Source organism: Haliotis rufescens, unplaced genomic scaffold, assembly GCF_023055435.1.
Source record: "Haliotis rufescens isolate VD_foot unplaced genomic scaffold, xgHalRufe1.0.p SCAF_24, whole genome shotgun sequence".
NCBI classification, from domain to species: domain Eukaryota; kingdom Metazoa; phylum Mollusca; class Gastropoda; order Lepetellida; family Haliotidae; genus Haliotis; species Haliotis rufescens.
In genome coordinates this window covers 7,568,114-7,640,202 of record NW_025963935.1, presented here as the reverse complement: position 1 = coordinate 7,640,202, position 72,089 = coordinate 7,568,114, and the positions used below count along the sequence as shown (strand labels likewise).

Sequence of the window (72,089 nt, the reverse complement as noted above, 5' to 3'; positions counted from 1 at the left end):
TTTTCGTGTGAGATGACTCACCTCTATCTGGGATCTCATACAGATGTCCTTGTGTAAGATGTCTCACCTCTGTTTGGGATCTCATGCAGATGTCCTGGTGTGAGATGACTCACTTCTATCTGGGACCTCACCTCCATGTGGGATCTCATACATATGTCCTCGAGTGTGATGGCTGTCCTCTGTGTGGGATCTCATGCAGATGTACTGGTGTGAGATTACTCATCTCTATCTAGGACCTCATACATATGTGCTAGTGTGAGATGACTCAACTCTGTCTGGGATCTCATACAGGTGCCCTGGTGTGAGATGACTCACCTCTATCAGGGATGTCATACATCTGTCCTGGTGTGAGATGATTCACCTCTATCTGGGATCTCATTCATGTGTCCTGGTGTGAAATGATTCACCTCTCTCTTGGATCTCATACATGTGTCCTGGTGTGAGATGACTCGCCTCTATCTGGGATGTCATGCACATGTCCTGGTGTGAGATGACTCACCTCTATCTGAAATCTCATGCAGATGTCCTGGTGTGAAAAGGTTCACCTCTATCGGAGATCTCTTACAGATGTGCTGATGTGAGATGACTCACCTCTAACTGGGATCTCATACAGATGTCCTGGTGTGAGATGACTCAACTTGATCTGGAATCTCATACATATGTCCTCGTGTGAGATGGATGACGTCTCTCTGGGATGTCAAACAGATGTCCTAGCGTGACATGACTCACCTCTATCTGGGATCTCATACATACGTCCTAGTGTGAGATGAGTCTCCTCTATCTGGGATCTCATACAGTACAGATGCCTTTGTTGGAGATGACTCACCTCTACCTGGGATGTCAAACAGATGTCCTGGTGTGAGATGACTCACCTCTATCTTGGATGTCATAGAGATGTCCTGGTGTGAGATGACAGATGACCTTTTTTTGACAAGAAAATACTTTTGTAATGAAAGCTTGACTTTTAAAGCTGAACAAATGTCGTATGTTTACCTTGGAATGAAGAAATTTTATTTCTGGTTTGACGACGGTTGAATACTGAGAATTGAACTGTGTTTTAAATGGAAACCACCGGACTGCGATTCTGACCTCGCAATTAACTGTTAGTGTATTGCCAATTGTTTAGTGTGTGTGTGTGTGTGTGTGTGTGTGTGTGTGTGTGTGTGTGTGTGTGTGTGTGTGTGTGTGTGTGTGTGTGTGTGTGTGCGCGTGTGTCTGTGTCTGTGTGCCTGTCTGTGTGTCTGTGTGTCTGTCTGTGTGTCTGTGTGTGTCTGTGTGTGTGCATGTATGTATGCTTTCCCACGTACTCTGGTTCAAAATACAAGGTTATTTATAAAATATTCCCAGTATAAAACTACATAATCAAAAGCATGTCTGACAAATGCAGAACATCCCCTTCATGTATGTGGTCGGGAAGCTATCTTAAGGTAGTATTGGAGTGGACTGCATTATTTGAGAAGTTTCGAGAGGTGGCATTTTCTGGAGGGCTGGCATTTCCTGTCTAAGAGCGAGACGAGGGCTATTCGATGTCAACATTGTTTTCAGCCAAATGCACAAACGGCAGTATTTGTTGAGCTGTAGCCTTGCAACAATCTATCCTCATAGTACTATCATTTCAGGCAATGTCAGTCGTGCACAGAGTTAAGCTCATTTTCAATTTCGTGAGTGGTAACAGATTCTGACACACATCACTTCTACTCCACAGATGAACATAGAAACGTGTGCACAAAACGTGTGAAGCATCTATGAAGTAATACAAGATTGTGAAGCATCTATGAAGTAATAAAGGATTGCGAAGCATCTATGAAGTAATACAAGATTGTGAAGAATCTGTGAAGTAATACAAGATTGTGAAGCATATATGAAGTAATACAAGATTGTGACGCATCTATGAAGTAATACAAGATTGTGAAGCATTTGTGAAGTAATAAAAGATTGTGAAGCATCTATGAAGTAATACAAGATTGTGAAGCATCTGTGAAGTAACATAAGATTGTGAAGCATCTATGAAGTAATAAACGATTGCGAAGCATCTATGAAGTAATACAAGATTGTGAAACATCTATGAAGTAATACAAGATTGTGAAGCATCTATGAAGTAATACAATATTGTGAAGCATCTATGAAGTAATACAAGATTGTGAAGCATCTATGAAGTAATACAAGATTGTGAAGCATCTATGAAGTAATAAACGCTTGCGAAGCATCTATGAAGTAATACGAGATTGTGAAACATCTATGAAGTAATACAAGATTGTGAAGCATCTATGAAGTAATACAAGATTGTGACGCATCTCTGAAGTAATACAAGATTGTGAAGCATCTATGAAGAAATGCAATATTTTGAAGCATCTATGAAGTAATATAAGATTGTGACGCATCTATGAAGTAATACAAGATTGTGAAGCATCTATGAAGTAATAAACGCTTGCGAAGCATCTATGAAGTAATACGAGATTGTGAAACATCTATGAAGTAATACAAGATTGTGAAGCATCTATGAAGTAATACAAGATTGTGAAGCATCTATGAAGTAATACAAGATTGTGAAGTAATACAATATTGTGAAGCATCTATGACGTAATACAAGATTGTGAAGCATTTATGAAGTAATACAAGATTATGAATCATTTATGAAGTAATACAAGATTGTGAAGCATCTATGAAGTAATACAAGATTGTATTTTACTGAGCCGTAAAACAGCGCAAGCATTCAAGTTCAATTTGAACATAACTTTCAACATCAAATTTGTCAATGAGGGTGGAGCAGAATTTATTTTGATCAGTTATAAAATATTCACATGTACATGTATGTGATAATCATCCTCAATTAGAGTTAAACCTTTGGAGTGGCAATACATGATACTCATCCTCAATTAGAGTTAAACCTTTGGAGCGGCAATACATGATACTCATCCTCAATTAGAGTTAAAACTTTGGAGTGGCAATACATGCACACACGCTCTTCATATGGGATTTTAGAATGTCTTCCAGTTTCAACTGCAAGTTTAAAGTTGTCACACCTGAACATACATATTAATCTTTTATAATAAGCAGAGATTTCACATAATGATAAGTATTTTCTACATTAAGGAGAGATTTGTACTGTGAGTAATATTTGCATTTAGATGAGAGCTCTATGGAGAGATGCCAGTTTTGAGAAAGACAGTCATACAGTACTGGTTAAATTTCATCATCAATAATTTCCTATCACCGCATTCCTGATTTATCCAAATAAAACCAAATCCATGTTGAAACAGGATATACCTGATGTGTGATGCCCATGTGGTTTTACCAGAGTCATCAAGTGAATTGAGCATACAATAGGACTGATATGGTTATCTTTGAGGCTCCATATGGATCACTCTGCACCAGTAACTCACTGCTCTGGACATATAATGATATTGAAGGGGCACTCTCCCACACTCTCCTAGAGCCATGTTGTTATTACTATATTTATTAAGTTTCAAATATCTTTTGCAAAATCTGTGATGCACTTGCTCAATAGTGTAACAGTAGTTAATTCCCCATTGAGTCAACAATTTTAAAAAACTTCTCCAACAGGAATATATCCAAACTTTTGTTGAAATTGTTGAAGTGAATTAAAGCTTTAGTGACTTGAGCGGCTAGACATATCTGTGTTTTAGTCCATGAAAGTTTCGTTGTGAAGAGAGTTCCCAGATATTTATAACAACTCACTGTTTCTATTTGTTCACCTTTAAAATACCATTTCTCACATTTTCTCAGTGGGCCACCATTCCTAAACACCATAATGTTAGTCTTATTGAGATTTATCTTCATTCCTGTTGAATTACAAAATTCTTCTAGTACATTAATTTTCTGTTGAAGTTGATTTGTTGAGTCTGAAACAGCTGACACATCATCTGCATACATCAATGCAAATATATCTTGATTATCACTAGTTATAAAAAATCCTCTTCCACTCTTTTCCTCCAATTTTATCACAAGTTGGTTAATGAAAATCACAAAGATTTGAGGACTCATTATATAGCCTTGACGGGTACCAGTGCTGCATTTGAAATAAATAGACAAACCAGAATCTGTCCTCACACAAGCAGAAAGTTTGGTGTACATAGATGTAATAAAATTTAAGAAGTTTCCTCTGAGCCCTACGTCATGAAGACTTTGAAAAAGAACATCATGATTTATACAGTCAAACGCTTTTCTAAAATCTATGAAGACGCAGTAAAATCTCCCCCCTTTCTTCATAAGATATTTTGTTATCATTGCTTGCAGAGTGAAAATATGGTCAGCTGTTGAATATGTAGATATTCTGATAGTATGTTGTGACAGTCACACCAGTCTTTGAGTCTATTGTTTAACACTGCTATTAATACCTTACAAAAAGAGTCAATGAGAGATTGCCTCTATAGTTTCCAGGTTCCTGCACCAGTCCACTTTTATGAAGCGGACATATAATGCTCTGACCCCAAAGATCTGGGAATGTGTTAGTTAAAAACATCTAAATTAAAGAGTTTTGTAAGTAGTGGAGTGATAAAGTCTCTGGTTGACTTCACAAATTCATTTGCAATCCCATCTGGTCCAGGAGTTTTATTATTTTTCAGACTTCTAATGCAGTGATAAACTTCTTCTTCTGAAATAGGTTTGTTTAAGTCCGAGCATAGTATATCTTCTCCAGTGTCACATTCTAATTGCAGCTGTTGATTAGGGCAAGATGAAAAACTATAAACTGTAGGATTAAGTAAGTTCTTAAAATAGTTATACCATGTGCCAGTGGTGATGTTGTTAGATGAACTACCTTTTTGTCTCTGATTCTTCAATAGCTTCCAAAATTGCTTAGGGTCTGAACAGGAAGAAGATAATAAATCTCTTTGCTTACTCAGATATATGCTCTTTTTATGTGAAAATAACTTCTTAAAATACCTTCTTTCATTTCGAAACACATTTAAATCTTGGTCAAATTCCCTATGATTTCTAAGTGCACAGTATTTATTTTGTTTCACACATTCCAGTTCATCATCCCACCATGACGGTTGTTTATTCTTAATACTGTGAAATGTTTTTTTTTTAAATTTTCCAAAGCCTTCTCCTGCCTTATGGTACATATTCACAATTGCTTGAATGGCTTGATTAACACTGACATTGATCAATGCTGAAAATTCATCATAATTTTCAAGAAAAATACTCTGAAACTTTGTTAAAAAGTCTATATGTCTATCTTCATTCCATGAGTATTTCATAAACTCTTGTGAGTCATCATATGTAAGATCATTTTGGCTATTGATATTGTGCTGACAGTCATTATTCACATTTTCTTCCATATATTGAGGGTTTGTTTGGTTAAGGTTAATCTCACATGAAACAGGAAAAATGACAGGATTCATCTCTGTCAAGTACTTTAAAGTCACTAAAATATGGAAAGAGGTCTGACGAAGCTAGCACATAGTCCACTACACTTACTCCATTATGGGTAATACAGGTGAAGTTACTAACTTTATCTCCAAATAAACGCCCATTTAGGGCACGAATGCCATAGGTAGCACACATTTCAGCAAGCTTTAGCCCATATTTATTATGTCTAATGTTGTCTTTAGACTTCCTAGGCATATCAAGATTGTCTGATGGATAGTCTTCAATATCATCATGGATAAATTCAAGTGTATCTGATGGGATGTAATCAAGAAAATCTCTCACCCTTGCATTAAAATCACCAGACAGCAGTAAATGATGATTATCATGAGTAGTAAAAGTAGTTTCAACATAGTGTATAAGGCGATCAATACCATCCATATCCATTGTGTGATGGATAGAACTCTCTGGAGAAATCACGGACCTATAAGTCCGTGGAGAAATGTAAACAAAAAAGATTACAGTGTCTTTTCTAAATCCAATAGCTGTTGTCTGAAACTGGAACACTACACAGTCTTCAAAGGATTCATATATTCTTCTGATGATCTTGTTTTTCACTAAATGACGTTTTGACGAACCCTGTCACACCACCACCATATCTCCCTGATACTTTAGCTTTGGGTCTAGCACTGCTAAGGATCTGTAACCAGTCAAGAAATTTACGAAATCGTTGGACTTTCTCACAAAAGATTCACAAAATCCTATTATGTCAAATGACACACAAAAAAACTTAAATTCAGAATCATCAGGAAGACTTACATATTTACACAATCCTTCAATGTTAGGATACGGAGTGTTTTGCGTGGGCCTTCTCCTCAATCACGATCACTATTTAGAGTGCTCTCCCTTGGCAGAGCTGTACTTCCGGGCCCACGAGATGTAAATAAACCCACGTGGGCGTCTCCTGTCAGATTTCCTTGTCTGTTGTCGTGTGATCCTTTACGTTGATTAGATACACAGACGTTCGTACCACTGATTCTGTCGTAGGCATAAACTTCTCCGTCTATTTTGAGTTTATCATGACGGATATTCGGATTTTTACCCTCTTTTAAAGCCTCCGAGAATAGACCATTGAGTGAACGTCGGGCGTCCCTTACTCGCTTTGTAAGGTCCTCTGACACTCTCGTACCTTGGTTAAAGTTGTTATTCCCTCGTTGTTTATCTTTCGCCGACTTAAGTATCTTGTTTCTGTCTCCTGTAGATACGAAGTTTGCAATTATCGGAGCGTGTTATTTGCCGTTTCGTAGTCTGTGCGCTCTTGTCTCACTGATCCCAAGTCTCACCTTTTTCTTCAGCAATTCCATGGAAAATCAGGTTATTTCTTCTTGATCTAGATTCATAACCGTCCATTTTATCTTCCATAGCGAGCATACGTTCAAACACGTTTGCATTTTGTGCACGGAGTTCCGAGATTGTCTCATGATTTTCTTTTACCCGACACGCCATGTTGTCTACCTTTATAATGAGACTTTCAAATCTATCATTTACCTTCTTCAAATCTGAGTATCGGATGCAATACCTAAGATGAGAATAAGATGATGTTAGTTTCCAGGCAGTGAGCAGTTTTCGTGGTAACAAGTGAAAGGAGCGCTCGTAAAATGCCAAGTGTCTTTCCGCGGTCTATTTGTGATGGTGTTCTGGTTACTTAGTGGGCCTTACCGGTAATTGTAAAACAACATGACCTGACCCTGAATTGCATGACTTTAGTTGGAAAGTTTACCAAAATAACGGGGTGATGTTTCTGCATCATTTTAGTGTCAGCCCTACAGCAGATAGAAAGGTTAGAGTCACGCCCCTCTAGTTCTCAGTTCTCGTTGTTTGCAACACAAGGGAGGACTACATCATCCGAGAAGTTTCGAGATGTGACATTTTCTTGAGGCTGGCGGTTCCTATATACTAGCGAGACGAGGGCCAATCGATGCCGTTTGCGCACTGACTAGTGCCTTATTTTCTTGTCCAGTAAGGACAGGATACCTATCTCAACACATTGACTATCTGCCACAGCCTCCAACACTGTCTTTAGCCAAAGGCACAAACGGCAACAATTTAATCTTCAAAGTACTCTAATTTCAGGCAATGACAGAGTTCGCACCTATGTCGTGCATGTTGAGCTCAGTTTTACTTTCGAGAGGTATAAACGGATTCTGACACACATCACTTCTACTCACATATAAACATAGACACGTGTACACAAAACGTGTGAAGCATCTATGATGTAATGGGTCGAGAAGCTATCTTTAGAGAGTATTGGATGCAATACGTAAGATGAGGATAAGATGATACCCGTTTACAGGCAGTTTTAGTGAAAACAAGAGAAAGGACCGCTCGTAAAAAGTCAAGCATCTATGGACGGTATCAAATAATTCCTTTGACAGTAGCAGCGCTCACCTCCCATCTTGAGCAGGACTAGAGGATCGGGGTCAGGATAAGGTTGGATACAGATACCAGCGCCAGAATATAGCCAGGAATGCAGCTCACACAGGCATCTAGAACTGAGATCAAGAGTGTTTGATTTACTCTGTGTTGTTCAACGCTGTACGTGTGACAGAACATACTTGATGAGGTATTCCCAGGAGGGAGCAGATCATGTCTTTGGGGCCCATATATATATCGGAACTCTACGTAGACATGGTATCGACGATGTCATTGTCATGGACATTGCTTCTAAGTGTCTTAAGACGCAACGTACGTACAATACGAAGGCCACGAAGAGACACTGGTAGAACTACTCAATTGTGGTTTTGTGTGTCACTGTGTAATCGTTACGGCGAACACACAATGAAATCATCAGGGAGTGAGAAACACACAATGAGATCAGCTGCGTAATCGTTATGGCAAACTTTTTTTCGTATGCAACACAAACATATCTCCCCTCCAACGATGCATCCATTAAGAACAACACTAAACCCTCTTGACCACAAATTCCACCAGGGACTTCTAGAGAGACAATGACACTGCACTGAAGAATTTAAAATTAATATACTGCTAGTTGACCACGAGCATGAGAGGATACAGATGACTCAAGGACCTGCGAATCATAGAGACAGGAACAAATAAACTTTTTTTATTTATAACGGTAAACGACACCAGTTCACTGTTTATTATATTAAAAGATAACCACGATACTGTTATGCTGTTATACTGAATGGTCGTTTCGGATTTGTTCCGAAAACATGCCGTACCCTCATTTGAACCAGTTATTTATAATTATGGAATCCGGGAAGGAAATTATTTCCTAAGTAGAAAAGACACCAGTTCGTGGCTAGGCTAATACATGAACAAAGATTGATCAAGAAATGATGAAATATATTTTTGTTATTCTGCGAGCGAAAACGTGAGGGAAGGACAGCACCCATTCCATTATACCTCCTCCAACTTTGTGCTGAGAAATGTAATGGTTCCAATTTGTGAGCTCGTTCTCCAAATTAAACATATTTTACAAACTGAAGAAGTATTCGCTCACATCTCCAAGGCAGACAATGTTGCATATGCGAAGTTTTTCAGAATAGTTACTGTCAGATCGGCATTACTCTTGTTGCAGGTGTGACTGAAGATGTTGGATCCTGTCTTGCTAGAGTGAGTGAGTGAGTTGGGTTTAACGCCGCTTTTAACAGTATTCAAGTTATATCATGGTGTGTCAGCTTAATGTGGGAGGAAAGCCCAAAGTGATGTTGGTCTCGGACTTTTACCACTTCGGTGAAACCCACGAGCACGGGAAGGTGCTGACAAACCTAGCAACATAATCATGACCAGCCGGGATTCGAACCCACAATCATATGTTTCTGGCGTGCTCAAGACGCAAACTCTGCACAGCGAATGTCGGCGCCTTAGACGACAGGGCCCCCCGTGCACCCTGTCTTGCTAGAAAGCACAGAAATGATGTTATCTTCGTCCATAAACAATTACAAGTCATAAGACAACTTTGTGCAGTATGTGAAGAGACATATTAATCAAATAAATATCCGATATTTTACTGCGATACAACATTTCCAGAGATTTGTAAATTCTCAGTGTGAATAAACAAACCATTTAGACCGTTTATCTTGAAAATGAACTATTATGATAAGTTTCAAAGGTAAATTTAAGGCCGTGACATAATGTTGTGATGCATGGATATTTAATACATGAGTGGAGATTACCGAAGGAAAATTTGTGTTCTGTGTTGGTTTTATTTGGTGCAAATCAAGTTCGTAGAGAAATTTAAACGAATCGTTTGAGAAAGCTGACATCTGATTGGATGAAAAACTCATGTGTTCTTCATTTGGATTAGGAGGTCCTCCTATGGTTGTGTTGTCAGATCTTCATGCAGAGAAGCATAGTGTCTGCACACAGAGTGAGTATGATTTTACGCCGCTTTTAGCAATATTCCAGCAATATCACAGTGGGGGACACCAGAAATGGGCTTCACACATTGAATCGAACCCGGGTCTCAATGTGAAGAGTGAACGCTTTAACCACTAGGCTACTGGACCGCCCCCTTCATACAGATAGGTATGGTGTCCTCACACAGACAGGTCTAGTGTCGGAGTAGAAGATTTGATTTTAATTAGATGCAGGCTGTATACTTTATGTGTGAATATGCAAAGGTCCATCTTTAACTTGTCATGCTGCATTTATACTAAATTTTGAACAAAACGCAAAAACGTCATTGCATCCCCCTTTTACGTTATGGATTCCAGAGGGTTTGATTTCACATGGACCAGGTCAAAGATTGAGCCAAAGTTTAAGTAACACAGGAGAATGAGGCGTTTGTTTTCCAGCTGTATGAAGGAGGCCTACAAATCTGGAGCAGAAAATCTTAAGTCACCGGCCAAGTGATCACAAATCAATCACAATCTTGTATTACTTCATAGATGCTTCACAATCTTGTATTAATTAAGAGATGCGTCACAATCTTGTATTACTTCGTAGATGCGTCACAATCTTGTATTACTTCAGATATGCTTCAAAATCTTGTATTACTTCATAAATGCTCCACAATCTTATATTACTTCGTAGATGCTTCACAATCTTGTTTTACTTCACAGATGCTTTACAATCTTGTATTACTTCGTAGATGCGTCGAAATCTTGTATTAGTTCATAGATGCTTCACAATCTTGTATTATTTCAGAGATGCTTCACAATCTTGTATTACTTCACAGATGCTTCACAATCTTGTATTACTTCATAGATGCTTCACAATCTTGTATTACTTCATAGATGCTTCACAATCTTGTATTACTTCAGAGATGCTTCACAATCGTGTATTACTTCATAGATGCTTCACAATCTTGTATTACTTCACAAATGCTTCACAATCTTGTATTACTTCATAGATGCTTCACAATCTTGTATTACTTCACAGATGCTTTACAATATTGTTTTACTGCATAGATGCTTCACAATTTTGTATTACTTCATAGATGCTTCACAATCTTGTATTACTTCATAGATGCTTCACACGTTTTGTGTACACGTGTCTATGATTATATGTGGAGTAGAAGTGATGTGTGTCAGAATCTGTTTTTAACTCACGAAATTAAAAATGAGCCCAAATCTGTGTACGACTGACATTGCCTGAAATTATATTACTGCGGAGGATAGATTGTTGCAAGGCTACGGCGCGACAAATACTGCTGTTTGTGCGTTTGGCTGAAAACAATGTTGGGGGCTGTGGCAGACAGTCAGTGTGTGGAGATAGGTATTCCGTCCTTACTGGGCAAGTGAATAAGACGTTAGTCAGGTCGTATAAGACATCGAATGGCCCTCGTCTCGCTCTTAGACAGGAAATGCCAGCCCTCCAGAAAATGTCACCTCTCGAAACTTCTCAAATAATGCAGTCCACTCCAATACTACCTTAAGATAGCTTCCCGACCACTTCCATCAAGGGAATGTTCTACATGTGTCAGACATGCTTTTGATACATACATACATACATACATACATACATACATACATACATACAAACATACATACATACATACATACATACATACATACATACATACATACATACATACATACATACATACATACATACATACATACATACATACATACTTACATACATGCATGTATACATACATACATACATACATACATACAACAGTTAATTGAGATCCCAGATAGAGGTGAGTAATCTCACACCAAGACACATGTATGAGGTCCCAGATAGAGGTGAGTCATCTCACAGAAGGACATCTCTATGAGATCCCAGACAGAGGTGGGTCATATCACACCTGGATATCCCTCTCAGATCCGAAACAGACGTGAGTCATCTCGTACCAGGACATCTGTATAAGATCCCACATAGAGATGAGGCATCTCACACCAGGACGTCTGTATGAGATCCGAAACAGAGGTGAGTCATCTCGTCCCAGGACATCTATATGACATCCCAAACAGAGGTGAGTCATCTCACACTAGGACATATGTATGAGATCCCAGATTGAGGTGAGTCATCCAACACGAAAGTATCTGTATGAGATCCCAAACTTAGGTGAGTCAGTTCACACCAGGACATCTGTAGGACATCCCAAAAAGGTGAGTCATCTCACACTAGGACATATGTATGAAATCCCAGATTTAGGTGAGCCATCTCTCAAATGACATCTGTATGAGACCACAGATAGAGGTGAGTCATCTCAGACGAGGACTTCTGTATGAAATCCCAGATAGAGGTCAGCCATCTCACACGAGGACATACATGTGAGATCCCACATTGAGGTGAGGCATCACACACCAGGACATCTGTATGAGATCCCAGATAGAAGTGAGCCATGTCACACTAGGACATCTGTATGAAATGCCAGATAGAGGTCAGCCATCTCACACGAGGACATATATGTGAGATCCCACATGGAGGTGAAGCATCTCACACCAGGACATCTGTATGAGATCCCAGATAGAGGTGAGTCATCTTACACGAAAAAATCTGTATGAGATCCGAAACAAAGGTGAGTCATCTTACACCAGGACATATGTATGATATCTCAAATAGAGGTGAGTCATCTCGTACAAAGGCATCTGTATGACATCCCAGACAGAGGTGAGGCATCTCACACGAAAGCATCCGTATCAGATCCGAAAAAGACGTGAGTCATCTTACACCAAAACATATATATGAGATCACAAATACAGGTGAGTCATCTCACACCAGGTCATCTGTATGAGATCAAAGACAGAGGTGAGGCATCTCACACGAAAGCATCTGTATCAGATCCGAAAAAGACGTGAGTCATCTTACACAAAAACATCTATCACATCCCAGATAGAGGTGAATCATCTACTACCAGGACATCTGTATGAGTTCCCAGGTAGAGGTGAGTTATCTAATACCAGGACATATGCATGACATCCCAGATAGCGGTGAGAAATCTCGTACCAGGACAGATGTATGACATCCCAGATAGAGGTGAGACATCTTACTACAGGACATCTCCATGAGATCCCACATAAAGGTGAATCATCTCACACCAGGACATCTCTATGACATCCCAGATAGGGGTGATACATCTCACACGAAAGCATCTGTATAAGATCCGAAACAGGGGTGAGTCATCTAACACCAGGACTCTGTATGAGGTCCCAGATAGACGTACGCCATATCGTACCAGGACATCTCTATGAGATCCTTGATAGAGGTGAGTCATCTCACACCAGGACATCTGTATGAGAAACCAGACAGGGGTGAGGCATCTCACACCAGGATATCTGTATGAGATCCCAGATCGAGGTGAGACATCTCACACGAAAGCATCTGTATGAGGTCCCAGATAGTCGTAAGCCATATCGTACCAGGACATCTGTATGAGATCCCAAATTGAGGTGAGCCATCTCGTACCAGGTCATCAGTTTGAGCTCCTAATAGAGGTGAGTCATATCCGAGGAGGATATCTGTATGAGATCCCAGATAGAGGTGAGCCATGTCACACCAGGACATCTGAATGAGATCCCAGATAGAGGTCAGCCATCTTACACGAGGACATATCTACACTGAGATCCCAAACAGAGGTGAGTCATCTCACACCAGGACATCTGTATGAGATCCAAGACAGAGGTGAGTCATCTCACACTAGGTCGTATGTATGAGATCCCAAAAAGAGGTGAGTCATCTCACACTAGGACATCTGTATGACATCCAAGACAGAGGTGAGTCATCTCATACTAGGTCGTTTGTATGAGATCCCAAACAGAGGTGAGTCATCTCACACCAGGGCATCTGCATGAGATCCCAAACAGAGGTGAGTCATCTCACACCAGGACATCTTTTTGGTATCCCAAACAAAGGTGAGTCATCTCACATTAGGAAATATGTATGAGATCCCAGATAGAGGTGAATCATCTCGTACCAGGACATCCCTATGGGCATCCCAGTTAGAGGTGAGTCATCTCATACCAGGACATCTGTATGAGATCCCACATAGAGGTGAGTCATCTCACACCAGGACATCTGTATGAGATCCCAGACAGAGGTAAGTCATCTCATACGAAAACATATATATGAGATCCCAAACAGAGGTGAGTCATCTCACACCAGGACATCTGTATGAGATCCCAAACAGAGGTGAGTCATCTCACACCAGGACATCTGTTTGACATCCCAGGTAGAGGTGAGTCATGTCACACCAGGACATCCATGTAAGATCCGAGATAGAGGTGAGTCATCTCACACGAAAGCATTTGTACGAGGTCCGAAACAGGGGTGAGTCATCTTACACCGGGACATCTCTATGACATCCCCGGTAGAGGTCAGGCATCTCCCACTAGGACATATGTATCAGATCGCAGATAGAGATGTGCCATCTCGTACCAGGACTTCTGTATGAGATCCCGGATAGAGGTTAGCCATGTTACACTAGGACATCTGTATGACATCCCAGATAGAGGTCAGCTATCTCACACTAGGACATATGTATAAGATCCCACATGGAGGTGAGGCATCGCACACCATTACATGTGTATGAGATCCCAGATGGAGGTGAGTCATCTCGTACTAAGGCATCTGTAAAAACATCCTACGTCGAGGTGAGTCATCACCCACGAGGACTTCTGTATGAGAACCCAGATAGAAGTGAGCCATGTCATACCAGGACATCTGTATGACATCCCAAACAGAGGTGAATCATCTCACACCAGGACATCGATATGAGGTCCCAGAGAGAGGTGAGTCATCTCGTACAAGGATATCTGTATGACATCCCAGACAGTGGTGAGTCATCTTACACAAGGACTTCTGTACGAGATCCTGGATAGAGGTCAGCAATCTCAGACGACGACATATGTATGTGATCCCATAATGAGGTGAGGCATCTCACACCAGGACATCTGTATGAGATCCCAGACAGAGGTAAGTCATCTCATACGAAAACATATATATGAGATCCCAAACAGAGGTGAGTCATCTCACACGAAAACATATATATGAGATCCCAAACAGAGGTGAGTCATCTCATACTAGGACATCTGTATGAGATCACAAACAGAGGTGAGTCATCTCACACCAGGGCATCTGCATGAGATCCCAAACAGAGGTGAGTCATCTCACATTAGGAAATATGTATGAGATCCCAGATAGAGGTGAATCATCTCGTACCAGGACATCTCTATGGGCATCCCAGTTAGAGGTGAGTCATCTCATACCAGGACATCTGTATGAGATCCCACATAGAGGTGAGTCATCTCACACCAGGGCATCTGCTTGAGATCCCAGGAAGAGGTGATTCATCTCACACCAGGACATCTGTATGACGTCCTAGATAGAGGTGAGGCATGTCACACCAGGACATCCATGTAAGATCCGAGATAGAGGTGAGTCATCTCACACGAAAGCATTTGTACGAGGTCCGAAACAGGGGTGAGTCATCTTACACCGGGACATCTCTATGACATCCCAGATAGAGGTCAGGCATCTCCCACTAGGACATATGTATCAGATCGCAGATAGAGATGTGCCATCTCGTACCAGGACTTCTGTATGAGATCCCGGATAGAGGTTAGCCATGTTACACTAGGACATCTGTATGACATCCCAGATAGAGGTCAGCTATCTCACACTAGGACATATGTATAAGATCGCAGATAGAGATGTGCTATCTCGTACCAGGACTTCTGTATGAGATCCCGGATAGAGGTTAGCCATGTTACACTAGGACATCTGTATGACATCCCAGATAGAGTTCAGCTATCTCGCACTAGGACATATGTATAAGATCCCACATGGAGGTGAGGCATCGCACACCATTACATGTGTATGAGATCCCAGATAGAGGTGAGTCATCTCGTACTAAGGCATCTGTATATAATCCTACATCGAGGTGAGTCATCACCCACGAGGACTTCTGTATGAGAACCCAGATATAAGTGAGCCATGTCATACCAGGACATCTGTATGACATCCCAAACAGAAGTGAATCATCTCACATCAGGACATCGATATGAGGTCCAAGAGAGAGGTGGGTCATCTCGTACAAGGATATCTGTATGACATCCCAGACAGTGGTGAGTCATCTTACACAAGGACTTCTGTATGAGATCCCGGATAGAGGTCAGCAATCTCAGACGACGACATATGTATGTGATCCCATAATGAGGTGAGGCATCTCACACCAGGACATCTGTATGAGATCCCAAACAGAGGTGAATCATCTGACACCAGGACATCGATATGAGGTCCAAGAGAGAGGTGAGTCATCTCGTACCAGGATATCTGTATGACATCCCAGACAGAGTTGAGTCGTCTTACACAAGGACTTCTGTATGAGATCCCGGATAGAGGTCAGCCATCTCAGACGAGGACACATGTATGCGATCCCACAATGAGATGAGGCATCTCACACCATGACATCTGTATGAGATCCCAGAAAGTGGCAAGTCATCTCACAACAGGACATCTGTATGAGATCCCAGATAGAGGTGAGTCATCTCACACCAAGACATCTGCATGAGATCGCAAACAGAGGTGAGTTATCTCACACCAGGATATCTATCTGAGATCCCAGATAGAGGTTAATAATCTCACACCAGGACATCAGTATGAGATCCCAGGCAGAGGTGAGTCATCTCACACTAGGTCGTATGTATGAGATCCCAAACAGAGGTGAATCATCTCACACCAGGGCATCTGCATGAGATCCCAAACAGAGGTGAGTCATCTCATACCAGGACATCTGTATGAGATCCCACATAAAGGTGAGTCATCTCACATTATGACATTTGCTTGAGATCCCAGATAGAAGAGTCATCTGACACAAGGATATCGATATGCGGTCCCAGATAGAGGTAAGTCATCTCGTACCAGGATATCTGTATGACATCTCATGTAGAGGTGAGTCATATTACACCAGGACTTCTTTATGAGATCCCGGATAGAGGTCAGCCATCACAGACGAGGACATCTGTATGCGATCCCACATGGAGGTGAGGCAGCTCACACCAGGATATCTCTATGAGATCCGAGATAGAGGTGAGTTATCTCCCTTGCGGACATATGTATGAGATCACAGATAGAAGTGAGCCACGTCACACCAGGACATCCGATGACATCCCAGACAGAGGTGAGTCATCTTACACCAGGACTTCTTAATGAGATCCCGGATAGAGGTCAGCCAACTCGCACTAGGACATCTGTATGAGATCCCAAATAGAGGTGAATCATCTCACACCAGGACATCTGTATGAGATCCCAAACAGAGGTGAGTAATCTCACTCCAGGACATCTGTATGCGATCCCAAACAGAGGTGAGTCATCTCACACTAGGACATCTGTATGAGATCCCAAACAGAGGTAAATCATCTCACACAATGACATCTGTGTGAGATCCCAAACTGCGCCACCAGTGCCCCCTTTTTTTAAATGCATTGTGCTGTGACTTTATATGTAGATGTAATACAAGTCTAAAGAATTCGAAGTTATCAAATTTGTTAATACCTCTGTGAGGTTTCGAATGATTTTGTCAGCCCGATCCAAGTCGGATCAAACTCGTGAGACGGAGATTTTCCTCAGAAAATACAGTAAAAGTGCTTAAATTTAACGCACCAGTTTTCTTTAAATACGATTTACTGTAAAATTATGACGTCGAAAGGTTGTAGATATAATACAAATCTATATATGTAAACACATTTGATGATACATCTGTGATTTTCAAGTTGATTTTGACAGTCCGGGCCCATTCGGACCCAACACAAGCCAAACAATTCTGATAGTAACTATGTTGAGAACGTAGAGGGAAAAGGGCTTCACTTTGAGAACCGTGTTGTGACACAACTGAGACACAAGTCCAAGTCGGACGGAACTCTTGTGAGACTGTTGAGAGTTTGTGGAAAACACTTCACTTTAACCAACATGTCTGCTTTAATGATGACATTTCAAAGTGGCATTTACTTAGATATACTATTATCCTACTGCTGTAAACGCTATGCCGACAGATGGAAATTTGTATCACGACAGCTGGATGTAGTTGAGACATTTCAAATCCTATTTCGTTTAACGATTGCTCTTTTACATGAAACCTATCTTAGCCACGCTCACACACAGCTCAACTTTCTGATTTTCAAGCGATTTACTCGCAATCCTACACGTTTTCGGTGTGTGACCCCGCCAGTTGAATGTGTGTCGTCTGCTAGCCGAGTTATCGCCATCTTGTAACTATTGATCGCAAGCTGTCAATCACCCACTGACTTAACCCCGCCAATTGAATGTGTGTCGTGTTCTTGCCTAGCTAGAGCCATCTGGTAACAATCAATCCCGCTGAAACAATTAAAACAGCCTGCTCTTATGCGTTTTAACCGCATTGAATAAAAGTCGGGCCGGGCCAAGACTGGCCAAAGTATTATTGGCTAATTACTTCATTATCGGCGAACATAGCTACATATTATTGATGCAACAGAGAAAAATCACATTACTGAACAATCACCAACCAAGAACGTGCACTATAATTTAGTAATTCGGAGTAAATCACTTAAAAACCAGAAAGTGGAGCAGTGTGTAAGCGTCGCTGATCTAGGTACCATGTAAAAGAGCAATCGTAAAACGAAATAAGATTTGAAACGTATTAAATACTGCTAACTATCGTGATACAAATTTCAATCTGTCGGCATAGCGTTTATATTTATAGGATAGTACTATATCTAAGTATATACCACCTTATAATGTCACTGTCCATCGTGTATAAAGCAGACACGTTGGTTAAAGTAGACCTCTTCTCCCCATACTCTCAACAGTCTCACAAGTGTTCGGTCCGACTTGGCCCGGGCTGTCAAAATCAACTTAAACCTCACAGATGTACCATCAAATGGATTCACATCTATAGATTAGTATTATATCCACCTAAATACCACTTTATAGTGTCTCAGATCGCGGTATGTAAAGAAAACAAGGTGCTCAAACTGAAGCCCGTTTCCCTCTACATTCTCAACATAGTCTCTATCAGAAGTGTTTGGCTTGTGTTGGGTCCGACTTGGCCCGGGCTGTCAAAATCAACTTTAAAACCACAGATGTATATTCAAATGTGTTTACATCTATCGATTACTATTGTATCTACCTATTTTTGGGTTCTCAGGGAGGAACGACAAACGCGGGAGTAGGGAGACGAGCCTGCCACTTGACCGGCCGTTTATTCAAGACTGTCGCATGTTACATAAGAGCACTTGATTGCTCTTACCTGCAACTAATCACATTACAAGAGCTGACATCTGTTGGCCTATCATAATATTATACACCAGCTAGTTTAAAACTACTGTGTTTTAATTACAGAAATTACATCCGCCCCTCCTGAATTTAAGTTACTTTGAAACAAAATAATAACCTTTGATAAACAACATAGTCCACGGGACTTCATAAAGTATAAGTAACTTAACAATGTACACTGGCCCTTGTAAAGTACTAATAACCCTGATAAATTGACAAGTTACAGTTGTAATGAAAACATTGTTAAAGTAGAAAGTGAAATTCAACTAAACTGAGTTTTTTAGACACATAATAATACTGGTGAGTGAGTGAGTGAGTATGGTTTTACGCCGCTTTCAGCAGTATTCTAGCAATATCACGGCAGGGACACCAGGAATGGGCTTCACACATTGTACCCATGTCGGGAATCGAGCCCGGGTCTTCGGTGTGACGAGCGAACATTTTAACTACTAGGCTACCCGACCGCCCCCATATTAATACTGATAACCTGCTGAAGTATTATAGTCCTGATACTCAGTCACTGTAATTCACAGCTGAATCTAATGCCACCTTGACACATAGTTCACTGCGAAGGACAGTCACAGTTCAAGCAAATGCCACTTTGACACAAAGTCTCTCAGATAATATATTCTCTCCCGAAAAAAGTAAACTCATAGGTGACGTAGTTCGTAGGAATGTCGTTTACTTTACCAAATGGTAAAGTCGACTTCAGGTTATAACGGCCAATAATGACTGTGGCGCCTTTCGACTCTAATATCATCACTTTTTTTATCAAACGTGTTATCTACTGATGCGGAAAACATCTTTAGATATTGTAGTTTAAAGTTTGTGGAAATATTCTGTAATATATTTATGGATTAACTGACAATGCACGATTCAATGAACGATGGCTTTTTTCTTAAGCATGTGTTACAATCAGTGGGAGGGAATTGAATCTCACTCGTGGAAAACCGTCAGCTGTCATTTTAGAACAAAAAGGTCAACCTTTGAAGACCATAGTTCTCAAGAACATATACGAAGGAAAAGGGATTTCGAGATATTCTCTCACCCTAAACGTAAACGCATAGGTGAAGTAGTTTGTCAAATTGTCGTTTACTGTACCAGTACTTAATTTCACAAATACACCCTTTCATGACTTTTCAACTTTGTTTTTTTTCTAAAAATGGAGTAACCATATCGTGGGAAGCAGTACGTACGTAGTCACTGCTACCGAAATTATCTGTTGATTTCTTTGGTATAAAAGGATGTACCTCTAAAAGTATTTGGTCTCTGATTGCATTTTGGTATGTCGAGACCACACCTTGAATCTGGATGTCTGGAGCCACACCTTGAATCTGGACGTCTGGAGCCACACCTTGAATCTGGACGTCTGGAACCACACCTTGTATCTGGACGTCTGGAACCACACCTTGAATCTAGCCGTCTGGAACCACATGAAGTCGCCTGTGGGTACTCCACCTCAGTCAACGTGGATCCACACAAAGTCGAAAACTGCCTCTCTGGGTATTCTATTTGAGTCATCTGGATCCGCACAAAGTCAACAACTGTCTCTCTGGGTATTCTATTTGAGTCAACTTGCATCCACATGAAGTCGACAACTGCCTCTCTGGGTATTCTATTTGAGTCAATTTGGATCCGCACAAAGTCGACTGCTGCCTCTCTGGGTATTCTATTTGAGTCAACTTGGATCCGCAAAAAGTCGAAAACTGCCTCTCTGGATATTCTATTTGAGTCAACTTGGATCCGCACAAAGTCGACAACTGCCTCTCTGGGTATTCTATTTGAGTCAACTTGGATCCGTATAAAGTTGAAAACTGCCTCTCTGGGTATTCTATTTGAGTCAACTTGGATCCGCACAAAGTCGAAAACTGCCTCTCTGGGTAGTCTATTTGAGTCATCTGGATCCGCACAAAGTCAACAACTGTCTCTCTGGGTATTCTATTTGAGTCAACTTGCATCCACATGAAGTCGACAACTGCCTCTCTGGGTATTCTATTTGAGTCAATTTGGATCCGCACAAAGTCGACTGCTGCCTCTCTGGGCATTCTATTTGAGTCAACTTAGATCCGCAAAAAGTCGAAAACTGCCTCTCTGGGTATTCTATTTGAGTCAACTTGGATCCGCACAAAGTCGACAACTGCCTCTCTAGGTATTCTATTTGAGTCAACTTGCATCTGCACAAAGTCGACAACTGCCTCTCTGGGTATTCTATTTGAGTCAACTTGGATCCGCACAAAGTCGACAACTTCCTCTCTGGGTATTCTATTTGAGTCAACTTGGATCCGCACAAAGTCGACAACTGCCTCTCTGGGTATTCTACTTGAGTCAACTTCGATCCGCACAAAGTCGACAACTGCCTCTCTGGGTATTCTATTTGAGTCAACTTGCATCCACATGAAGTCGACAACTGCCTCTCTGGGTATTCTATTTGAGTCAATTTGGATCCGCACAAAGTCGACTGCTGCATCTCTGGGCATTCTATTTGAGTCAACTTGGATCCGCACAAAGTCGACTGCTGCCTCTCTGGGCATTCTATTTGAGTCAACTTGGATTGGCAAAAAGTCAACAACTGCCTCTCTGGGTATTCTATTTGAGTCAATTTGGATCCGCACAAAGTCGACTGCTGCCTCTCTGGGTATTCTATTTGAGTCAACTTGGATCCGCAAAAAGTCGAAAACTGCCTCTCTGGGTATTCTATTTGAGTCAACTTCGATCCGCACAAAGTCGACAACTGCCTCTCTGGGTATTCTATTTGAGTCAACTTGGATCCGTATAAAGTTGAAAACTGCCTCTCTGGGTATTCTATTTGAGTCAACTTGCATGCACATGAAGTCGACAACTTCCTCTCTGGGTATTCTATTTGAGTCAACTTGGATCCGCACAAAGTCGACAACTGCCTCTCTGGGTATTCTACTTGAGTCAACTTGGATCCGCACAAAGTCGACAACTGCCTCTCTGGGTATTCTATTTGAGTCAACTTCGATCCGCACAAAGTCGACAACTGCCTCTCTGGGTATTCTATTTGAGTCAACTTGCATCCACATGAAGTCGACAACTGCCTCTCTGGGTATTCTATTTGAGTCAATTTGGATCCGCACAAAGTCGACTGCTGCCTCTCTGGGCATTCTATTTGAGTCAACTTGGATTGGCAAAAAGTCAACAACTGCCTCTCTGGGTATTCTATTTGAGTCAATTTGGATCCGCACAAAGTCGACTGCTGCCTCTCTGGGTATTCTATTTGAGTCAACTTGGATCCGCAAAAAGTCGAAAACTGCCTCTCTGGGTATTCTATTTGAGTCAACTTCGATCCGCACAAAGTCGACAACTGCCTCTCTGGGTATTCTATTTGAGTCAACTTGGATCCGTATAAAGTTGAAAACTGCCTCTCTGGGTATTCTATTTGAGTCAACTTGCATGCACATGAAGTCGACAACTGCCTCTCTGGGTATTCTATTTGAGTCAATTTGGATCCGCACAAAGTCGACTGCTGCCTCTCTGGGCATTCTATTTGAGTCAACTTGCATCTGCACAAAGTCGACAACTGCCTCTCTGGGTATTCTATTTGAGTCAACTTGGATCCGCACAAAGTCGACAACTTCCTCTCTGGGTATTCTATTTGAGTCAACTTGGATCCGCACAAAGTTGACAACTGCCTCTCTGGGTATTCTACTTGAGTCAACTTGGATCCGCACAAAGTCGACAACTGCCTCTCTGGGTATTCTATTTGAGTCAACTTGGATCCGCACAAAGTTGACAACTGCCTCTCTGGGTATTCTACTTGAGTCAACTTGGATCCGCACAAAGTCGACAACTGCCTCTCTGGGTATTCTATTTGAGTCAACTTGGATCGGCACAAAGTCGACAACTGCCTCTCTGGGTATTCTATTTGAGTCAATTTGGATCCGCACAAAGTCGACTGCTGCCTCTCTGGGCATTCTATTTGAGTCAACTTGGATCCGCACAAAGTCGACAACTGCCTCTCTGGGTATTCTATTTGAGTCAATTTGGATCCGCACAAAGTCGACTGCTGCCTCTCTGGGTATTCTATTTGAGTCAACTTGGATCCGCAAAAAGTCGAAAACTGCCTCTCTGGGTATTCTATTTGAGTCAACTTCGATCCGCACAAAGTCGACAACTGCCTCTCTGGGTATTCTATTTGAGTCAACTTGGATCCGTATAAAGTTGAAAACTGCCTCTCTGGGCATTCTATTTGAGTCAACTTGCATCCACATGAAGTCGACAACTGCCTCTCTGGGTATTCTATTTGAGTCAATTTGGATCCGCATAAAGTCGACAACTTCCTCTCTGGGTATTCTATTTGAGTCAACTTGGATCCGCACAAAGTCGAAAACTGCCTCTCTGGGTATTCTATTTGAGTCAACTTGGATCCGCACAAAGTTGACAACTGCCTCTCTTGGTATTCTATTTGAGTCAACTTGGATCCGTATCAAGTTGAAAACTGCCTCTCTGGGTATTCTATTTGAGTCAACTTGCATCCACATGAAGTCGACTACTGCCTCTCTGGGTATTCTATTTGAGTCAATTTGGATCCGCACAAAGTCGACTGCTGCCTCTCTGGGCATTCTATTTGAGTCAACTTGGATCCGCAAAAAGTCGACAACTGCCTCTCTGGGTATTCTATTTGAGTCAACTTGGATCCGCACAAAGTCGACAACTTCCTCTCTGGGTATTCTATTTGAGTCAACTTGGATCCGCACAAAGTCGACAACTGCCTCTCTGGATATTCTACTTGAGTCAACTTGGATCCGCACAAAGTCGACAACTGCCTCTCTGGGTATTCTATTTGAGTCAACTTGGATCCGCACAAAGTCGACAACTGCCTCTCTGGGTATTCTATTTGAGTCAACTTGCATCCACATGAAGTCGACAACTGCCTCTCTGGGTATTCTATTTGAGTCAATTTAGATCCGCACAAAGTCGACTGCTGCCTCTCTGGGCATTCTATTTGAGTCAACTTGGATCCGCAAAAAGTCGAAAACTGCCTCTCTGGGTATTCTATTTGAGTCAATTTGGATCCGCACAAAGTCGACTGCTGCCTCTCTGGGTATTCTATTTGAGTCAACTTTGATCCGCAAAAAGTCGAAAACTGCCTCTCTGGGTATTTTATTTGAGACAACTTGGATCCGCACAAAGTCGACAACTGCCTCTCTGGGTATTCTACTTGAGTCAACTTGCATCCGCACAAAGTCGACAACTGCCTCTCTGGGTATTCTATTTGAGTCAACTTGGATCCGCAAAAAGTCGACAACTTCCTCTCTGGGTATTCTATTTGAGTCAACTTGGATCCGCACAAAGTCGACAACTGTCTCTCTGGGTATTCTATTTGAGTCAACTTGGATCCGCACAAAGTCGACTGCTGCCTCTCTGGGCATTCTATTTGAGTCAACTTGGATCCGCAAAAAGTCGACAACTGCCTCTCTGGGTATTCTATTTGAGTCAACTTGGATCCGCACAAAGTCGACAACTGCCTCTCTAGGTATTCTATTTGAGTCAACTTGCATCCGCACAAAGTCGACTGCTGCCTCTCTGGTTATTCTATTTGAGTCAACTTGGATGCGCACAAAGTCGACAACTTCCTCTCTGGGTATTCTATTTGAGTCAACTTGGATCCGCACAAAGTCGACAACTGCCTCTCTGGGTATTCTACTTGAGTCAACTTGGATCCGCACAAAGTCGACAACTGCCTCTCTGGGTATTCTATTTGAGTCAACTTGCATCCGCACAAAGTCGACAACTGCCTCTCTGGGTATTCTATTTGAGTCAACTTGCATCCACATGAAGTCGACAACTTCCTCTCTGGGTATTCTATTTGAGTCAATTTGGATCCGCACAAAGTCGACTGCTGCCTCTCTGGGCATTCTATTTGAGTCAACTTGGATCCGCAAAAAGTCGACAACTGCCTCTCTGGGTATTCTATTTGAGTCAATTTGGATCCGCACAAAGTCGACTGCTGCCTCTCTGGGCATTCTATTTGAGTCAACTTGGATCCGCAAAAAGTCGACAACTGCCTCTCTGGGTATTCCATTTGAGTAAATTTGGATCCGCACAAAGTTGACTGCTGCCTCTCTGGGTATTCTATTTGAGTCAACTTGGATCCGCAAAAAGTCGAAAACTGCCTCTCTGGGTATTCTATTTGAGTCAAATTGGATCCGCACAAAGTCGACAACTGCCTCTCTGGGTATTCTATTTGAGTCAACTTGAATCCGTATAAAGTTGAAAACTGCCTCTCTGGGTATTCTATTTGAGTCAACTTGCATCCACATGAAGTCGACAACTGCCTCTCTGGGTATTCTATTTGAGTCAATTTGGATCCGCACAAAGTCGACTGCTGCCTCTCTGGGTATTCTATTTGAGTCAATTTGGATCCGCACAAAGTCGACTGCTGCCTCTCTGGGCACTGTATTTGAGTCAACTTGGATCCGCAAAAAGTCGACAACTGCCTCTCTGGGTATTCTATTTGAGTCAATTTGGATCCGCACAAAGTCGACTGCTGCCTCTCTGGGTATTCTATTTGAGTCAACTTGGATCCGCAAAAAGTCAAAAACTGCCTCTCTGGGTATTCTATTTGAGTCAACTTGGATCCGCACAAAGTCGACAACTGCCTCTCTGGGTATTCTATTTGAGTCAACTTGGATCCGCACAAAGTCGACAACTGCCTCTCTGGGTATTCTATTTGAGTCAACTTGCATCCACATGAAGTCAACAACTGCCTCTCTGGGTATTCTATTTGAGTCAACTTGCATCCACATGAAGTCAACAACTGCCTCTCTGGGTATTCTATTTGAGTCAATTTGGATCCGCACAAAATCGACAACTGCATCTCCGGGTATTCCACTTCAGTCAACTTTGAACTGCACAAAGTCGACAACTGCATCTCTGAATATTTTTTTTGAGTCAACTTGCATCCACACGAAGTTGACAACTGCATCTCTGGTAATTCCACTTCAGTCAACTTGGACCCACGCAAAGTCGACAACAGCAGCTCCAGGTACTTCACTTCAGTCAACTTGCATCCACACAAATGCGACAACTGCCTCTCTGGGTATTCTATTTGAGTCAACTTGGACCCACTCAAAGGGGACAACTGCATCTCTGGGTATTCTTTGTGAGTCAACTTGGACCCACGCCAAGGCGACAACTGCATCTCTGGGTATTCTTTGTGAGTCAACTTGCATCCACACGAAGTCGACAACTGCCTCTCTGGGTATTCTTTGTGAGTCAACTTGCATCCACACGAAGTCGACAACTGCATCTCTGGGTATTCTTTGTGAGTCAACTTGCATCCACACGAAGTCGACAACTGCATCTCTGGGTATACTATTTGAGTCAACTTGCATCCACACGAAGTCGACAGCTACATCTCTGGCTATTCTATGTGAGTCAACTTGCATCCACACGAAGTCGACAACTGTATCACTGGCTATTCCACTTCAGTCAACTTGGATCTGCACAAAGTCGACAACTGCAACTTCAGATACTCCCCTTCAGTCAACTTGGATCCACGCGAAGTCTACAACTGCATCTCTCTGTATTTCACTTCAGTCAACAGTCACTTCAGTCGACAACTGCATCTCTTGGTATTTTATGTGAGTCAACTTGGACCCACGTAAAGTCGACAACAGCAGCTCCAAGTACTTCACTTCAGTCAACTTGGACCCACGCAAAGTCAACAACTTCATCTTTTGGTATTCTCCTTCAGTCAACTTGGAACCACGCAAAGTCGACAACTCTCACCTATGGGTTATGGAGTGTTACGCAACAGAATTAATTTCGAATGGTCTAGGTCTATGTAGGGTGTGAGCACAGTCTGCGCTATCCACTGCTTGAAAATGGACTTTAAGCAAGTGTTATGTTCACTGCAGTGGAAATATCAAGTGTTATGTTCACTGCCGTGAAAAACACAGTGTTTTGTTCACTGCAGTGAAAATATCAAATGTAATGTTCACTGTAGTGAATTACCAAGTGTTATGCTGACTGCAATGATAATATCAAGTGTTATGTTCACTGCAGTGATAATATCAAGTAAGACCTATACCGTATTCGAAGTACTAAGCGCCCACGGCGACATTTGCTGATATATTAGCTGGTGAACAATCCCAATTAGCACCCCTTCAGATTAATCAATGTACAAAAGACAAATTTATTCGCTTGTAATACGCACTCGTGTGCTATATACACCCTTAATTATGGGCATTACAATTCTCGAAAAAATATATCAGTCATACATAAACATTTCAGGCTGTCAGCATAACCATGACATATATCTTTCAACTCTGTTTTTTTTCCACAAAAATTATATTCTAATAAGAGCCCCCTATATCCCATTTTGAGAGTGCCCTGGGCGCTTATTACGTCGAATACGGTATTTCACAGGCCGTGCTTGGACTGTATGTTTGCCGTGAGCTCTCAACATGGTATGTCAGATTGCTTGGGTCACGAGTGCATGTCTGTTGTTGAATTAGTCGTGTGACTCTGTACACCACCATACCACATGAGAAACTTCATTCCTTGATCAACGGGGCTTTTGTTACAAAACGTATTGAACACAGATACAGTTACATATCTATCTTCAGAGATACAGGTCAGTTTGTCAAAAAGAAAACAAATGCCATCTGAAGTTTACTGAGATAATAATATGTGAAAAGCTGGACATCCTCAGTGATAACATCAATGAAACAATCGGAGGCTAGACATTTCAACTAGAAGAAGGCTTTCATCTTCATTTCTAGAGCCTGAGATATATTTTTTCTCCTGAAAAGAGAGCTGACAATTTTTTGCGGCACAATTCAAATTCCATCTATGGAAGGAATGTTAGTAATGTCAATAATAACAGAACAATGAAATAGGTGTATAATAAAGCATTTTATAAAACAATAAATAAAAGACAATTTTTTACACCATGTGTAGCAAAAACCTGTCAACTTGACATGTTTGTACTCACATCTACTGGAGGAATATACTTTTCAATTACTAAGATTGCATGTTGGGTCTAACTCATAAATAGTGTTACAAAATGGTTGGGAATCAATCGCCTAAATACAATCACAACAGTTTGATGAGCAATGCACGTGCTACATTACCCAGATCAGTGGAACTTGAGTTTGAAGTGATACTTCATCGTCGACATCAACAGATAAAAGACTCCTGTATGTGTTCAAATAGTTTAATTTGCCATACTGACTTCAGAAAATGCGTGATTTCATTAAAAATGTTGAACATGCCAAAATGTCAATTTACAAATCAATAGCGTGTGTGTCCACCTCTGGTTGCGATGCAAGCAACACATCTTCGTCTCATGGAATGGACCAGGCGTCGCACAAAGTCCTGTGGGATATCTGTCCATATCTGCTGGAGCATGTTTCGAAGTTCCTGGAGTGTCTGTGGAACACGTGGTTGACGTCGAAGGCGCCGATCCATCTCATCCCACATGTGCTCGATTGGTAAGAGATCAGGGGAGCGAGCCGGCCAGGGGATGACATTCACGTTATTTTGTTGAAGAGAATTCTGAAGAAGTCGAGCAATAGGAGGCCGGGCATTGTCATGTTGAAATGGTTGAACAACAGGGACGATTATCTCGTCGCGGAAGCGCTGTCCATTGAGATTTCCCTCTACCACTATCAAATGGGTCCTCTGTCTTGCTGTAATCCCGCCCCATGCCATAACACTGCCGCCCCCGAACCGGTCTTCTTCCATGACACATGGCTGAGGTGAAAACGAGACTCGTCAGTGAATAGAGCTTGTCCTCACTGCATGGACGTCCAGCGTAGACGCTGTCTGCACAACTGCAGACGTTCTTGACGGTGGTTTCCTGTTTCCTGTAGCCAATGCGTTCTTGTGAAATGATCCAATATTTAATACAATATTGAAAACCAAACTTTACCTCTTCAAAAATACACTAAAATATTCGTGTCACAGGAACTTTTGTTGTTGAGTATATTAAAAGTCCAAGTACACAGTAAAATGCATTTCTCCAAGCACAAAGATCAGTTTTTGCCTCAGAGTGGTCAGAATTAGGACACACTCATTTACATCATCACAAAATAGGCACAGGTAACACCAGACCCATTAGGCTCCCATTTTAAAGGCAAAACACAGTAAAGAAGAATGTTCCAGACAGATGCAAGAAATGTTTGAAGCCAATATCACTCAGTCCGGTTCTTCTGAATGGCACTCTCCTATTGTCATGGTTAAAAAACGTGATAGGTCTTACTGCTTTGCCGTACATTAAAGGTGCTTCAATGCAGTTACCAAACCTATATTTTTCCCTCTACCACCTCTGCCAATATTTTAGTGTGCTTGATTGTGCTAGAGGCTTTTGGCAAAAACCATTCCATCCAGATGCAAAACACAAGTCGGCCTAAATTACACCCGATGGTGTTTTTGGATGGAATCGCCCCCTTTCGGCATCAAAAATGCCCCTATGACATGTGTGGAATCTATGGCATTTCAGAGGTAATGTAGATGACATAATCTTTTCTTAAACGTTTTGGGAACACTTGAATCACCTCAAGGCAGTATTCCATAAGATCAAAGAAGTAGAACTCACTCTAAAACCGAGTAAATGTAAATTTACTACTTAGGGCATATCTTCAGAAAAAGATGGCATCCATGTCGTTCCTTCAAATATAGATTTATTCACAGAGATCCCACCATCTAAAACTGTCAACGACATATGTCATTTCTTAGATTTGGCCTCGTATTATCACAAATGTGCAGCAAATCTTTCTGGCATTGCCTCCCCTCTATAGGCAATGCGTTTTTCGAATGGTCCAACATATGCCAACAGACATTCGAAAAGGTAAAGCAAGCCCTTACAACAACCCACAACCTTGCATATCCCGACCAAAAGAAACCCTCCATCCTCACAACTGATACATCTTAATCTGCAAAAGGGTACATTTTAGGCCAACTTAATTCTCATGGCGTAACTTGGAATTCAAGTATCTTCCTGTTCTGTTTTTAGGAACAAAACTATGTTGATTGGTAATGTTTTGTTGCTCGTCAGTTATGAGGGTATATGATGCTTAATGGCCATTTGCCATCACAGTCAACACCTGTTATGACCTTTTAAATTTGAAGATTTGAAATGATTATTAATAAATAAGGGTTACAGGCATACTGTCTCTCAGGGCCATGTCTCTCTGTATTGATAAGATGGCCGTATTGCGGTCGAGACTTTTTATTGGGCTGACATATTTTTGTTTCAAATAGATGGAGGCTGATTTTTTCATTGACACAAAATTACGAGCTGTTACTTAAAACTAGGAATACATGAGCAACTTCTCTTTCACTAAATCAATTAGACCTAACCACGAGTGTCTGTACAACCATGTGACTTCACGTGGGCAGTTCCATACAGCATAAATGAGGTCTGTGTTTGATAATTGTCAGTAGCTGTTTGAAGAATTACAATGATGTTCTCCTCCAACTACTTCCCGTGCCTCCTCCTGGCCTTTCTCGCCCAACAAGCATCAGCCGGAACACTCACTGGAAATTCATCAAATTGCCCAGTACCAGGTCGTGTAAACCAGAAGCTTCAAGCCCTCTGTGACAGACTGGCCAACATTTCCCACGGCATTAATAGTGCCCTTGAAATCATCGATGAACAGTGTCCGTGCCTGAGTAAGTAGCATTATGATATTTTCTTTAGTTGTATGAAGATCATTAAACGCTTTCTGTCAGCTGGAGGGGTGGTGTGTGGTGTGGAGTTGTGGTGGGAAGGGGGTTGGGTGTGTGTTTGGGGGTGGTGGGGGTGTGGGGTGTGTGCGGTTGGCGGTTCAGTGGTAGGTATAACAATGAAACGGCAGATACTTACAGTGAAGTCTATCCCATCTCAGTGACAAATTTCAACATGGAAGATGTGACCCAAAGTTTGATCGAAATGAAATTCTACCATGAAATTGAAGAATGCTCGATTCTGACTGGTTCAAAAGAGGGGTTTTTTTTGCTACGGGTACCCCTTTTAAATACACTAAGACATTTCACACAAAAAACGTGCGCATGAATACATCGATAGCCTACAAATTCAATTCATAAAAAAAATAGCTGCCAACCACTGTGAAACGAATTGATATTTCCTCTGTTACACGCTTGGTCTCTAATACAAGCCAGGTCTCCAATACATGTCATGTCAATGGCCCTCGCGAAATTAATACACGGCCTAGCGTCCAATTGAAGAAATACGGAAGATAACAGATGTCTTTGGTGACGAAATATTGTTCTAGGCCGTAATCCTGACTGCTTTGGTGATGAGATTACAAGAATCTATGAAGGCATAATTTTTGTATACAAATGAAATGTTTATGAAACTGTCAGGGACATGTTGAAGCGAACAGACTAGAATAGTTAATTTCGATTATCATTGAAACAACCGACAATGAAAGTAAAATATAACATAATAAAAATGTGTTTGAAGAAACTTTATTTGTGACAACATGTTGTTTACAAACCCTTTTGTGTTTGATATTCATTGTAATCTCCACCGTTAGGATTTGGCAGGACGGTTTTTGAAAATCCATCAGAAAACACCCCTCCATTCGACAGGCCATCAAAACAATGTCCCGACATCACTGACGTCACAGCTTATCAAACGTGATGAAATTCATTACAGAACATGCAAAATTAAGAAAATCATACACAAACTACTATTTCTTGGTCACAAATGTCTCATTCTTTTCAAACTCTGGCTTTGAATACGTGAAAGCTTATAATTGACAGGTCAAACCATGCAGATTCCTCGTGTCAAAGTACCCGGCTAGTCTGCAGCCTAAAAAACGCGATTGTTCAGTCATACCCAGTTTCACTGGTAATCGTATTGTACCAGCAGGCTCTATCATTCCCAGTTAATGTTGAACCGCATCTTAGATCGGGGTTGCCATCCTGCTTCGTTTGAGGGATTGCCTAGAAGTCGGGCCAAGAAAAATCGGGCCGGGGCGGGCCAGCGGGTAATACAAAAAATGTTTTGCAGAATATTAAAACGAAACGTTCGTATCTAGGCAGATCTCAAATGTCCACAAACGTATAGTTTTGCTCATTTAATTGAGTTTGAATCAAAATGCATCTTTAACAATGCAATAAACTGATAATTATGATTACAAACCGTAAGTCCTCGTTGAAAAGTCAGTGTCTTGACTGTGTGTTGTCTTTGATGAGAAGTTTTCTCCCCGACCTTAGCATGTAGGGGTGTGATGTCCTGGAAATGACAGTGTCTTGACTACTCTTCTTTCATTAATTAACGGGGCGGTCGGGTTGCCAAGTGGTTAAAGCGTTCGCTCGTCACGCCGAAGACCCGGGTTCGATTCCCGACATGGGTACGATGTGTGAAGCCGTTATATTGCTGGAATATTGCTAAAAGCGGCGTAAAACCATACTCACTCACTCACTCGTTAATTAACGTGTTGGGCATCCCTAATTAACCTTTACTAGTTCATGTCAAAACAACACAGGATGTTTACTGGAAGTGGGTGTACGCGAATGTCATAGGGCTGACACGACACGTGTTAATAACTGTCCTAGCTCTTCTAAAGTTACTAAACATTCTTCACATCTTAAGACTGGTATTATATCTACCCATATACCACTTTAGTGTCTCATATTGCGGTATTTAAAGAAACCACGGTGCTCATACTGAAGCCCCTTTCCCTCTTTCCCTCTCAACATTCTCAACATAGTCTCTATCAGAAGTGTTCGGTCCGACTTAAACCTCACAGATGTATCATCAAATGAATTCACATCTACAAACTAGTTTAATATCTACCTATATACCACTTAAAAGTGTCTCAGATCGCGGTATTAAAAGAAAACAAGGTTGGGTCCGACTTGGCCCGGGCTGTCAAAATCAACTTTAAACACAGCAAATGTATTCACATCTATAAACTAGTATACTATCTACCTATATACCACTTTACAGTGTATCAGATCGCGGTATTTAAAGAAAACAAGGTGCTCAAAGTGAGGCCCTTTTCCCTTTACATTCTCAACATATTCTCTATCAGAAGTGTTTGGCTTGTGTTGGGTCCGACTTTGCCCGGGCTGTCAAAATCAACTTTAAACACAAAGATGTATCATCACATGTGTTTACATCTGTATTATATCTACCAATACAAACCTTTATAGTGTCACAGTATATCGCATCTCAAGAAAACTGGTCCGTTAAAATCAAGCGCTTTTACTGTTTTTTCTCCAAGAAAATCTGTCAGAAATGTTCGGTCCGACATGGACCAGGCTTGATGCACCAGCTTTGATGCACCAGCTTTGATGCACCAGCTTTGGAGCAACACCCTTGAGGCACCAGCCTTGATGCACCATTGATGCACCACCATTGAAGCACCAGCCTTGATGCACTGCCCTTGAGGCACCACCCTTAATGCACCACCATTGAAGCACCACCATTGAAGCACCACCCTTGATGCACTGCCCTTGAGGAACCACCCTTAAAGCACCACCATTGATGCACAACCATTGAAGCAACACCCTTGAGGCACCACCCTTGATGCACCACCATTGAAGCACCACCCTTGAAGCACCGCCCTTGAGGCACCACCTTTGAGGCCACAACTTGAAGCACCACCCTTGATGCACCACCATTGAAGAACCACCCTTGATGCACCGCCCTTGAGGCACCACCCTTGATGCACCACCATTGAAGCACCAACCTTGAGGCACTGCCCTTGAGGCACCAACCTTGATGATACCATTGAAGCACCACCCTTGAAACACCGCCCTTGAGGCACCACCTTTGAGGCACCACCATTGAAGCACCACCATTGAAGCACCATCCTTGATGCACCACCATTGAAGCACCTACCTTGAAGCACCTACCTCGATGCACCGCCCTTGAGGCACCACCATTAAAGCACCACCATTGAAGCACCACCCTTGATGCACAATCCTTGTTGCACCGCCCTTGAGGCAGCACCCTTGTAGCACCACTTTGGAGGCACCGCCCTTGAGGCATCACCTTTAAGGCACCACCATTGAAGCACCACCATTGAAGCACAATCCTTGTTGCACCGCCCTTGAGGCACCACCTTTGAGGCACCACCATTGATGCACCACCATTGAAGCACCACCATTGAAGCACCACCCTTGAAGCGCCACCCTTGAGGCACCACCTTTGAGGAACCACCATTGAAGCACCACCATTGAAGCTCCACCCTTGATGCACCGCCCTTGAGGCACCGCCCTTGAGGTACCTCCATTGAAGCACCACCATTGAAGCACCACCCTTGAGGCACCACCTTTAAGGCACCACCATTGAATCACGATCCTTGATGCGCCACCATTTAAGCACCGCCCTTGAGGCACCACCTTTGAGGCACCACCATTGAAGCACCACCATTGAAGCACCACCCTTGAAGCACCACCCTTGAAGCACCGCCCTTGAGGTACCCCCATTGAAGCACCACCATGGAAGCACCACCCTTGAGGCACCACCTTTGAGGCACCACCATTAAAGCACCACCATTGAAGCACCACCCTTGATGCAACACCCTTGAAGCACCGCCCTTGAGGCGCCACCTTTGAAGCAGCACCATTGATACACTACCCTTGATGTATTACCTTTTATGTACGACCCTTGATCCACCTCCTTTGAAGCACCACAAATGAAGCACCATCTTTGAGGCACCACCATTTATGCACCACCTTTGATGCACCACCCCTAATGCACCACCATTTATGTACCACCATTGAAGCACCATCCTTAATGCACTACCCTTGATGTACCACCTTTTAGGCACGACCCTGGATCCACCTCCTTTGAAACACCGCCCTTGACGCACCATCTTAGAGGCACCACCATTGAAGCACCACCATTGAAGCACCATCCTTGATGCATCACCTTTGATGCACCACCTTTGATGCACCACCATTAATGCACCACCTTTGAGGCACCACCATTGATGCACCACCCTTGAGGCACTACAATTAAAGCACCACCCTTGATGCACCACCTTTGAGGCAACGCAATTAAAGCACCACCCTTGATGCACCACCCTTGATGCACCGGCTTTGATGCACCACAATTGAAGCACCATCCTTGATGCACCACCCTTGATGTACCACCTTTAAGGCACGACCCTGGATCCACCTCCTTTCAAACACCGCCCTTGAGGCACCACCTTTGAGGCACCACCATTGAAGCACCACCATTGAAGCACCATCCTTGATGCACCACCATTGATGCACCACCTTTGATGCACCACCATTGATGCACCACCTTTGAGGCACCACCATTGATGCACCACCCTTGAGGCACCACAATTAAAGCACCACCCTTGATGCACCACCTTTGTTGCACCACCATTGATGCACCACCTTTGAGGCACCACCCTTGATGCACCACCCTTGAGGCGACCATTGAAGCACCACCCTTGATGCACCACCCTTGATGCACCACCCTTGAAGCACCTCCTTTGAGGCACCACCCTTGATGCACCGCCCTTGAGGCACCACCCTTGATGCACCACCCTTGAGGCGACCATTGAAGCACCACCCTTGATGCACCACCCTTGAAGCACCTCCTTTGAGGCACCACCCTTGATGCACCGCCCTTGAGGCACCACCCTTGATGCACCACCCTTGAAGCACCACCCTTGAGGCACCACCATTGAAGCACCACCCTTGATGCACAACCCTTGAGGCACCACCCTTGATACACCATCCTTGATGGACCACCTTTGAGGCACCACCCTTGATGCACCACCCAAGACCCAAGTGAAATACACTACCATCACGGCTGTTCTACAAGTCGTTCTGTCACTCTGTATGCAAAACGTACTTGTTTGAGGCCAAATTGCCTTTGAACCATCAGCAAAGACTATAAATGGTGTCAATGGTTCAGAGATATACACACTACCTCCACAACTGTTCTAGCGGTTGCCCTTCTTCCTCTCACGTAACGTGAGCATCTGTTCTTCTTTAAGGCAAACTCACCTTTTAGCCTACAGCCAACATTCCAACTGGTTCCTTGGTGCCGAGATGAATACACTACTTTCAAATCTCTTCTGTGGGTCGCCGTTTTTACTAGAATGCAACGTGAGCATCAGTTCCTGTCTGTGACCAACTCGCAATGGATCCATCACACAAGGCCCCAACTTGTGTCGTTGCACCCATAGCTGAATACATTGCCGTCACTTCCAGGGGTCATTCTTTTACCGCATAAATTACACCAGCATATGTTCTGGTTTGAGACCAACTCACCTGATTCGAACTGGCTTCTTTCGGTCCGAGATGAGTAGACTCTATACAAATGAATAAGTTTCCATTTTGTGAACCTTACTATCGGCAAATCAAGCCTGTCCTAGACACGCCAGAGGCCGATATTGTGAGCATCGGAATACAATATCCAATCAACCAAATCACACAATCTACCAAATAACCGAGCCTGACCATTCGATCCAATTTAGTCGTATCTTCCTCCTAGCAATAGTATTGCACTGACAAGATGCAGGTGATTGCGGTCCAGCTGTCTCTTCTTAACCCAGTTATATAACATCTTGATTTGATATTGAAATGGTTTTCATTGAAACCCCTTTACCCTCGCAATGATAGCCTTGCAGGACATTTCATTATCAGAGATCGCACAGTGAAGTGAAGTCGTCAGCAGAGTTCCATGGTATGGATCTGATCCTAGGTCAGACGCCATGTTCACATGACCATCTTGGTTGAACCTGTCAACAAAGTGACAAGGAAATTATGTTATCTGTGTGGCTCCACGTCCAGTTACATAAGGAGGCCAGATGCCTTGTGCATGGCTAAGGATCAAGTGTCGTCACAGAAGCTGCCATCGTCCCCTTAAGCATTGTCCTCCTGGTCACCTGTGATGGTTCCAGCTGGAGTATGGCTAAGGATCCAGTGTCGTCACAGAAGCTGCCATTGTCCCCTTAGGCATTTTCCTGCTGGTCTATGTTTTGGCTCCAGTTGGAGTATGGCTAAAGATCCAGTGTCGTCACAGAAGCTGCCATCGTCCCCTTAGGCATTGTCTTCCTGCAATATGTGTTGGGCCTAACACTAAAACTAGCCTTGGCACGGGTCACATTTGGGTGGTAGTACACCTATAGGTGGGGCGATATCGAGGGTCATACGAGGATATTTTCGGTGTAGTTCTGTATTAAGGCTGTTGTTTCACATGAGGTAAGTGGCCTGGCAGTGTCGTGTTGACAGATAGCATAGTTCATAGTGGGGAATATCTTCGGTTGTTGGATACCGTGGGCCACGAACATTTGCCTCGCCACAAGTATGTGTGTAAGATGTGACACGAGTGGACATTTTGCTTGGGACAGTAAAAATCGGAGGGAAGAGAGGCGAGTGAAAGGTTTGAGAAAGGTCAAGGGAAAAAATTGAAAGAATAATACTTATCCCAGATAGATAGATATGATGTTATTAAATCATTGGTTTAATCATCATGCAGGTAATTTTTTCTGCCACAAATCCTGACGTTGAGATAGAATGTATCTAGAGATTGCGATAAGGCATCGAGGCAAGTAGTAGGAATCCCCTCCTTGATGATAATTATTTTTGTATGTGTACTAGTGAAAACATCTCTCGGATTGGCAAAATCAAAACATGATAATTTTTGCTATGAAGTTAACCCCCTTGGTAACTTCATCTTCTGGTATGCTTTGCAAAGCTATCGTTCTACACAGAACGTCACCATTATGACGCCATATCGCTCATTGTGACGCAAAAGATATGACGTCACAGTCGTATATAGCAAAGTGCAAAATTCCAAGCCCTCTGTTGTCCCCAAAACTTAAAATACACTGTCATTGTTGATTTCTATCATGCACGAAATGTATTGCCACACATCCTTTGAATTTTGCAGTAACCGTAACTTTTCATTTTGTAACCTACATGGGTAGATATAATTATTGAAATACGCCTACCGACAATGATTAAAAATGTTGTATTCTATGAATATTAGCTTCCGCGGTGGTGCGGCCGTCAAATCAGCTGTTTTAATCAGAGGGGATTTATTGTGATTTAATAGCCTCCGACTGACCAATCAGAATCGAGTTATTCCCAAATGCATGGTCGGATACGAAGGCTGTAGTATGGAGGTTGCTTGGCCCACCACTTTTCGATTCTGTTGCATGTAGTCTCTCCTGTAACATATGAATTGTTGCTTTGGATACTATAGAGACGTCTAGCAATGACGTCTTATCTCACAGTGAGCATCCATAAACAACCCTCACTGTTGTTTTACGTTGGGTGCAGTCTATTCTGGAACTGAAATTTTGAAAAAACGGATTTTCTCAAGAAGATTCAAAGGTCAAACCTACTAAAAGTCTTTTATACATGTGTTGTCCACATGATGCTGTGATCGTGGGCCTGAATGGCGGGCAAATGTAAGTGCTGTGTTGGGTTGTTTTTACTCGACCTGATGCCCTCCCAATAATTAGTCCTGTGTTTTATTATTGACGATTCTGCAACACTGTGAAGTAAAGGAATATAAGTGAAGTTTTTGTACTTTAGAATTGTGTAATCTACAGAAAGGGAACTCTTAATTCCAGTATCCTAGTGGTGAATCAAGGTTGGAATAGAACAACAAATCTGCATGTTTGTCGTAACAGGCGACAGAATGGAAAGTCACAATAACATATGGTAATGATATGATCAGAATCTCACAAAACAGTCATCATGTAACGACGACATTGGTCTTTTACTGAAGCATCTTCGATAAAGCGCATATATTCAGGACATTAATGAGTGGCCTTCGTTCATGATTTTTAAAAAAACAACTAATTTGTACAGAAATTAAGAAATTCTATCAGAATTACGAAATTAATTGTTCGGGCGACTGTCGAATTAAGCAAAGACATTGTCAACAACTAAATACATTATGGCAAAAACATAATGCAAAATTCTTTCTGATATTTCTGATATCCATTAAAAGCGACAAGATGGTGTCCTGAATCTTATCTCTTCACTGAAAGCGGAGTTCACAAATATTCTCCAGTAGACCTAGAATATATAGTTTTTATTGGCCGAGTTTATTTATCTATTTGGCTATTTTGATTGTGTAGTTTACAGTGGCAGCATGGTGGTTACACATGTGTTCAATCACTATTCCGGCAACACGTGCAATACAACTGTTCTGAGCTGAAATATTCTCAGGTGTTTGTCAACGAAATACATTTCACATGCTTTCGCACACAGTGAAGCGTATGTAAATTATGTTATGATTGAGTATTTCAGAGAATCAAGTATCATTTCCGAATCATCTATCGTCTTGCAGGTGAACCCCCTGAGTGTTACGAAACAAGAGTCAACGCCTTCTTGACTGCCCTCCAAAACTTCTCCGATACAGTACAGACTGTCAAGGCCGACGCTCCACAAGACTGTCCGGATCGTAGGTCTTTTACAATCACGAACAAGTATTTTCTTTATTGCAATATCATTATATATCCAGAAACGATAGATTCACTGACCTACTGCTGATGTGATTTGAACCTTGCTCTACAGACATCTAAGATAAGGTGGCAGATTCAGCGGGTTTCAATCAGGCCATTAAAACGCTACTTGAGAAATGTGTTATTATTCATCTAAGTCACTAAGTCAATAAGTCAACAATAACTGATTACTGTTATTACAAAGAGGCAGTTTTACACAGCGACGGTTCTAGTGCAGAGAACTTGCACAGCTATAAGTAAAAGGAGGACACGTGTTTTAAATTTGGATAGTTAAACTTTCCATCACATGCCCATTGCAATTCAAGTTCATGTTCATGACGTAACAATCATGACATCAGAAAGTACATAGAAATATGTAATCTTTAACTTGTAGTGTTTTGGGGTATCCTTTCTGGACGTTGTGCATGGTGCGTGAGCTGATTGCCTTACACGACTAGAAAAGATACCAGGATACCCGGAATCTGTGTAACATAGTCAAGATGCATGTAGACATATCAGCAAATAAATATCAACTCATGAGATAATGTGGCTGACTCGGTTATGGTCTTAAAGTCTTTACTTAAATCAAGTTTCAAAATGGTATGCCAGCGCAAACAAAACCATGTCTTGTTGACTTTAAGTTGCTGCTATATACTTGAAGGTACCGGTGCGGTGTTTGTGGCGTCGTGTGATGGAACTGATGTTGTCGTCGTGGATCCTAACGGCTTCATCCAAAATGGCATCACTACAATTGTAAATGTAGATGGATTGACATTGTCTGGCCCCCCCAACACGATGTCCGACTATGCATTATCTTACTACGACAACGGTGCTATGATTACAATCGTATGTAAGGTCATGCCATCCGGGGTAGATACAGCCATAGAAACAGGGCCTGGTACGTTTGTGAGCATTATGTATTTTTGTTCAAAATAACTTATCAATTTGTATGTTGAGAAAATACCCCTGTTTGGACATGCAATGCATCCCTTGTTCAAAATCACTAATGTTGCGAGTGGAGAGTTTTGGATGACAATCATTCAATGTCCCAGAAAAGGAACCGATGTGATTTTAGAATCGATATCTGTGTGGGAACTTTGTAGATACACATAAACAAAACATACTAGAATGTATTGTCCTGTGCTACAGCAGATGCTCACCACGGAGATGACGGATGCTGAGTTACAATGACTTAGGTTAAGAATTGCGGAGTTGCGAAGAATTTTTGTCTTTGTGCATGTAGACATCGCCCTCGTGTTTTGATGTCATGGCGGAAAATTTGTTTTCACCACATAAAACAAGTACGTTTTCATGACGAATGTGTCACGTTTTACATAATCCTACAATTGTAATTTATCTGTCATGATGTTGTTCGGATATATGACAGTATTTTGTTCGCTCACAGTTTACATAAAGCTGTCAAATAAACTGTACTTTATCTATGTACGATCTAATAAGGCTACATATTTTAGAGGCTTTTTCGTTAGCAAAACAGAAACTTGGACAACATTTAACACTTTTTGCTTTTCAAACTAGTCTTTAAATGTTCTTCAAGGGGGGTAAAAATTCAATAATATGCAAGTCCGTTAAACTGCAAAGTCAGAGGTTGGTCCAGTACCGCGCGACCACAATTCTCGCACAGCGTTGATTTTTCGAAACTATATGCATCTGAACATTAACTCGGCAACCAGGATTCCAGCGATAATGTAGTTAATCACAAGCTTTTTGTCAGATATCTCGCGAGACCCGTGTTGTATGTAACTCACCGCCGTGTGAATACAATTTCAGTTCGTGCAACTAATGGCATACAACAAGTTGTATACAACTACCCCTTTAGGAGATTAAATAACTGTAATTTCGTATCACATTATACACTTCTGTTTCTGACAGGTAATTGGAAAGATACTGCTTTGATCCTGCCATATTCTTACAACTACCCTATTACACTTTTACATGTGATCTGAGTGAGTGAGTTGGTGGGTGAGTAGGATTTAACGCCGCTTTTAACAGTATTCCAGATAAATCACGGTGTGTCAGCTTAATTTGGGAGGAAAGCCCGAAGTGATGCAGGTCTCAGATGTTTATCGGGGCGGACCGGATTCGTACCCACAATCATAGGTTTCTGGCGTGCCCAAGGGACGCAACTCTGCACAGCGAATCGCGGCGCCTTAGACGACTGGGCCACCCGTGCCCCCTTCTGTACAAGCAAACGTTCCATTGTTTGACACCTTCATTGACACTTTTATTCTTTATCAGCCCAAGTCTTAATTTGTCATTGATTTGTTGTCAGGGATGACACAAAGCATTACTGGCATTGCCTTCAATCCTGCCAACGGAGGCGTCCTTTATGTAGCCCTTACCAGGGATACTGGTGGGAATGGCATCGGTACCGCAGTCAGAGGAGGCTTCGGCTTCTCAATTCTCTTCCCATTTAATGGCGAGACTGGCAAGATTTATATTTGCGGCGAGTATGTACACAGACTTACTTAAAGAAACTTACAAGGACGTGTTGTGCATGATTGGTTTGGTTTGTTGTCATATCTATGTTTGTTTGTTTGTTTGTTTGTTTGTTTGTTTGTTGTTACACGCCACATTCAGCAATATTCCAGCTGTATGAAGGCGGTCTGTAAATAATGGAGTCTGGACCAGGCAATCCAGTGATTGACATCATGAGCATCGACGCATGCAATTGGGATACAATGATATGCATTAACCACGTCAGCGAGTCTGACCCCCAGATCCCGTTAGTCGCCACTAACGACAGGCATTGTCGCCAGAATCATGATATCACATTGCACAGGTCATTAAAAGAAGACAGATTGGAGGTTTGTTTGTTTGTTGTTTAACACCGCACTCAGCAATATTCCAGCTATATGACGGCGGTCTGTAATTCATCGAGTCTGGACCAGACAATCCAGTGATTGACATCATGAGCATCGATCCACGCAAATGGGATCGATGACGTAAGGAAGAGCTGACAGGGAGTTGTCGGGTTTTTTTATATTTACATTTATGTTGTGAGAATAGTTTATGGCTCTGTGTTCTTATTGCGTATTTAATATTTAACACCCTTAAGTAATGCGAGTGGTAGAGAATGGGTCATGTTAACAACTGAACAATATCTGATACAATATTGCTGCAGCTACGTGTACATGAGTGACGGTCAGAAGATCCTCAGAAGACCACTCGACGGCACAGGCGACTGGGAGCAAGTCTTGAAGCATTCACTGCCTCCTCTGGAGTTCGTGGTTCTCGAAGATGGTAGGTGCAATACAATTAATCAAATTATAATTCTGTGTTGGCATGTGAATATATTTTTTTCCTTTGCGTATTTTCACATGTAGACCATTTCGTGTGGACAACATGTTCGTAAATTCAGGTGCCCGTGTTATAGGGATATGCAATTTTACATAGGTCTGTGAAATTACACGGGCATGTAAATAATGCATGGTCACAGGAGACAGAGCGACACGCCCGACAAGGAGGGTGGTGTAACCAGCATATTGCTGCTCAAACTTGACCCTGGTAACCCATACAAGGTCACAGGAGACAGAGCGACACGCCGAATGTTGACTGCTTGAGTTCTACTGTTTCATGACAATGCCTCTTCTCACACCTGGGTGCACGGTTGCAGAGTTGCTGTGCAGAGTTGCGTCCTTTGGGCATGCCAGAAACCAAAGATCGTGGGTTCGAATCCCGGTTCACCCCGATTATGTTTCAATTGATGATGCTTGTCAGCACCATACCCGTGCTCGTTGGTTTTACCAAAGTGGTAAACGTCTGAGACCTGCATCACTTTGGGTTTTCTCCTAACATCAAGTCGACACGTCGTGATATGCCTGGAATACTGTTTAAAGCGGTGTTAAACCCATTTCACTCACTCACTTTCTGATACAGGAAGAATTGTGTTCTGTGAATCATCCGGTGCCGTGTGGATATATGATCCTGCTGACGAAACATACAGACAGCTGAAAGAGCCTACCGATGATAATTGCTGTGGTTCAATTAAAATCAGCCCCTGTGATGATGACCTGATCTACATCGCAAACAAAAACGATGCGTGAGTAATAAAGATTTTATGCGTTTTTAATATATACACACCAAACTTTCTTTCTTCAAAACAAGAACAAATACATTATTGACATCCTTATTATTCATAAGATTTGCATTTGTTGGTAATTCATCTGTAATCGCTGAACCAATGTCAGTCTTGTGGAGAATGTTATGTCTTTGCCCCTTGTTCCGACCCCTTCTCATATCAGGTTGCTTGATAGCCAGGTGAGAGTGATGTCTTAGGTGAGAGTTTGCGTCTTTCCTGAAATAAGCGAAAAATAACTGAAGATGAGTTCATAGTGGGTTTATTGTAATAGAACTGAATTGTGTTTACAGTCTGAACATCGACATGATATACTTGTAGTGAAAAGGTGTGATGGACCACAACATGATATACTTGTAGTTAAAGGGGGAAGGGACCACCACGTGATATACTTGTAGTTAAAGGGGGTGAGGGACCACCACATGCTATACTTGTAGTTAAAGGGGGTGAGGGGCCACCACGTGATATACTTGTGGTTAAAAGGTGTGACAGACCACCACATGATATACTTGTAGTTAACGGGGGTGAGGGGCCACCACGTGATATACTTGTAGTTAAAGGGTGTGACAGACCACCACATGATATACTTGTGGTTAAAGGGTGTGTGGGGCCACCACATGATATATTTGTTGTTAAAGGGTGTGACAGACCACCACGTGATATACTTGTTGTTAAAGGGTGTGACAGACCACCACGTGATATACTTGTTGTTAAAGGGTGTGACAGACCACCACGTGATATACTTGTAGTTAAAGGGTATGACAGACCACAGCGTGATATACTTGTGGTTAAAGGGGGTGAGGGGCCACCACGTGATATACTTGTGGTTAAAGGGTGTGACAGACCACCACGTGATATACTTGTAGTTAAAGGGTGTGACAGACCACCACGTGATATACTTGTAGTTAAAGGGTATGACAGACCACCACATGATATACTTGTAGTTAAAGGGGGTGAGGTGCCACCACGTGATATACTTGTGGTTAAAGGGTGTGACAGACCACCACGTGATATACTTGTGGTTAAAGGGTGTGACAGACCACCACATGATATACTTTTGGTTAAAGGGTGTGAGGGGCCACCACATGATATACTTGTGGTTAAAGGTTGTGACAGACCACCACGTGATATACTTGTAGTTAAAGGGGGTGGGGGACCACAACATGATATACTTGTAGTTAAAGGGTGTGAGGGACCTTGACATGCTATACTTAACTGCTGGATATACCCAGAAAGAATGTCATCATATCAGTGTGGGTGCCCTGGTAGTGGACTTGATTTTAGATTAGGTATGAGAGGGTAGCCGCGAAAAAGGCATCTCTTGGTCGGACTTATTTAAGTTATCAGGGTGCATGCATTCAGTTTGTTTGTTTGTTGAATGGTTTTGTTTGTTTGTTGTTAAAAGGCCGCACTCAGCAATATTCCAGCTGTATGACGGCGGTCTGTAAATTGTCAAGTCTGGACCAGACAATTCGGTGATTTACATCATTAGCTTCGATCTACGCAATTGGGATAAGATCACATGCATCAACCAAGTCAAGTCGCCTCTTACGACAAGCATAGTTATGTAGCATATTTTCCATTAATTTATAAACCAGTTTCATTTGTACAGTCGATGTGTTGCCCTGCTCTCACCGGTTTCTTCAATGAAGGTGACTAAATGGAGGTTTCTTCTTTCAGGGATATCGAGATCTACAATGCTACATCACTTGAATTCGTTAGTTCATTGGCATACACCACGTCGACTCCCTCTGCATGCCCGTCTATTGCTTGTGATCCAACATTGTGGTATGAATTGTTACAATGTATTAGTTACTGTTACACATCCAGCAAGAACAACGACCAAGTAATTAACCAGTAATAGAACACAGAGTAATAGACTTTAAACTGTTTCTTGTTACTTATATTGATCTTCAAAACAGCTTGAAGGTTTGATTTGATATGATTGAGTTGTGACTGAAAATAGTACAATCCTAATATTCTTCTAATATATCCACTAAGGAATTTTCGAATAAGGGTTATCAATCAAAACAGAATAATTCAGTTTATTCAACAAGATGTGTCAGATATGTTTAGAGGAGATAACCTTTAGATACCTCCTCATCCGTTAAATGTTAAATTGTAATTCTGATGTATATTGTCATGTTGCAGCTGTGCATAAACGGCATTCCATGACGGTAAGTTATTTCTTGTTGATTCTTGTAGAAACCCCTCAGCCATGACAGTTCTTCACTTCAGAGTAAATGCATTTTGTTGTGTTCACTGTGGGAAGTTGAGACGCTGTTTTTCATGATTTTATGAAAGTGGCATATTAATAGTATAGTAATTGTGCGTGAGTGATCATTTGCACTAAGTATTGCAAGATTCCAGTGATATTTGATCATCAAGATATTGTCAAAACTATATCTTATTTAGAAACTTCTGATCTTCTATAAACAGCTAAATATCTAAAGGATACCTACTATATGTACCAAGTATACTTTAAAAATACATTATTTTCAAGTGAGAAATTATATTAACATATACTTCTATGGTCTAGTGGTAGAGCTGAAGGTCCGGGGTTCGATCCCCGGCCGCGTCATACCAAAAGACGTTAAAAGATGGTACTTGTTGTTACCCTGTCTGGCGCTCGACATTTAAGGGGTAAGAAAAGCACTGGTCGGCTCAGGGTCAGTATATTGTGTGTCTGAGTGGGGTATTCATGTTACATTGCGGAATGGTATCTCAGTGAGCTATCACTATAAATCAGCATCAGTCAGGACTAGTACAAGCAGCCACACACACACACACACGTGCTTGCCTGTCGCTTTATAAGTGCAATAACCTTGGACGCGACGTTAAACCCCATTTCACTTCACCCCCCAACAGAAATGACAGCAGATGCTCTCGTACACAAATGACAACTTTTGTCTAAACATTGTTATTACTTAAGATATTAAGAGAGGCAATCACATGCCAGCGTATGGAGTTTTGTGTTTGCGATCTCGTGTGAGCCTGTGCCTGTATGTATATGTGTGCTCTGGTGAATCAAGTAATTCATTTGCTATAATGAATTTGCCTTATATTTTCAGGATGAGCGGATATCGGAAGCAACGTTATCCGAACGTTAAAGAATAAAAAAAGTGTTGTGACTTTGTTTTGTGAATAAACCTTGTTACACTTACAACATGTTTGTTTCTCTTTGCCAATAGCGAGTACAGCATCTATATGGATGCCTCTACAGAGTATATCATAGTTATATATATATGTTGACAAGTAATGCGTAACATACCTTCTCACAATATAAATAGTAAACCTTCACAGAACAACTCAGGAGTCAATATTATGTCACTTTCCTCAAGTTTCAAAGTCAATGGGTTTTTTCTTTATAACTGATAAAGGCTTATCCTCTAAAGACAGAAAAGCGACAACAACAACTTTCAACTAAAAAAATATTAACTTTTCCACAGGCACAAACGACTTTCTTTACATGTTTTGCACTAAACAGTACAAGTTGATAGTTTCAACAGCTGAAGGACTTGCTATATTCCTGGGGTGGAGGGGTAGGTAGGAACCACATATAATACGTCAATGCCAGATATCCTAGGGTGGAGGGGTAGGTAGGAACACATATAAAACGTCAATGTCAGAGGGCCTAGGGTGGAGGGGTAGGTAGGAACACATATAACACGTCAATGTCAGAGGTCCTTGGGTGGAGGGGTAGGTAGGAACACATATAACACGTCAATGTCAGAGGGCCTAGGGTGGAGGGGTAGGTAGGAACACATATAGCACGTTAATGTCAGAGGGCCTTGGGTGGAGGGGTAGGTAGGAACACAAATAACACGTCAATGTCAGAGGTCCTTGGGTGGAGGGATAGGTAAGAACACATATAACACGTCAATGTCAGAGGTCCTTGGGTGGAGGGGTAGGTAGGAACACAAATAACACGTCAATGTCAGAGGTCCTTGGGTGGAGGGGTAGGTAGTAACACATATAACACGTCAATGTCAGAGGTCCTTGGGTGGAGGGGTAGGTAGGAACACATATAAAACGTCAATGTCAGAGGTCCTTCGGTGGAGGGGTAGGTAGGAACACATATAAAACGTCAATGTCAGAGGTCCTTGGGTGGAGGGGTAGGTAGGAACACATATAACACGTCAATGTCAGAGATCCTGGGGTGGAGGGGTAGGTAGTAACACATATAACACGTCAATGTCAGAGGTCCTTGGGTGGAGGGGTAGGTAGGAACACATATAAAACGTCAATGTCAGAGGTCCTTGGGTGGAGGGGTAGGTAGGAACACATATAACACGTCAATGTCAAAGGTCCTAGGGTGGAGGGGTAGGTAGGAACACATATAACACGTCAATGTCAGAGGGCCTAGGGTGGAGGGGTAGGTAGGAACACAAATAACACGTCAATGTCAGAGGTCCTTCGGAGGAGGGGTAGGTAAGAACACATATAAAACGTCAATGTCAAAGGTTATAGGGTAGATGGGTAGGTAGGAAAACATATAACACGTCAATTTCAGAGATCCTGGGGTGGAGGGGTAGGTAGGAACACATATAACAAGTCAATGTCAGAGGTCCTTGGGTGGAGGGGTAGGTAGGAACACATATAACACGTCAATGTCAGAGGGCCTAGGGTGGAGGGGTAGGTAGGAACACATATAGCACGTTAATGTCAGAGGGCCTTGTATGGAGGGGTAGGTAGGAACACAAATAACACGTCAATGTCAGAGGTCCTTGGGTGGAGGGGTAGGTAAGAACACATATAACACGTCAATGTTGGAGGTCCTTGGGTGGAGGGGTAGGTAGGAACACAAATAACACGTCAATGTCAGAGGTCCTCGGGTGGAGGGGTAGGTAAGAACACATATAAAACGTCAATGTCAAAGGTCCTAGGGTGGAGGGGTAGGTAGGAACACATATAACACGTCAATGTCAGAGATCCTGGGATGGAGGGGTAGGTAGGAACACATATAACACGTCAATGTCAGAGGTCCTTGGGTGGAGGGGTAGGTAGGAACACATATAAAACGTGAATGTCAAAGGTCCTAGGGTGGAGGGGTAGGTAGGAACACATATAACACGTCAATGTCAGAGGGCCTTGGGTGGAGGGGTAGGTAGGAACACATATAAAACGTCAATGTCAGAGGTCCTCGGGTGGAGGGGTAGGTAGGAACACATATAACACGTCAATGTCAGAGGTCCTTGGGTGAAGGGGTAGGTAGGAACACATATAACACGTCAATGTCAGAGGTCCTTGGGTGGAGGGGTAGGTAGGAACACATATAAAACGTCAATGTCAGAGGTCCTTGGGTGGAGGGGTAGGTAGGAACACATATAACACGTCAATTTCAAAGGTCCTAGGGTGGAGGGGTAGGTAGGAACACATATAACACGTCAATGTCAGAGGGCCTAGGGTGGAGGGGTAGGTAGGAACACAAATAACACGTCAATGTCAGAGGTCCTTCGGAGGAGGGGTAGGTAAGAACACATATAAAACGTCAATGTCAAAGGTTCTAGGGTGGAGGGGTAGGTAGGAAAACATATAACACGTCAATTTCAGAGATCCTGGGGTGGAGGGGTAGGTTGGAAGACATATAACACGTCAATGTCAGAGGTCCTTGGGTGGAGGGGTAGGTAGGAACACATATAACACGTCAATGTCAGAGGTCCTTGGGTGGAGGGGTAGGTAGGAACACATATAAAACGTCAATGTCAGAGGGCCTAGGGTGAAGGGGTAGGTAGGAACACATATAACACGTCAATGTCAGAGGTCCTTGGGTGGAGGGGTAGGTAGGAACACAAATAACACGTCAATGTCAGAGGGCCTAGGGTGGAGGGGTAGGTAGGAACACATATAGCACGTCAATGTCAGAGGGCCTTGGGTGGAGGGGTAGGTAGGAACACATATAACACGTCAATGTCAGAGGTCCTTGGGTGGAAGGGTAGGTAAGAACACATATAACACGTCAATGTCAGAGGTCCTTGGGTGGAGGGGTAGGTAGGAACACAAATAACACGTCAATGTCAGAGGGCCTTGGGTGGAGGGGTAGGTAAGAACACATATAAAACGTCAATGACAAAGGTCCTAGGGTGGAGGGGTAGGTAGGAACACATATAACACGTCAATGTCAGAGATCCTGGGATGGAGGGGTAGGTAGGAACACATATAACACGTCAATGTCAGAGGTCCTTGGGTGGAGGGGTAGGTAGGAACACATATAAAACGTGAATGTCAAAGGTCCTAGGGTGGAGGGGTAGGTAGGAACACATATAACACGTCAATGTCAGAGGGCCTTGGGTGGAGGGGTAGGTAGGAACACATATAAAACGTCAATGTCAGAGGTCCTCGGGTGGAGGGGTAGGTAGGAACACATATAACACGTCAATGTCAGAGGTCCTTGGGTGAAGGGGTAGGTAGGAACACATATAACACGTCAATGTCAGAGGGCCTAGGGTGGAGGGGTAGGTAGGAACACATATAACACGTCAATGTCAGAAGTCCTTCGGTGGATGGGTAAGTAGGAACACATATAAAACATCAATGTCAGAAGTCCTTCGGTGGATTGGTAGGTAGGAACACAAATAACACGTCAATGTCAGGAGTCCTTCGGTGGAGGGGTAGGTAGGAACACATATAACACGTCAATGTCAGAAGTCCTTCGGTGGATGGGTAAGTAGGAACACATATAAAACATCAATGTCAGTAGTCTTTCGGTGGATGGGTAGGTAGGAACACAAATAACACGTCAATGTCAGAAGTCCTTCGGTGGATGGGTAGGCAGGAACACATATAAAACATCAATGTCAGAAGTCCTTCGGTGGAGGGGTAGGTAGGAACACATATAACACGTCAATGGCAGATGTTCTCGGGTGGAGGGGGAAGTAGGAACCACGCATAAAACGTCAATGTCAGAGATCATGGGGTGGAGGTGTAGGTAGGAACCACAAATAAAACGTCACTAATACTTGATGCATCATACCCTTATATACAAACACGCCTACACCACTGATCATTGATACAGCATACCCTAAAATATACACGCCTACACCACTGATCATTGATACAGCATACCCTGATATATACACACCTACACCACTGATAATTGATTTAGCATACCCTGATATATACACACCTACACCACTGATAATTGATTTAGCATACCCTGATATATACACGCCTACACCACTGATAATTGATTTAGCATACCCTGATATATACACGCCTACACCACTGATCATTGATTTAGCATACCCTGATATATACACACCTACACCACTGATAATTGATTTAGCATACCCTGATATATACACGCCTACACCACTGATAATTGATTTAGCATACCCTGATATATACACACCTACACCACTGATAATTGATTTAGCATACCCTGATATATATATACGCCTACACCACTGATAATTGATTTAGCATACCCTGATATATACACGCCTACACCACTGATAATTGATTTAGCATACCCTGATATATACACACCTACACCACTGATCATTGATACAGCATACGCTAAAATATACACGCCTACACCACTGATCACTGATACAGCATACGCTAAAATATATAGACACCTACACCACTGATCATTGATACAGCATACGCTAAAATATACACGCCTACACCACTGATCATTGATACAGCATACCCTGATATATACACGCCTACACCACTGATCATTCATAGAGCATACGCTAAAATATACACGCCTACATCACTGATCATTCATACAGCATACCCTAATATATACACGCCTACACGACTGCTCTTTGATTTAGCATCCCCTTATATATACACGCCTACACCACTGATCATTGATGCATCATACCCTTATATACCAACACGCCTACATCACTGATCATTGATACAGCATACCCTTAAATATACACGCCTACACCACTGATCATTGATACAGCATACCCTTAAATATACACGCCTACACCACTGATCATTGATACAGCATACCCTAAAATATACACGCCTACACCACTGATCATTGATACAGCATACCCTTAAATATACACGCCTACACCACTGATCATTGATACAGCATACCCTAAAATATACACGCCTACACCACTGATCATTGATACAGCATACCCTAAAATATACACGCCTACACCACTGATCATTGATACAGCATACCCTGATATATACACGCCTACACCACTGATCATTGATACAGCATACCCTGATATATACACGCCTACACCACTGATTATTAATACAGCAAACCCTAATATATACACACGCTTATACCACTGATCATTGATACAGCATACCCTAATATTATATTATTCATATGTTAACCCTTTTGTTACTTTTGTTGCTTAGTCTTGAATATTCTGGACTGGCAACAATTTACCTGGCCTGGTAACTTTGCAATGTTGCCTGTTCTGTTGTCTGAAGTTTGGGGAATTTTACACAATGTAGTCAGAAAACCGTATAGGTTTGAAAATCATAAGGAAAGGGGATTTTATTAGTCATCTGTTTGTTCGTATATACATATGAATAGAAATGGTGACAAAATATACATGTGAATGAAAACAAGTAAAGAACAGTGACACAAGATATGCTTACAAATACGTGAAACAGCGAGAGCCAGGAAAGAAGCAAAATCATACATGGGTAACCCATACATCTGGATCCCTGACAAACTATAAGTTCCAGGGATATCAAGCCATTCTGTCCCTCATTACAATCCTGCTACATGTGCCATCTGCCTTGACCTCTTGTGTCGTCACACATCACAACTGTTGTCGTGATTTGCTAATGATGATTTTACAGCAGCTTCGTCTACATGATTAACAATGAGTTGGTCTTGCTGAAACAGCACTGCGGGTGTTAGACAATTGCCACGATGACCAGTTGTACTGGCAATAAGCTGTAACAGTCTTGTAGCAAATGTCGCACGAAGTGAATGGTTGTTGAGAAAACCTAAAATACACAAATATACAGGAAGTTATAATTTCCTCAGCAACCTCTTATAGACAAGATGTTCAATACTGGTCAAAACAGTTGGATTCCATTAATGTACATGTACCGTTTGTATTGACGATTGGGAATTGAACTCTACCTTTGCATTGCACCTTATCTTCCCCGCATGTAGAACAGTTCTCTACGACGGGGACCCAGGCCAGGAGCAGTTTGTAAGAAACGATGTACAGTACACTACGGTTATAACGAGCACGCTTATAACGAACTGACGGATATAACGTTTTTACTTTTTTGTCCCGACTATTTTGCTGAAGTTATGCTGTATATGTGCATATAACGAACCACGACTACAAAGAACTAAAATTAGTGGTCCCTTTGAGTTCGTTATAACCGTAGTTAACTGTATCATAGGACCGGAACTGGCTGGGAGCAGTTTGTAAGAAACGATGTACAGTACACTACGGTTATAACGAGCACGCTTATAACGAACTGACGGATATAACGTTCTTACTTTTTTGCCCCGACTATTTGCTGTAGTTATGCTGTATATTCGATATGACGAACCACGGCTACAACGAACTAAAATTTGTGGTCCCTTTGAGTTCGTTATAACCGTAGATAACTGTATTGTAGGACCGGAACTGACTGGGAGCAGTTTGTAAGAAACAATGTACAGTACACTATGGTTTCAGGACTTGAAAGGAACTCCTACCAAAACGTATGTTACAAATATTCATGTTATATTTTAATCCTGCAGCTGTACCCAACTTCGATACGGTCTTCGGCAAGGTATTTTGCCCAATCGAACTCTTCGGATACCACTGTGATAAATGCCAATATCGCTGAGATGATGGTATCGCATCTTCGTCTGTCAGACCCTTCATTTTCGCTCACTATAACGCCGTCAGGGTGGACTTCAAAGGTGCGTGCTCGCCAACTGAAATGTTTCTCCTTTGAGGTCATTTTGAAGTTAGAGCACTAAGTAAGGATAAGAATCATGGATGAACAAGTTCTTTATTAAAAATAATAATTGATTTGTAAAGCGCCTAATATCCATCGACAGTTGCTCACTGGCGCTGTGACAAGGTTAAAAAGTAATATCTATGTACATATGCCAACAATCAGAAGATCTATTGAAAAGCTGAGGTGAAGAAGTTGGTTTTGAGGAGAGACTTGAACGTTTCCTTAGAAGCAGAGTTTCTCAGATTCAAAGGCAAAGGGTTCCATAACTGTGGACTGCAAAAGGAGAAGGCACGGTCAGACATAGCAGAAGTAGACAGAGGCTGAAACAGTAGAGTTCCTTCAGAGGATCGGAGAGCTCGCTCTGGAGAGTACAGGGATATAAGATCTTTGAGATAGTCTGGATAGTCGCTATTGTTGAGGCAGTCGTGAGTGATGATACATATCTTATAGTTTATACGAAAGGAGACTGGAAGCCAATGTAGTGCTTTGAGGACAGGACTGATGTGATTGGATCTTGGAACTTTAGAGATGCATCTAGCCGCAGAGTTCTGAATGCGTTGTAGCTTTGATATGGCTTTCATGGGAAGATTAGCATACACTGCATTGCAGTCATCCAGTTTGGAGGTCACAACACATTGCATCAACAATTTAACTGTTGGAGTATCAAGTAGATGGCGGGCTTTACTGATGTTATAGATGCTATGGTATTACAATTGGGAGCGACGTTGGCGTAGGTTCTGACACCGCTATCAACCAAGTGATGTACAGAGTATGGCTAACAAGTATATATCCAGGTAGGAGGCAGTGTTTGTACAGTAGAGTAGATATCAGATGTAGTTACACTGGACTTGAGAAGTCTGTTATGTACACAAAAAGGGTAGTAAACATATTGACCGGCGAAGCCAGTAATATAAACAAAAGGATTATGGCTGATTGGGGTCTTTGATGAGTTGATTGTACGCTGGGGGTATGTAATAGCCTTGGTCACGGTTGATTGACGGTTGGAGCCTCCTTATATACGGGTCACTTAATAACGGCTGCCATCTTGTTTACTGGACACAGTATGTCTCATTGTTAACGAATATCCTCTTGTTTACTGGTTGATGTGTTTCATGTATGCGTATGGCTCCCGTATGGCTACAATATATATGGTGTATGCTTACGACTGCCATCGTGTTTACTGATGGGTGTGTAGGTTGTATGCTTACGACTGCCATCGTGTTTACTGATGAGTGTGTAGGTTGTATGCTTACGACTGCCATCGTGTTTACTGATGGGTGTGTAGGTTGTATGCTTACGACTGCCATCTTGTTTACTGATGGGTGTGTAGGTTGTATGCTTACGACTGCCATCGTGTTTACCGATGGGTGTGTAGGTTGTATGCTTACGACTGCCATCGTGTTTACTGATGAGTGTGTAGGTTGTATGCTTACGACTGCCATCTTGTTTACTGATGGGTGTGTAGGTTGTATGCTTACGACTGTCGTCTTGTTTACTGATGGGTGTGTAGGTTGTATGCTTACGACTGCCATCGTGTTTACTGATGGGTGTGTAGGTTGTATGCTTACGACTGCCATCCTGTTTACTGATGGGTGTGTAGGTTGTATGCTTAGGACTGCAATCGTGTTTACTGATGGGTGTGTAGGTTGTATGCTTACGACTGCCATCGTGTTTACTGATGGGTGTGTAGGTTGTATGCTAACGACTGCCATCGTGTTTACTGATGGGTGTGTAGGTTGTATGGTAACGACTGCCATCGTGTTTACTGATGGGTGTGTAGGTTGTATGCTAACGACTGCCGTCTTGTTTACTGATGGGTGTGTAGGTTGTATGCTTACGACTGCCATCGTGTATACTGATGGGTGTGTTGGTTGTATGCTAACGACTGCCATCGTGTTTACTGATGGGTGTAGGTTGTATGCTAACGACTGCCATCGTGTTTACTGATGGGTGTAGGTTGTATGCTAACGACTGCCATCGTGTTTACTGATGGGTGTGTAGGTTGTATGCTTACGACTGCCATCGTGTATACTGATGGGTGTGTAGGTTGTATGCTAACGACTGCAATCGTGTTTACTGATGGGTGTAGGTTGTATGCTAACGACTGCCATCCTGTTTACTGATGGGTGTGTAGGTTTATGCTTACGACTGCCATCTTGTTTACTGATGGGTGTAGGTTGTATGCTTACGACTGCCATCTTGTTTACTGATGGGTGTAGGTTGTATGCTTACGACTGCCATCTTGTTTACTGGTGGGTATGTAGGTTGTATGCTTACGACTGCCATCTTGTTTACTGATGGGTGTAGGTTGTATGCTTACGACTGCCATCTTGTTTACCGATGGGTGTAGGTTGTATGCTTACGACTGCCATCTTGTTTACTGATGGGTATGCAGGTTGAATGCTAACGACTGCCATCTTGTTTACTGATGGGTGTGTAGGTTGAATGCTAACGACTGCCATCCTGTTTACTGATGGGTGTGTAGGTTGTATGCTTACGACTGCCATCGTGTTTACTGATGGGTGTGTAGGTTGTATGCTTACGACTGCCATCTTGTTTACTGATGGGTATGCAGGTTGAATGCTAACGACTGCCATCTTGTTTACTGGTGGGTGTGTATGTTGAATGCTAACGACTGCCATCCTGTTTACTGATGGGTGTGTAGGTTGTATGCTTACGACTGCCATCTTGTTTACTGGTGGGTGTGTAGGTTGAATGCTAACGACTGCCATCCTGTTTACTGATGGGTGTGTAGGTTGTATGCTTACGACTGCCATCTTGTTTACTGGTGGGTGTGTAGGTTGTATGCTTACGACTGCCATCTTGTTTACTGATGGGTATGTAGGTTGTATGCTTACGACTGCCATCTTGTTTACTGATGGGTATGTAGGTTGAATGCTTACGACTGCCATCTTGTTTACTGATGGGTATGTAGGATGTATGCTTACGACTGCCATCTTGTTTACTGATGGGTATGTAGGTTGTATGCTTACGACTGCCATCTTGTTTACTGATGGGTATGTAGGTTGAATGCTTACAACTGCCATCTTGTTTGAAAGGGGTTGTCAGCTTCTTCAAAACTAAACTTGAGGTCATAATACAAAATCCCGGATGTTCTGACGGCACAAACTACTTTTGCCGCGTGAATGTCACGAATTCTCGTTGTATGGCAAGTAGGGGAAAGGGGGGGGATTCTTGAGTCAAAATGGTGAGATGACGCTTCTTGTTTAACGCTGCATAAAACTGGATTACAGCTGAACGAACCATTCTAATTAAAATCAGATCCAGTTCTCGCCACCCTAAACAAAGTTCTTAGGCAATCGTATTCCGGCCAATCAGAGCGGCGCTTACCAGGTCAGGAAAGTGGCAGTCTGAATGTGTTTTGTATTCATGCTATCTCGAAAAGGTAAAACAGGGGTATCTCTCACTTCAGTCAAACAAACATTTTAACGGATGAGACTTTTTGCATAGCCAGTGGAGATTCTATTCCTGGAACTGGGACCATCCACTTGGAAAAGATTTCCGTGGAAACGTGAAACGTAGGCGGTTGGTGGATGCATTCCGAACGTGCAACAGAACAAGTTCTTTGTCCATGACCTTGAAAGCCGAAGATAACGGGACCGAGGTCAGCTGTATGTCCGGCTCCACTCGGGAGTTCAAAGCTTGTATTGTGATGAATGTTGATGGTGAGTTATGCACGATATAACAACGATCTACGATTTTCTTACCATAAACACTACACCCTACGGGGATGTAGGATTAGAGATGAGACACAGGAAGCTGTTTGACCCACAAGGTGACAAAATTGATTTGTGGTCACTTGGCCGGTGACTTAGGATCCTCTGCTCCAGACTCGAATATTTGTAGGCCTCCGTCATACAGCTGGGAAACAAACGCCTCATTCACGTGTATAATTTTTGGCTCAATCTTTGACCTGGTCCGTATGGAATCAAATCCTCTGGAATCTGAAAGTCAAAAGGGGGATGCAATGACTTTTGGGGGTTTTGTCCAAAATTTAAATTTCGTATAACTTCAGCATGACAAGTTAAAGATGGACCTTTGCATATTCACACATAAAGTATACAGCCTGCATCTAATTAAAATCAAATCTTCTACTCAGACACTATACCTGTCTGTGTGAGGACACCATACCTCTCTGTATGAAGGTGGCCTAGTGGTTAAAGCGTTAACTCCTCACACTGTAGACCCGAGTTTGATTCAATGTGTGAAGACCATTTCTGGTGTCCCCCACCGTGATATTGATGGAATATTGCTAAAAGTGGCGTAAAATCATACTCACTCTGTGTGCAGACACTATGCTTCTGTGCATGAAGATCTGACAACACAACCACAGGAGGACCTCCTAATCTAAATGTCGACCACATGAGTTTTTCATCCAATCAGATGTCAGCTTTCTCAAACGATTCGTTTTAATTTCGCTACCAACTTGATTTGCACTAAATAAAACCAACACAGAACACAAATTTTCCTTCGGTAGTCCCCACTTATGTATTAAATATCCAGGCATGACAACATTATGACTCGGCCTTAAATTAACATTCGAAACTTATCATTTTAGTTCGTTTTTTAGATAAATGGTTTGTTTATTCACACTTAGCATTTACAAACCTTTGGAAATGTCCGCAGGTCTTCACACAGAGAGCTGTCACAGTAAAATATCGGATATTTTTTTGATTAATACATATCTTCACAGGCTGCTCAAAGTTGTCTTATGACTTGTAATAGTTTATGCGTGAAGACAACATCATTTCTGTGCTTCTAGCTAGACAGGGCCCCACATATTCAGTCACACCTACAACAGGAGAAATACCGATCTGTCAGTAACTATTCTGAAAAACTTCGCATATGCAACATTGTCTGCCTTGAAATGTGAGCGAATACTTCTTCAGTTTGGAAAATATGTTTAATTTGGAGAACGAGCTCACAAATTGGAACCATTACATCTCTCACCACAAAGTTGGAGGAGGTATAGTGGAGTGGGTGCTGTCCGTCCCTCACGTTTTCCCTCTCAGAATAACTCAAAGATATTTCATGATTTCTTGATCAATCTTTGGTCATGTATCAGCCTAGCCATGAACTGGTGTCTTTTACTACTTAGGAAATAATTTTCTTCCCTGATTCCATGATTATAAATTACTGGTTCAAATGAGGGTACGGCATGTTTTCGGAGCAAATCCCAAACGACCATTCAGTATAACAGTATAACAGTATCGTGGTTATCTTTTAATATAATGAACTGGTTTACCGTTAGGAATTTATAAAAAAAAGTTTATTTTTTCCTGTCTCTATGATTTGCAGGTCCTTGAGTCATCTGTATCCTGTCATGCTCGTGGTCAACTAGCAGTATTTAATTTTAAATTCTTCAGTGCAGTGTCATTGTCTCTCTAGAAGTCCCTGGTGGAATTTGTGGTCAAGAGGGTTTGATGTTGTTCTTAATGGATGCATCGTTGGCGGGGAGATACGTTTGTGTTGCATGCAACGATTACGCAGCTTATCTCATTGTGTGTCTCTGACTCTCAGCTGATCTCATTGTGTGTCTCTCAATCTCAGCTGATCTCATTGTGTGTCTCTCACTCTCAACTGATCTCATTGTATGTCGCTCACGCTCAGCTGATCTCATTGTGTGTCTCACAATCTCAGCTGATCTTATTGTGTGTCGCTCAATCTCAGCTGATCTCATTGTATGTCGCTCACGCTCAGCTGATCTCATTGTGTGTCTCATTCTCAGCTGATCTCATTGTGTGTCGCTCACTCTCAGCTGATATCATTGTGTGTCTCTCACTCTCAGCTGATCTCATTGTGTGTCTCTCACTCCCTGCTGATTTCATTGTGTGTTCCGCTGTAACGATTACAGTGACAAACAAAACCACAATTGAGTAGTTTTACCAGAGTCTCTTCGTGACCTTCGTATTGTACGCACGTTGCGTCTTAAGACGCTTAGAAGAAATGTTAATGACAATGAAATCATAGATACAATATCCACGCAGAGTTGTGATATATATATGGGCCCCAAAGACATGATCTGCTCCCTCCTGAGAATACCTCATCAAGTATGTTCTGTCACACGTACGGCGTTGAACAACGAAGAGAAAATCAAACACTCTGGATCTCAGTTCCAGATGCCTGTGTGAGCTGCATTCCTGGCTATATTCTGGTGCTGGTATCTGTATCCAACCTCATCCTGACCCCGATCCTCTAGTCCTGCTCAGGATGGGAGGTGAGCGCTGCTACTGTCAAAGGAATTATTTGCGACCGTCCATATTTCATAGATGCTTGACTTTTTACGAGCGCTCCTTTCTCTTGTTACCACTAAAACTGCCTGTAAACGGGCATCAGCTCATCCTCATCTTACGTATTGCATCCAATACTCTCTTAAGATAGCTTCTCGACCCATTACACTAAGATGCTGCACACGTTTTGTGTACTCAAAGTGTTTATGTTTATATGTGATGTGTGTGTCAGAATCTGTTTATAACTATCGAGAGTAAATCTGAGCTCAACTTCGTGCACGACATAGGTGCGAACTCTGTCATTGCCTGAAATCATAGTACTTTGAACATTTCATTGTTGCCGTTTGTGCCTTTGGCTAAAGCCAGTGTTGGAGGCTGTGGCAGTCAGTGTGTTGAGATAGGTATCCTGTCCTTCCTTGACAAGAAAATAAGGCGCTAGTCAGTTCGTAAACGGCATCGATTGGCCCTCGTCTCGCTATTATATAGGAACCACCAGCCTCCAGAAAATGTCACCTCTCGAAACTTCTCGGATGATGTAGTCCGCCCTAGAGTTGCAAACAACGAGAACTGAGAACCAAAGGGGTGTGACTCTAATCGTATTATCTGCTGTAGGGCTGACACTAAAATGATGCAGAAACATCACCCCGTTATTGTGGTAAAGTTTCCAACTAAGGTCATGCAATTCAGGGTCAGGTAATGTTATTTTACAAATACCGGTAAGGCCCACTGACTAACCAGAACACCATCACAAATAGACTGTGGAAAGACACTTGGCATTTTACGAGCGCTCCTTTCGCTTGTTACCACGAAAACTGCTCACTGCCTGTAAACTAACATCATCTTAACTCATCTTAGGTATTGCCTCCAATACTCTCGCCCAAATTGTGCGTGTGTGTAAAAAAATCCGAGTTTTGTTGCATAAACATCGATTTTCATGGACTCGTAATTCTATTTGACTTAGCATATCGCCATAGTATATAAGCATGTATGATCTACATTATGTTAACATGTATTATGGGCTCTAGGCCTGAATAAATCTGTCTGTCTGTGTTGCATCCAACACTCTCTAAGGATATCTTCCCGACCTATTTCTTTAAAGGAATGTTCTAAATGTGGCAGACATGCCTTTGATTATCACAGACATGTACTTCTACACTGTGAATATTTTATAAATGATCGAAAGGAAATCTGCTCCACCCTCATTGACAAATTTGATGTTGAGTGAGTGAGTGAGTTGGGTTTAACACCGCTTTTAACATTATTCCAGTTATATCACGGCGTGTCAGCTTAATGTGGGAGGAAAGCCCGAAGTGTTGCAGGTCTCAGACGTTTACCACTTCGGTGAAACCCACGAGCACGGGTATGGTGCTGACAAACCTAGAAACATAATTGGGGCGAACCGGGATTCGAACCCACAATCATAGGTTTCTGGCGTGCCCAAGGGACGCAACTCTGCACAGCGAATCGCGGCGCCTTAGACGACTGGGCCACCCGTGCCCTTGATGTTGAGAGTTATGTTAAAATTGAACTTGAATGCTAGCGCTGTTTTACCTGTTTAGTAAAATACAATCTTGTGTTACTTCATAGATGCTTCACAATCTTGTATTACTTCACAGATGCTTCACAATCTTGTATTACTTCACATATGCTTCACAATCTTGTATTACTTCATAGATGCTTCCCAATCGTTTATTACTTCATAGATGCTTCACACGTTTTGTGTACTCAACGTGTCTATGATTATATGTGGAGTAGAAGTGATGTGTCAGAATCTGTTTATAACTCACGAAATTAAAAATGAGCCCAACTCTGTGCACGACTGACATTGCCTGAAATTCTAGTACTATGAGGATAGATTGTTGCAAGGTTACGGCTCGACAAATATTGCCGTTTGTGCATTTGGCTGAAAACAGTGTTGGGGGCTGTGGCAGACAGTCAGTATGTTAAGATAGGTATTCCGTCCTTACTGGGCAAGTGAATAAGACGTTAGTCAGATCGTAAAAGGCATCGAATGGCCCTCGTCTCGCTCTTAGACAGGAAACGCCAGCCCTTTTTGAAGCTTCTTGAATGATGCAGTCCACTCCAATACTACGTTAAGATAGCTTCCCGACCACATACATCAAGGGCATACATACATACATACATACATACATACATACATACATACATACATACATACATACATACATCCAGGCAGGCAGGCAGGCAGGCAGGCAGGCAGGCAGGCAGGCAGGCAGGCAGGCAGACACACACACACACACACACACACACACACACACACACACACACACACACACACACACACACACACACACACACACACACACACACACACACACACCTTTTAAAACACACAGTTCAGTTCTCAGTATTCAACCGTCGTTAAACCAGAAATAAAATTCCTTCATTCAAAGGAAAACATACGACATTTCTTCAGCTTTAAAAGTCAAGCTTCCATTAAAAAAATATTTTCTTGTCAAAAAAAGGTCATCTGTCATCTCACACCAGGACATCTGTTTGACATCCCAGGTAGAGGTGAGTCATCTCAGACCAGGACATCTGTTTGACATCCCAGAGAGAGGTGAGTCATCTCACACCAGGACACATGTATGAGATCCCAGGTAGAGGTAAGTCATCTCGTACCAGGACATCTGTTTGACATCCCAGGTAGAGGTGAGTTATTTCACACCAGGACACATGTATGAGATCCCAGGTAGAGGTGACTCGTCTCAGACAAGGACATCTGTATGAGATCCCAGATAGAGGTGAGTCATCTCACACCAGGACATCTGTATGAGATCCCAGATAGAGGTGAGTCATCTCACACTAGGACATCTCTATGAAATCCCAGAGAGAGGTCAGTCATCTCGTACCAGGACATCTGTTTGACATCCCAGGTAGAGGTGAGGCATCTCACACCAGGACACATGTATGAGGTCCTAGATAGAGGTGTGTCATCTCACACCAGGACAGCTGTTTGACATCCCAGGTAGAGCTGATTCATTTCACACCAGGACACATGTATGAGATCCCAGATAGAGGTGAGTCATCTCGTACCAGGACATCTGTTTGACATCCCAGGTAGAGGTGAGTTATTTCACACCAGGACACATGTATGAGATCCCAGGTAGAGGTGACTCGTCTCAGACAAGGACATCTGTATGAGATCCCAGATAGAGGTGAGTCATCTCACACCAGGACATCTGTATGAGATCCCAGATAGAGGTGAGTCATCTCACACTAGGACATCTCTATGAAATCCCAGAGAGAGGTCAGTCATCTCGTACCAGGACATCTGTTTGACATCCCAGGTAGAGGTGAGGCATCTCACACCAGGACACATGTATGAGGTCCTAGATAGAGGTGTGTCATCTCACACCAGGACAGCTGTTTGACATCCCAGGTAGAGCTGATTCATTTCACACCAGGACACATGTATGAGATCCCAGATAGAGGTGAGTCATCTCGTACCAGGACATCTTTTTGACATCCCAGATAGAGGTGAGTTATCTCCCACGAGGACATCCGTATGAGATCCTAGATAGAGGTGAGTCATCTCAGACCAGGACACTTGTATGAGATCCCAGATAGAGGTGAGTCATCTCACACTAGGACATCTCTATGAGATCCCAGATAGAGGTGAGTCATCTCAGACCAGAATACGTGTATGAGATCCCAGATAGAGCTGAGTCATCTCACACTAGGACATCTCTATGACATCCCAGAGAGAGGTGAGTCATCTCACACCAGGACACGTGTATGAGATCCCAGACAGAGGTGAGTCATCTCACACTAGGACATCTCTATGACATCCCAGAGAGAGCTGAGTCATCTCACACCAGGACACGTGTATGAGATCCCAGATAGAGGTGAGTCATCTCACACTAGGACATCTCTATGACATCCCAGATAGAGGTGAGTCATCTCACACCAGGATTCGTGTATGAGATCCCACATAGAGGTGAGTCATCTCACACTAGGACATCTCTATGACATCCCAGAGAGAGCTGAGTCATCTCACACTAGGACATATGTATGAGATCCCACATAGAGGTGAGTCATCTCACACTAGGACATCTCTATGAGAACCCAGATAGAGGTGAGTCATCTCACACCAGGATACATGTATGAGATCCTACATAGAGGTGAGTCATCTCACATTAGGACATCTCTATGACATCCCAGATAGAGGTGAGTCATCTCACACCAGGACACATGTATGAGATCGCAGATAGAGGTGAGTCATCTCACACTAGGACATCTCTATGACATCCCAGAGAAAGCTGAGTCATCTCGCACCAGGACACGTGTAAGAGATCCCAGATAGAGGTGATTCATATCACACTACGACGTCTCTATGACATCCCAGATAGAGGTGAGTCATCTCACACCAGGACACGTGTATGAGATCCCAGATAGAGGTTAATCATCTCACACTAGCACATCTCTATGACATCCCAAACAGAGGTGAGTCATCTCACACTAGGACATCTCTATGACATCCCAGAGAAAGCTGAGTCATCTCACACCAGGACACGTGTATGAGATCCCAGATAGAGGTGAGTCATATCACACCAGGACATCTGTATGACATCCAAGATAGAGGTGAGTCATCTCACACCAGGACACGTGTATGAGATCCCAGATAGAGGTTAGTCATCTCACACTAGCACATCTCTATGACATCCCAGATAGAGGTGAGTCATCTCGTACCAGGACATCTGTTTGACATCCCAGGTAGAGGTGAGGCATCTCACACCAGGACACATGTATGAGGTTCTAGATAGAGGTGAGTCATCTCACACCAGGACATCTGTTTGACATCCCAGGTAGAGCTGATTCATCTCACACCAGGACACATGTATGAGATCCCAGATAGAGGTGAGTCATCTCGTACCAGGACATCTGTTTGACATCCCAGATAGAGGTGAGTCATCTCACACCAGGACATCTGTTTGACATCCCAGGTAGAGGTGAGTTATCTCCCACGAGGACATCTGTATGAGATCCTAGATAGATGTGAGTCATCTCACACCAGGACATCTGTATGACGTCCAAGATAGAGGTGAGTCATCTCAGACCAGGACACTTGTATGAGATCCCAGATAGAGGTGAGTCATCTCCCACTAGGACATCTCTATGACATACCAGAGAGAGCTGAGTCATCTCACACCAGGACACGTGTATGAGATCCCAGATAGAGGTGAGTCATCTCACACCAGGACACTTGTATGAGATCCCAGATAGAGGTGAGTCATCTCGTACCAGGACATCTCTTTGACATCCCAGATAGAGGTGAGTCATCTCACACCAGGACATCTGTTTGACATCCCAGGTAGAGGTGAGTTATCTCCCACGAGGACATCCGTATGAGATCCTAGATAGAGGTGAGTCATCTCACACCAGGACATCTGTATGACATCCCAGGTAGAGGTGAGTTATTTCACACCAGGACACATGTATGAGATCCCAGGTAGAGGTGACTCGTCTCAGACAAGGACATCTGTATGAGATCCCAGATAGAGGTGAGTCATCTCACACCAGGACATCTGTATGAGATCCCAGATAGAGGTGAGTCATCTCACACTAGGACATCTCTATGAAATCCCAGAGAGAGGTCAGTCATCTCGTACCAGGACATCTGTTTGACATCCCAGGTAGAGGTGAGGCATCTCACACCAGGACACATGTATGAGGTCCTAGATAGAGGTGTGTCATCTCACACCAGGACAGCTGTTTGACATCCCAGGTAGAGCTGATTCATTTCACACCAGGACACATGTATGAGATCCCAGATAGAGGTGAGTCATCTCGTACCAGGACATCTTTTTGACATCCCAGATAGAGGTGAGTTATCTCCCACGAGGACATCCGTATGAGATCCTAGATAGAGGTGAGTCATCTCAGACCAGGACACTTGTATGAGATCCCAGATAGAGGTGAGTCATTTCACACTAGGACATCTCTATGAGATCCCAGATAGAGGTGAGTCATCTCAGACCAGAATACGTGTATGAGATCCCAGATAGAGCTGAGTCATCTCACACTAGGACATCTCTATGACATCCCAGAGAGAGGTGAGTCATCTCACACCAGGACACGTGTATGAGATCCCAGACAGAGGTGAGTCATCTCACACTAGGACATCTCTATGACATCCCAGAGAGAGCTGAGTCATCTCACACCAGGACACGTGTATGAGATCCCAGATAGAGGTGAGTCATCTCACACTAGGACATCTCTATGACATCCCAGATAGAGGTGAGTCATCTCACACCAGGATACGTGTATGAGATCCCACATAGAGGTGAGTCATCTCACACTAGGACATCTCTATGACATCCCAGAGAGAGCTGAGTCATCTCACACTAGGACATATGTATGAGATCCCACATAGAGGTGAGTCATCTCACACTAGGACATCTCTATGAGAACCCAGATAGAGGTGAGTCATCTCACACCAGGATACATGTATGAGATCCTACATAGAGGTGAGTCATCTCACATTAGGACATCTCTATGACATCCCAGATAGAGGTGAGTCATCTCACACCAGGACACATGTATGAGATCGCAGATAGAGGTGAGTCATCTCACACTAGGACATCTCTATGACATCCCAGAGAAAGCTGAGTCATCTCACACCAGGACACGTGTAAGAGATCCCAGATAGAGGTGATTCATATCACACTACGACGTCTCTATGACATCCCAGATAGAGGTGAGTCATCTCACACCAGGACACGTGTATGAGATCCCAGATAGAGGTTAATCATCTCACACTAGCACATCTCTATGACATCCCAAACAGAGGTGAGTCATCTCACACTAGGACATCTCTATGACATCCCAGAGAAAGCTGAGTCATCTCACACCAGGACACGTGTATGAGATCCCAGATAGAGGTGAGTCATATCACACCAGGACATCTGTATGACATCCAAGATAGAGGTGAGTCATCTCACACCAGGACACGTGTATGAGATCCCAGATAGAGGTTAGTCATCTCACACTAGCACATCTCTATGACATCCCAGATAGAGGTGAGTCATCTCGTACCAGGACATCTGTTTGACATCCCAGGTAGAGGTGAGGCATCTCACACCAGGACACATGTATGAGGTTCTAGATAGAGGTGAGTCATCTCACACCAGGACATCTGTTTGACATCGCAGGTAGAGCTGATTCATCTCACACCAGGACACATGTATGAGATCCCAGATAGAGGTGAGTCATCTCGTACCAGGACATCTGTTTGACATCCCAGATAGAGGTGAGTCATCTCACACCAGGACATCTGTTTGACATCCCAGGTAGAGGTGAGTTATCTCCCACGAGGACATCTGTATGAGATCCTAGATAGATGTGAGTCATCTCACACCAGGACATCTGTATGACGTCCAAGATAGAGGTGAGTCATCTCAGACCAGGACACTTGTATGAGATCCCAGATAGAGGTGAGTCATCTCCCACTAGGACATCTCTATGACATACCAGAGAGAGCTGAGTCATCTCACACCAGGACACGTGTATGAGATCCCAGATAGAGGTGAGTCATCTCACACCAGGACACTTGTATGAGATCCCAGATAGAGGTGAGTCATCTCGTACCAGGACATCTCTTTGACATCCCAGATAGAGGTGAGTCATCTCACACCAGGACATCTGTTTGACATCCCAGGTAGAGGTGAGTTATCTCCCACGAGGACATCCGTATGAGATCCTAGATAGAGGTGAGTCATCTCACACCAGGACATCTGTATGACATCCAAGATAGAGGTGAGTCATCTCAGACCAGGACACTTGTATGAGATCCCAGATAGAGGTGAGTCATCTCCCACTAGGACATCTCTATGACATACCAGAGAGAGCTGAGTCATCTCACACCAAGACACGTGTATGAGATCCCAGATAGAGGTGAATCATCTCAGACTAGGACATCTCTATGACATCCCTGATAGAGGTGAGTCATCTCGTACCAGGACATCTGCATGACATCCCAGAGAGAGGTGAGTCATCTCACATCAGGACACATGTATGAGATCCCAGATAGAGGTGAGTCATCTCGTACCAGGACATCTGTAAGAGATCCCAAACAGAGGTGATTCATCACACACGAGGACATCTGTATCATAATGTATGAGATCCCAGAGAGAGCTGAGTCATCTCACTCCAGGACACATGTATGAGATCCCAGATAGAGGTGAGTCATCTCGTACCAGGACATCTGTTTGACATTCCAGGTAGAGGTGAGGCATCTCACACCGGGACACATGTATGAGGTCCTAGATAGAGGTGAGTCATCTCGTACCAGGACATCTGTTTGACATCCCAGGTAGAGGTGAGTCATCTCACACCAGGACACATGTATGACGTCCTAGATAGAGGTGAGTCATCTCACACCAGGACATCTGTTTGACATCCCAGATAGATGTGAGTCATCTCACACTAGGACATCTGTTTGACATCCCAGGTAGAGGTTAGTTCTCACCTACGAGGACATCCGTATGAGATCCTAGATAGATGTGAGTCATCTCACACCAGGACATCTGTATGACATCCAAGATAGAGGTGAGTCATCTCAGACCAGGACACTAGTATGACATTCCAGAGAGAGCTGAGTCATCTCACACCAGGGCACATGTATGAGATCCCAGATAGAGGTAAGTCATCTCACACCAGGACATCTGTATGAGATCCCAAACAGAGGTGATTCATCACACACGAGGACATCTGTATCATAATGTATGACATCCCAGAGAGAGCTGAGTCATCTCACACCAGGACACATGTATGAGATCCCAGATAGAGGTGAGTCATCTCGTACCAGGAGATCTGTTTGACAACCCAGGTAGAGGTGAGGCATCTCACACCAGGACACATGTATGAGGTCTTAGATAGAGGTGAGTCATCTCATACCAGGACATCGGCATGACATCCCAGAGAGAGCTGATTCATCTCACACCAGGACACATGTATGAGATCCCAGATAGAGGTGAGTCATCTCGTACCAGGACATCTGTTTGACATCCCAGATAGAGGTGAGGCATCTCACACCAGGACACGTGTATGAGGTCCTAGATAGAGGTGAGTCATCTCACACCGGGACATCTGTTTGACATCCCTGGTAGAGCTGATTCATCTCACACCAGGACACGTGTATGAGATCCCAGATAGAGGTGAGTCATCTCGTACCAGGACATCTGTTTGACATCCCAGGTAGAGTTGAGTTATCTCCCACGAGGACATCCGTATGAGATCCTAGATAGAGGTGAGTCATCTCACACCAGGACATCTGTATGACGTCCTAGACAGAGTAGAGTCATCTCACACCAGGATATCTGTTTGACATCCCAGGTAGAGGTGAGTTATCTCCCACGAGGACATCCGTATGAGATCCTAGATAGAGGTGAGTCATCTCACACCAGGACATCTGTATGACATCCAAGATAGAGGTGAGTCATCTCACACTAGGACATCTCTATGAGATCCCAGATAGAGGTGAGTCATCTCACACCAGGACACGTGTATGAGATCCCAGATAGAGGTGAGTCATCTCACACTAGGACATCTCTATGACATCCCAGAGGGAGCTGAGTCATCTCACACCAGGACACATATATGAGATCCCAGATAGAGGTTAGTCATCTCACACTAGGACATCTCTATGACATCCCAGATAGAGGTGAGTCATCTGACACTAGCACATCTCTATGACATCCCAGATAGAGGTGAGTCATCTCGTACCAGGCCATCTGTATGACATCCCAGAGAGAGCTGAGTCATCTCACACCAGGACACTTGTATGAGATCCCAGATAGAAGTGAGTCATCTCTTACCAGGACATCTCTATGAGATCCCAAACAGAGGTGATTCATCACACACGAGGACATCTGTATCATAATGTATGACATCCAAGAGAGAGCTGAGTCATCTCACACTAGGACACATGTATGAGATCCCAGATAGAGGTGAGCCATCTCACACCAGGACATCTGTATGAGATCCCAGATAGAGGTGAGTCATCTCACACTAGGACATCTCTATGACATCCCAGAGAGAGGTGAGTCATCGCACACCAGGAAACGTGTATGAGATCCCAGATAGATGTGAGTCATCTCGTACCAGGACATCTTTATGAGATCCCAAACAGAGGTGAGTCATCTGTATCATAATGTAGAGGGAAAATGGCTTCACTTTGAGCACCATGTTGTCTTTAGATACCGACACTATAAAGTGGTATACATTTGTTAATACATATGTGAGGTTTAAATTAATTTTAAACTGACCGAGTCGGGTCAAACTCCTGTGACAGATTTTCCTCAGAAAAGACAGCAAAAGTGTTTTAAATGCGTGCTTAAGTGCGTTGGGTTTAAGAGTATTCCAGTTATATCATGGCGCATCAGCTTAATGTGGGAGGAAAGCCCGAAGTGATACAGTTCTCAGACGTTTACCACTTTGGTGAAACCCACAAGCACGGGTATGGTGCTGACAAACCTAGAAACATAATCGGGGAGAACCGGGATTCGAACCCACAATCATTGGCTTTTGGCGTGCCCAAGGACGCAACTCTGCACAGCGAATCGCGGCGCCTTAGACGACTCGGCGATCCGTGCCCCCTTTCTTTATATGCAATGTGCTGTGACATTATAGATAGATATGATACAAATCTATATATGTAAACACATTTGATGATACATCTGTGATTTTCAAGTTGATTTTGACAGTCCGGGCCCATTCGGCCCCAACACAAGCCAAACAATTCTGATAGTGACTATGTTGGGAATGTAGAGGGAAAAGGGCTTCACTTTGAGGACCGTGTTGTGACACAACTGAGACACACGTCCAAGTCGGACGGAACTCTTGTGAGACTGTTGAGAGTTTGTGGAAAACACTTCACTTTAACCAACATGTCTGCTTTAATGATGACATTTTAAAGTGGCATTTACTTAGATATACTATTATCCTACTGCTGTAAACGCTATGCCGACAGATGGAAATTTGTATCACGACAGCAGGATGTAGTTGAGACATTTCAAATCCTATTTCGTTTAACGATTGCTCTTTTACATGTAACTTATCTTAGCCACGCTCACACACGGCTCAACTTTCTGATTTTCAAGCGATTTACTCGCAATCACTTAATTATCCTACACGTTTTCGGTTTGTGATTGTTCATTAATGTCATGTGTTTGTGTTGCATCCTTGATATGTAGGTACGGTTGTCGATAATGGAGTAACTAGTCAATAATAACCTTGGCCAGTCTTTGCCCGGCCCGGCCCGGTCCGACTTTTAGGCAATCCCGCCTGACCCCGCCAGTTGAATGTGTGTTGTCTGCTAGCCGAGTTATCGCCATCTTGTAACTATTGATCGCAAGGTGTCAATCACCCACTGACTTAACCCCGCCAGTTGAATGTGTGTCGTGTTCTTGCCTAGCTAGACCCATCTGGTAACAATGAGTCCTGCTGGGATCTGAACAGCCTGCTCCTGTGCGTTTTAACTTCTTGGCAGCAACCCTGTCGGCATTGAAAAAAGTCGGGCCGGGACAAGACGGGCCAAAGTATTATTGGCTAATTACTTCATTGTCGGCGACCATACCTACATATTATTGATGTAACAGAGACACATGACATTCCTGAACAATCACCAACCAAGAACGTGCACCATAATTTAGTAATTCGGAGTAAATCACTTGAAAAACAGAAAGTGGTGCTGTGTGTGAGCGTCGCTGCTCTAGGTAACATGTAAAAGAGCAATCGTAAAACGAAATAAGATTTGAAACGTATCAAATACTGCTAACTATCGTGATACAAATTTCAATCTGTCGGCATAGCGTTTATATTTATAGGATAGTACTATATCTAAGTATATACCACCTTATAATGTCACTGTCCATCGTATTTAAAGCAGACACGTTGGTTATAGTAGACCTCTTCTCCCCATACCCTCAACACTCTCACAAGTGTTCGGTCCGACTTGGCCCGGGCTGTCAAAATCAACTTAAACCTCACAGATGTACCATCAAATGGATTCACATCTATAGATTAGTATTATATCCACCTAAATACCACTTTATAGTGTCTCAGATCGCGGTATGTAAAGAAAACAAGGTGCTCAAACTGAAGCCCGTTTCCCTCTACATTCTCAACATAGTCTCTATCAGAAGTGTTTGGCTTGTGTTGGGTCCGACTTGGCCCGGGCTGTCAAAATCAACTTTAAAACCACAGATGTATATTCAAATGTGTTTACATCTATCGATTACTATTGTATCTACCCATTGTTGGGTTCTCAGGGAGGAACGACAAACGCGGGAGTAGGGAGACGAGCCTGCCACTTGACCGGCCGTTTATTCAAGACTGTCG

At 42.8% G+C, this 72,089-nt stretch overlaps 1 protein-coding gene across 1 annotated transcript; it reads left to right on the top strand.

Moving 5' to 3' along the window:
* The first annotated feature begins 30,398 nt into the window (after positions 1–30,398).
* LOC124117311 lies at positions 30,399–46,732 on the top strand. The gene is made up of 9 exons (XM_046479128.2): positions 30,399–30,702; positions 39,320–39,433; positions 40,135–40,371; positions 41,764–41,941; positions 42,616–42,734; positions 43,371–43,533; positions 45,250–45,357; positions 45,721–45,746; positions 46,641–46,732. Exons 1-8 carry the CDS (start codon positions 30,492–30,494, stop codon positions 45,728–45,730), a joined length of 1,140 nt encoding a protein of 379 aa, XP_046335084.2. The 5' UTR covers positions 30,399–30,491; the 3' UTR covers positions 45,731–45,746; positions 46,641–46,732.
* The last annotated feature ends 25,357 nt before the right edge of the window (positions 46,733–72,089 follow it).

What these genes read in the sequence shown, in the direction of transcription:
- LOC124117311 (XM_046479128.2), top strand. Translation starts at nt 30,492, where the DNA reads ATGATGTTCTCCTCCAACTACTTCCCGTGCCTCCTCCTGGCCTTTCTC. An exon ending in TGAACAGTGTCCGTGCCTGA is followed by an intron (nt 30,703 to 39,319) that starts GTAAGTAGCATT and finishes ATCGTCTTGCAG; the next exon opens with GTGAACCCCCTGAGTGTTAC. An exon ending in GTTCGTGGTTCTCGAAGATG is followed by an intron (nt 42,735 to 43,370) that starts GTAGGTGCAATA and finishes TTTCTGATACAG; the next exon opens with GAAGAATTGTGTTCTGTGAA.